Raw genomic sequence first — 72089 nt, 5'->3', positions numbered from 1 at the left:
TGGAACACGAACGTCCGTGGAGTTGCGGTTCCACCTGCTGCCCGTGCTTTTAAGTAAATGCCTGAAATGTTATTGCATATGCCTAGCGATTCAAGCGAACGTTGCTAAAGCTGGATTGTATTGTACTGTATTGTATAGTGTGCGCAAATGGGCCTGTGAAATTTTAAGCTACAGTTGTGGAATGTTTGTTGGGTTCTACGCAATTTAATATGGGCTACATGTGTGTTTCTACTCGTAATGTGCATTTTTCTATTAAATTAGTTTTGTATTTGAACATTTTTCGCCTGTCTAAATGTCTGGCTACTCATGCTACTTACTGTCATGTTTAAACTGCCATTTGAATCTATTTTTTTTCTATTGAGTGATTTCCGTATGTTACACGTGGGAAATATGAAGTAGTATTCATTATATTTAAACATGAAATGCAGCTGAAAGATGTAATTTTCTGCATGTCTAGTGGGATATTGTACTTATTTAAATGTCTACTGTTGGGTGTATAGCCTCATCTTACATGCTGTCTGTTCTACTTTTTTGTCTCTTTTTAAAGGTTTTTCACCTGGTGAAAAATGACTGTTCGTAACTGCTGAATGTGAAGTAACTGCATATGCCTGCCTCTGAATTCAAAGAAAATAAAAGAAACAAAAAGAGGAAACAAAGCACAGTTTATTTCTCAAGTCATTGAGTGGAATCCAGCATTCTTAATCTCCATAGATGTCCCTCCGTTTTTCAAGTTGAGGATTTTGCACAAAACACTAGGCACAACTTGACAATTGTATTAGTGGATGAAACAGTTATGTGAGGTGATTTGAAGTTGTAAGACCCATAGATAATGTCAACAACCCACAACATACTTTGCTGTGAGGATGGATGAAGTCATGTGCTGTGAATTACTGTGTTAACATCATTGTATCAAAGAGCAGATATATTTTGGGTGCACATAGGCTAAAAGTCTACCAAATTCCAAACAATGTATACACAGATTATTATTATTATTTTTATTTTAAATCAACAGCACAATGGGAGTTACAAGCCTTTTTGCTGAACACTCTATCAAGAAAAGATAACCTATACTGGTCTAAAAACATTCTGGCTGGATATAGGTCCTATTGGCCTGCAACAAAATGTATTTTACATTCTACATTCCCTGAGAGGTTTTTCCATTTAGGCTATCAACATAAACAGAGAGTGAAAGAGAAAGGAACCATCTGAGAGACACAGGCTAGAAGCTACATGGTGTATTTTTGAATTTGAGCTTGAACAGCTTGGCCTATATGTTAAAATGATTTTAAATGTAATGACTTACTCGTATTCTGAATTCAACCCATTTTAATTGTAATAATTAAACTGTATTTAAATATAGTACTCATATTTTGTATTTTAAATATATAATCTGTGTATTCCGTTATTCCCTAACACTGTATGTAAAGTGCAAACTGCTGTGTCACTGTGTTCATTCTGTGTTCATTCTGTTGTTGGAACATACAGTAGACTTCTTGTTTGCAAAGACAATGAGGGTTTTTTTTTTTTACTGCAGAGTGTGGTTGAATGTCTATTAGACAGAAATAACATAATTTACAATAAATGACAGAGGGTTAGAGGAATAATAAAAAATAATAATTTGCATATCACCAAAAATCATGCATGAGCTGAAGACATGGAATGGAAGAAATGGAAGATATTACGTTTATTTAATGTCTTAGCAACAGATGTCAGGAGTTAAGCCCACTGTGGGGATTGAAGGTCTCTGGAGTGGAGACTAGGAGTGGACCACTGAACTGGTAGTGGCCAAGGAGCTGGGCTAGCATGCAGTAGCCTGAAAAGTTGTGGGTCCCTTGTCTGAGCAAGGCACTTAACCCCTTTTTGCGAGCAGGTACAGGTTAACATAGGTTGCTGATTTAAATAATCAGTGAGCCAAGTCAAGTCTCATTGGGAGCATTGAGATTTTTCTCATGGTATTAAATTGGCTAATAGATCTTTCCCAGCTATATGGGCTGTGTTTCAGGAAAACTGATTGATACATTGTAGCACAATGATTTCTTGGGTTACAAAACTATTTACTTTGACATAGCAAAGGTCTTACTCGAAACTGCACTTTAGGTTGTAAACGAATATTTACACTCATTATCACCCAGTTTCCAAGAGTCAGCCATCTGTTATCATCCAGTTTCCCAGTCATCTATACGTTATGTATTATAATATATCCGTTTCACTTTTGCTTTAACAGACAATGACTTTGAACATAAAAGCTGATATCATGTAGACAGTGTAGGCGTAGTGTAGGCGTATCGTATCCCATTACAGATTACAGAATGCACGCATGTACAGTTATGTGTTATCATCCAGAGTTATCCAGTTATTAAATTATCTTTGCACTTTGCACATTGTTTAAATTAGGGCCATTTGAAGATCAGCACATTTTTCCTGAAAATCCATAAAAGCAAGCAAGTCAAAGCTACACAGGACAAAATAAAGGACCAACACAACTTACAAGTGCAGTTCACAAGACAATAAGAAAGAAAATGATCGGTAGAGCATACTAACATACTGCATGTGCGTATATACACCAGCTTCTGGACACCTGTCAAGTCAGCAGTCTTTCCTATGATTATGGTTGTGTTTACTTGATCGTCGGCTTCCCTTTCCCCACACTGGAAGAACTACACAGTGCCCTTTGTCTCAAAGAAGCCTAGAATTATAAAGGACAGCCACCATCCTGGTCACTCCCTGTTTGAACTGCTGCCTTCAGGCAGATGGTACAGGTCAATTAACGCAAGGACAAATAAACTAAAACACAGTTTTTATCCAACTGCAATAACCACAGTCAATGCTGCAAAAAAGTAGATGTACCGCATAGCGGTACAAAATATGACCGCCACTCAGTCCTGTACATCCATTCGTCGAACATAAATCACACTTGTCAATTTGTCTCCATCTCCTACTCTATCCCTCACTCAAACTTGCTTGTATGTGCATGGCTGTGTGTGTGTGTGCGCACGTGTGTGTACCTGTGAAATCTTAACCTCACATAGTCAGCATAGCCTATAATAAAAGAAAAACTCTGTAAGCTGTCAGAGTTAGATATCAAACATGATCCAAGAAAGAGTTTTTGAACATTTATATTAACTATGAGTAATGTCATATTATTAATGACAATGAATTGAATCCACATGACCTTATCCACTATGCACAACTTTTTCCACCTAGACTCAAGCATAGTACTTCAGAAACTCTCTTAAAGTGACAGCCACACCACCAATACAATGTAATGACATTAAAGAGAAGTGTAATAGTTTAGCTCACAGGTGGGATGTGATGTATGCCATTAAGCTTTAAGTTTCTAAATTGAAAATAAATCAATGCAAAGTTACTGTTTTAGCTACTAAGGCAGTTTACCCAGTACTGATTTTTGGTTTTGGTTCATGAGCTGTCAGTCGTAATCATCGAGATTAAAACAAAAAATGTCTTGAGATATCTCACTTTATATGTGATTAATCTAGAATATATAAAAATAACTTTCTGTAATTTTCCACAATATTCAAATTTTTTCAGATGCACCTGTATATCCAGAAAACGTGCGCTCACTTTCATTTTACATTAAAACGTGCGTGATTTCATTTTACTAGATTTTGCTCTTAATTTGGTAAAGTGTGCGCACATTTTACTGAATCGTTTACATGTTACTAAATAGTGTGCTCATTTTACTAAATTGTTCTCTCATTTTAATCTTTGTAAAATGTGTGCACAATTTAGTAAAATGAGCGCACAATTAACTAAACTGAGCACATCATAGTACACTCTTGCTATTTAAAACAAAAAAATCTTGCTATGACACCTCCCGGGCTTCATACTCTTGTCATAAACTTTCTCTTTTATACAGTAAGCCCCATAAAGGTTCATCCTGAAACTGAGATCAGACAGATACATGCTAAAGGCCAGAGAGAGAGATACTGAGCACTAACTTCACATTTCTGTCACAAAATGCCAAACCTCCCACAATAAAATCATGACATACTTATTATTTCTAGCCCCTGATTTGAACTAAAACGGCTTTTTAATCACTTTATACATTTCTCTCTCAAGCAGATACTGTGCATTCTGTGCAAACTTGTACATTCCTTTAGCATTTGTGCCACTTTGGTACCAAAACCTGAATGTTTTGCACAGGCAAGAAAGACCAGCCTGTGCACAAACCTGCTTTACAAGTTGTTTGTGCGATTTACTTTCTAAGATGAGGTAGTTGAAATGAGTGAGGAAGTTGGTGAAGGCTACAGTGTAATCTAGCTGGTCTTCCCTGCCTCTAGTGGTTCAACAGTGATTCATATGATTTAACAATTTACACCATGGTGTCTACTCTACACTATTTTGCCAATTATTTTCCCACATTGACACGTTTAAAAAAAATCTTTTAGATAATGAGTTCACTCAGCAATCACTGCTTGAGCGCTATAGATAAGCCACAGGTGCAATTGGTCTTTCCCAAGATCGGAAAGACTTTGAAATATTTTACTTTCAGTTTCTGCTATTGCAAGCAGTCACATTCATTTTCTGCCACCTAACAGATGACAGCTTCTTTTGCTGAAATCTAATTGGTTGTATGTGTAGCCTATATGTAACAGCTAACCACAAGCATTTAAGCCAGCACACTTGTAATTGTTGGACAGTTGGAGCGCAGGGTATCCAGCAGACAACATCACCAAGGAAGAAAGGTTGCAGCTGAGCTGATGAAGAAAACATCTGACGACCACAGTGCTTCTTGAAGGCCTATGTCCATCGTTTCTTTCAAGGTTAGTTTGTGATTTCCTACCATTGCATAGACAAGACCAAGTGAGTCTATTTATATAACACATTTCATACACAGAGGCAATTTAATGTGCTTTGCATAAATTAAAGCAAAAAGGTGATCATAAAAAAGCAAAGTAAAGAGAGTAACTTAAAAATGCAGAATGAAGACAGTGTTGAAGTATGCTATAGTCAGATACTTTTGAATCAAGATTGTTAGTGTTACTTTTTAATATGTATAGCTTTACAGAACTTCAGCATCCAGTCCAAACTAATTGAACAAGACATACAAGTTACATAAGTTTGTCCCATGTGCACAAAACAGGCCAATTAAAGGTGGGGTAAGAGACTCATTTAGTGGCGGTTCTGGACCAATTTTACTTCAGGACCAGTGTGGGGCCAATGTTTTGATCAGAGGGGCATGTTTAACCGAGGACAAAAAACGCAAAGACAATCTTTATGCGTTCAAAACTTTTAGTTCTGTTTCTTTGGAGCATAAAAAACTACGGACCATGAAAACAAACATTAATTCAATAATTGCAGCAACAATATTCCATGGTTGGAAAATATTCCATGGTTTTTATTATTTCAATCAACAAATAAATCAAGATTTAAAGCATGGTAGTGTTGAAGTACTCAAGACCGGTCTCAACACCATTTTTTGCTTACTCTATCTCGTCTCGGAATTGAGAGCAAAAATACTCTGTCTTGACTCGGTCTTGGGCCTACATTGGAAGTAGGCAGACTCGTAATTTTAGAGCGAGACCATGACCATTCTTTTTTTAATTGTGTACATTTCATGGTATATTCTAAAATATCCACCATTACAAATATTCTTATTTAAAAAAAATAAATAACTGGCGTTAAAATATAGGCTGTAAAAGACTGTAAATTTTACTGGTGTTAAAATCCCATGGTGCTATTCTGCACAGCACAAAAGTTTTGAAAGATACAATCTTTGTCCAAACCACAGTTTGCACAGCAGTTATTTAGGAGAGGGTTGAAGTAGCCGGACCTAAGGTTTTGCCTAATCCTCCTAGTCTTAAAGGTATACTATGCGGGTTTAGGTATTTTTGACGACTGTAGAGCACCCTCTAGTGTCGCGATTTTTTATACAAATTAATTGAGACATAGTAAGATTAATCTGACAATGTAAAGCACTATACAGATTGTACATTAAAAATTTTGTCATGTATAGATTCCCAAGAGTCCAAGCGTTCAAATGGTGTATAAGAGTCCAGGTTGTCAAATTAGGTGCATAATGGAATGAAAAACATGACTAAGAATACCCCATACTGTTGAGCAACTGAAATCCTATATCGGGGAGTAGGCCTAATGGGACAACATTTCATTCTTAGAACTCTAACAACTGGTCTCCTCAGTTCCTACAGTATACATTCACAGAATTGTGTTAAATGGAGGTGAAGCAGCACAGCGGTAAACATTCCCTGTCCCAACTTTTTTTGAAACATGTTGCTGGCATCAAATTCAAAATTAACATATATTTTCCATGAAATAGTCCAAATTTTTATTTTCAACATTTGATATGTTGTCTATGTCCTTTTAGCTGCTACATATGGGTTTACAATACTTGTATATTATCACATTCTGTTTTGATTTGCATTTTACACAATGTCCCAACTTTTTCTGATTTGCGGTTGTAGGTGCGTGTGTGTGTGTGTGTGCCTGTGTGTATGTGTGCGTGCGTGTGTGTGCCTGTGTGTGTGTGTGTGTTTATGTGTGTGTTTGTGTGTGTGTCTGTGCATGTGTGTGTGTGTGTGTGCATCAGTGGCGGCCGGTGGTTAAAAAAATAACGGAGGAAGAAATGTCCGCTTGATTGGTGTTAGTGGCAAATGTGGTGGCATATGTGAACAAGTATGTAGGCCACCTACCCAGACACATTTATAGCAGCAGAATGTACTATTTAGCATTTTAACTGGCAATGTTGTGCAATAAATGCTGTTCTGACATTCTTAGGGGGGGGGGGGGGGGGGTCTGACCCAAGGAGCTAGGCTAGCATGCAGTAGCCAGAAAAGTTGTGGGTTCAGTTCTTGGCTTCCACCATTGTGCATTTCCTCCAGGAACAATACACTTTGTAATATAATTTAAATATACAAGTCACTTTGGATAATAGTGCTAAATTAATAAATGTATATGTAAATAAATGTAAATTTAGATCTGGGAAGTCAGGGAAGATATGTAGGTCTAGTTATGAAACACTGTTTTCCTGATGTGCAAAATTATGAAAAGTCTGGAGGTTTTGCTCAATGTAATACATTTGCAAAAAAGTCTATAATACTAAAAATAGACACTTGTTATATAAAACCATGTAACTATTGACCATTAAAAATAGACCTTAAAAGTGGTTATTTGTAACATGCTAATGTTTTTAAAGCCAAATTGCTATTATTTAAAGACAGGTTGTAATAGCTAAGTGGGAATTTATACTCGAAAGGCAAATGTTATTGAAGACGTCATTAAAGGAATGCATTATGGTCTGAAACATTCATTAACAATGTAACCATCCAAAGATACAGTTAGAACGTGAAAACAAGAGCATATTAACAACAAGAACATCATTTAACAATTGTTTAGTTGAGGCATAACTTGGATGATTATAACAACGCATAACTATCCGAAAATGTTTTTATCACCAAATCCCTGAACTGTCCACGTTTGTGACAGACCTGTGCTAACGTTACCAGTTAGTCAGGAGTAGGCTATTTGTCATACTAGCCTATGTAGCATTCAGTAGCCTACTACACTAGCCTTACCATCCTTCATTTTTGGATCTGGTCTTCCTGCTTTGATCCTAACTTTTGCACTGTATTTGAATGTATAAAAGATGGACTTTGTCCTCTGATTCCATTGTACTGTTTATTTCAGGAGCAAAAAAACAAGCTTTCCGTTCAACACAAGACTCTTCGTTGTATGACTGCAGATTGCTTGCAGAGCAGCTAGCTGCTCATTAGTTCACCGTTGCCGCTAAAAACAGCACCCCCTATCGCAATTGAAAGTTACTGTACGGAGGAGCTACCTCCCTTGGCCATTGAAAACGACGTGATTCACGAGCCGCTGGGGTCCGAGGCGTTTATAATGGACTTCAATGAGGGGCTTGAGGAGGAAGCTCCTCCATACAGTAATTTTCAATTGCGATAGGGGGTGCTGTTGGCATTTTGACCTAGGGGAACGATTTTGTTCATTTAAAGTGTTCAAATAGTAATATATTAACAGTAATTTATCAGAATAGTAATTCACTTCATATATTTTTTATTTTTCTCTGAAATTTTAGGGAGGGTGTTCCTCCCTTTCCTCAATGAAGGAGCCTCCTCTGGTGTGCGTGTGTGTATGCGTGCATGGGTGTGTGTATTTGTGTGTGTGTGGGTTTGTGAGAGAGAGTGTGTGTGAGACAGTCCTGCCTTGTAGATCCTCTCCTCAACATCCTCTACCAGGCTCAACACCACCATCTACATGCCGAGAGGGGGAAAAGTCACTAAATGTACACATAAATTAATTTATTTTATACCCCCCCCCCCCCCATTTGTGGGGGGTTTCGGGGGGCCCAGCAGAACACAACTTTTCTGTAAAAGTCTAGTGGGGCTACATGCCCACCAAGTGTCATGTACCCCGTTGTTTCGGTGTCCTGGGTATAGTTGACCAGAAATTTAGGAAGTAGATGACGAGAAAAAAAAAAAAAAAAAAAAAAAACGTTGACAATCCCTATATAACCGCTACACTAGATACGCAAGCGGCGGCCATAATAAAGATAAAGTAAGTTCATCTTTGCCTCACAACAAACTGGCATGACCCCACTTAGACAGGTCATCTGCTGGAAACATTAGGCCTATTTTTTGGTCAAAGTTTTCTCCATGGATTCCTGGTCAGAACCCATATTGGAACAGATTAAGACTTGGGGCATGTTAAATTTTGTCCAAAAATATTCAGATACAGTACATTCTAAAGGTCAAACATCTGAAATAACACACATGTGATTAGGCCTATGTAGTAAAGAAAAAAAGTGTAAACAAGAATTTTAAAAATATTTAACCTCCTCAAAGCAGCCAACTTTTGCTCTGATGACAGCTTTTTACACCCTTGACAACCAGATGTGGGGGTCATTGTGTTCAGAATCAAATCACAATCCCAGAAATGTGTGTTTACATATGAAACAAAACACCACACTAAGCATCATAGACTATGATAATTTAATGACTTCAGAGCTAACCCAGAGCAACTAGAACATAATCCAAAGCAGTTAGGTGAAAACTCCCTCAGATATTATAATGCCCTTACGATTAATACATTTTACCCAAAATTAGTACTTTTTTATGTAAATCATTACATTTCTTTTTCTATTTTTTTTTCAGAAAAACACTTACACTTGAATTGTTTGGCTGCTGAAGAATTCAATAAAAATGGGGAACGCACCATCAGAAAGTAACATGGGTGCTAGTCTGAGATGCACTAAGTGTTATAATGTCCTGCCTCCATGCCGTAATTTCTCAGATTACTACCAAAATACTATTAGTGGCAAGAATGTATATGTTTTCAATGGAGGACAATATTTCCGACCAGTTGGCTACGATAATGCCTACATTTGTTCAAGTTGCTTTTATGCGCAAATCAACGCTGAAGAACAACAGAGAAGGGAGCAAGAAAGGCAGAGGGAGGAGCAGAGGAAACTTGCAGAGCAAAGGGCAAAAGAAGCAGAAGAGAAGAGGAGGCAAAACGAACTGAATCAGAGACTTGAAAAATCTCACCAGCAAGCTCAAGACCAACACAAGAAACAACTGAACAATATCATTTCAGAGGAACATGAGTCCAAGCGACAGGTTTTGATAAGCCATCTGGATGAGTTTGAGGCAAACTATGAATCAGACAGTGATACACTTCTAGAAACCCTCTCATCAAAATGCAGCATCTCTATTTCAAATCTTAGTCTCAATCAGCTTACTGCTGATCAGCTCGGGAGCATCCTCTCAGCCCTGGACAAACTCCTGTTTGATGAATGGATCAGTGCTCCTCCATCTCTGAGCACTCTGCAGCACACCCAAGTGTTCATCACAGAGATGTGTGCCCTATCTCTGGATACGTCCGATGGACTTTCCCTACAAAGCATCTCCAATCGTGTGCAGTCCGTGGTAGAGTCCATTAGTCAATCAGCATGCAATGTTTCTGAGAGTTTCCTGCTGACTCAAGCCCTGTACCTGAACCTGACACACTTCTTCACGTACCATGATAGCTCTGATAACGATGCCGTTCTCATAGCCGAACGATGGGCTGAGGATGACCTTTCCACGGAGGATCTTTTTCTTATAGAATTCCTTGGTACCCTCACATCGTCGCTACAAAATGTAGTTGAAAGAGAATCTGTGTTCATTTTAAAGATGGAGATCCAGTGCTTGAAGCTTTTGCTACACACACTCACACATCTAAATGACAAGGAAAGCCACTTGGAATCCACCAAAGGGCTCCTGAGGCTTGTGCAAGCAAACCAATGGACCCCAGCAGAGGCATTGACTCTGCTCCAAGCATTGTCAGAGCAATATGCAGAGGATGCTCCTATAACTGAAGTGCTTACATTGGCACATGTGTATGACATATCACCAGAGTGGACAAATGACTCGGGACACTCTCTTATCCAGGCTCTGGAATTTGCTGGGCCTGATAGGTTCCAACAGGATTTCCGAAAGGCTATCAGAAAGCAAAATGAGGGCAGTCTAGATTATATTCTGGCAGAATTGAAAACTTCCAACAATTTGGATGATTCTGTCATTGATATGATTAAAAACATTACCACCAGTGTCCTACTGTATGCAGAAAGTGCCCCAAAAGAAGAACCATTTATTAAAGATTCCTTTGAATGTGCAAACCTGAACACAGAAGACATCCAAAACTCTCTGTATCAGCTCTGCAAAGCCGTTTTTGACACAAAAGGCTGGTGGCCCATAGTACGGCAAATGGTGAGGTGGTGTGTGTTGGTGTTGCCTGAGACAAGCAGTGTGCAAAAACTGGTTAGCACTGAAGAGGACCCATGTGTCATAGCCATGTTTGCAGCCACACAAGTCCGCATGGGAAACAAACTGGACATTGTGTTAAACTCTGATTTTCACTCACACAAGGAGTGGTCTGACTTCTATAAGCACCTTGGAATTTCCATCAACATAAACACGAAGCAAATGAACACATCACAGAGGGATGTTTATGAATCAGACATTGTGTATGGTACCATGGATGACTTTGTCTCTGATTACTTTCAGTTTGGCTTAGAGGTGTTGGAGACAGGACAACCTCATCTTAGTCGTCAATTTCTCATTGGAGAAAGAAGTCTCGGTGCTTCCCATAATCTGGAACTTTCAAGGCTCAAGGAAAATTATGCCCTGTCATTTGGTGCAGAGATTCTGCAAAGTCTCATGGGCAATTTCCACATTGAGGATACAGAGCTGAGACACAGTTTTATTAAGGCTATGTTTCAGGTGCTCCACACTCACCTAAACAAAGACATAGACCGTGACAGTAAAATCATCTTAATTTCTCAAAAACTTACCAAAAAAGAATTGCCTACAAATGAGGTCTTCATTCTGAGTTTCCTTGAAAATCTCCTGGAAGTTACTGAAATGGAAACAGAGGACAGTTCATCTCCTGCAGCCAAATGGTGTTTGGATGCTTTATTTGCCTGTGCAAGCCAATTTCAAGCCTCCAAAACACAATTCAGAGAACTCCTCCAGATGGTTTCAAATTTTGTGGCACAAAGACGTTGGACAGCAGTAGAGGTCTTAAACCTCCTTGTTACATTAACTAACCACAGCCACGAAGAAGATTATATTTCCATCATAAGGATTTTACATTTGATGGAAATATATCAGGTGTCTTCTGACTGGACAGATGAAACAAAACAATCTCTCCTTCAGGTCTTAGATTCATCTGATAGTGAGAATCTAATTGAATATTTAGAGAACAGATTCAAAGATGAGAAGGAAAAAAACACTGAGACTCTGTTTGATGAACTAAGAAAGATGAAAAACATTGATGAACAAACGCTGGAGAACTCAAAGTGCATAGTAAATTATGTAGTAAACCTGATTGAATCTGGTGAAATTGAAAACCACAAAGATGTACAACAAGCTCGGAATCTGTGTTGTAGCACATACACAGGAGATCTTGGAGAGATCCTGGCAGTCTTATGTAATGCTGTACACCTGCACAAGTTTGAAGGAAAGTGCTGGCCCAGAGCCACCCAAATGATAAGCTGGAGCCTTTTGGCCTTGTCTGACACTGGCAAGCTTCTGGAGATGGGAACGGGAGAAGGGAAGTCTTGTGTCATAGCAATGTTTGCAGTACTGCGTGCACTTAGGGGCGAAAAAGTAGACGTAGTGTCCAGCTCTTCTGTGTTATGTGAAAGGGATGCAAAAGAATGGGCCGAGTTCTACTCTTACTTTAACATCACAGTTGACACAAATACAGATAAAACAACTGACGATGGAAGAAAAATATGCTACAAGAATGACGTGGTCTATGGAACAATTGAAGCCTTTGCTGCTGATCATCTTCGGCAGATATTTGAGATGAAGGATGTGAGGCCTGATCGTGGTTTTCAGTGCATCATAATCGATGAAGTGGACTCACTGCTGCTGGATCAGGGAGTGCAGCTGACCTACCTGTCCAGTCCCATGGTCTCCATGCAGCACCTGAACATTATTCTGGCAATGATCTGGGCCCAAGTCAGCCAGTATGGCTTCCTGTCGACAGGACAGAAGACATTTGTTCAAGGTCCACCTACCCCATTCTTCAAAGCCATATTTGACACAATTGACACAGAAGGAACTGAAATTGAAGACCCCATGGATATTTTAGTTATTGCTGAGGACTCAGATAATGTGCCAAAAGGATTTACACAGGATATCTGTGAAATTGAAAAAGATAAAGCAAACATGAAAGATCTACTTCTCGGGAAACTCAAAACTGTAAGTCAGAAAGCAGTTGTAGATTTTCTCAAGGCAATGGAGCAATATGTCCCTTGTGGTTTTACTGTTTATACTTTAGATGTCAATGGATTGCTCTGTCTTGAAAAGCCCAGCACTTACAACAATCAGGACATTCCAGAGCATACATTTCTTGTTTTGGAGGAAGGCTTGTGTTGTACTCTCTATGACTCTGAAGAAATTCTCATCAAGCCTATTGCAGAATTAGTCTCGGATAAAATTCAATACACCCCATGTGAAAATGCAAAAGAGAAAATCAGCATCCCAGGATTCCTGAGAAATCTGATTGAGAAGAAAGTGTCAGTGTGGGTTCAGAATGCCTTTCTGGCAATAAGACTGAGGCAAGAGTGTGAATATGTTGTTGAAAATGATAGTGTCTGTCCAGTGGATTTCAGATCCACTGGCATTGTAGAAGTGAATAAGAAATGGGGTGATGGTCTACAACAGTTTGTTGAGATGAAACATCAAATCAAATTGAGCACAATTTCAACAGTGACAAACTATGTTTCTAATGTTTCCTTCTTTGAAAAATACCATGCCAAAATATATGGAACAACAGGAACCCTTGGGAGTGAAACAGACATGCTGTTTTTGGAGGAGCTATATCCAAATCTCTCTGCCTGTAAAATACCATCTTTCAATAAGAAAAAGTTGTTTGAGGTGAACGGTATTCTGAAAACTTCAGATGAAGAGTGGAAGGCTGAAATAAAACATGTGGTTATGGCTCAAATTTCCGCAAATTCATACAGAGGGGGAAGAGCCGCCCTGGTGATCTGTGAAACTATCAATAAAGCCAAAGAAATCTACGAAGAGCTGAAAAGCATCATGTCATCAGACAAAATCATTCTCTACTGCCGCAGTGACAACGATAGTTTGAGCCAAATAGATACAGAATTGCTTCCTGGTCATGTCATTGTTGCCACAAACCTGGCTGGGCGTGGCACAGACATAAAAGTATCCAAACAGGTGAACAACAATGGAGGATTATTTGTGATTCTCTCCTTTCTCTCTGAGAACACAAGAGTGGAACTCCAGGCATTTGGCCGAACTGCACGCAAAGGGAAGCCTGGATCTGCTCAGGTAATCATGGCCACTGATCATCTGCAGGATTCATTCGGAACAGTGTCATCTCTGGAAGAGGCAAAGAAAATTAGGGATAAGCGTACAGTAGAAAAGATAAGTGACATGATGAACGATATCAGTGAGATGAAACTGCGGGAGGACCTGTTTTCAGAATACTGCAAAACCCTTGAAGGCATTTACCGAAAAAAAGATGGAGATGAAGAAAAAGCTTTTGTTGCCATCATGAATGAGTTCTGGGGAATATGGCTGCAAATTAAATCAGAAGAAATTGACCAGTTGAAAAGAGTTGAATTGCAAGATAGCTTGAAAGCTGATTTGTCTCTGGCAGAAAGTCAATGTCAAAGTCAGACATCACCATGCTCAAGCATTTATCACTACATCAAGTTTGGGAATATAGCTCTGGATGAACAAAAATGGGATGTCAGCACTAGATTATTTGAAAAGGCTATGAATCAAGATGCAAGTTGGGCAGCCATAGCTTTTTACAGCCATGCATACTGCACTATAGTGCAGAAGAAAGGAGATTACCTCACAAAGGCCAAAGAGGATCTACACAAAGCTCAGGAATATCTGAAGTACCTCAGTGAGGAATCCACAATTTGTCTGCAGTTTGTAAAAATGTCTTCTACTGATTCAGCCAACAGTAACCTAACCAGCCTTGAAAAACAGTTAAAAACAAAGTGCAACATGATCTGTTACTTTGATAAAAACATTAGTGAGGCTATCAAAAAGCTGGAGGAGATAAAAGAAAAAAAGAGAGACGCAAAAGCCTGTAATCAACCCGTAGTCTCTCTGGTGTTAAACACTGATGAAGATCTCGAAGAAGAGGCCTACAATATGTACAATCGAGGTCTGAAATATGTCTTTTCTGTGGAAGAGGAGCCTCGGTTCCCATGGAACGCTCTGTTAATGTTCTTTCTGGGAGTTGCGCAGATTGTGGCAGGGGCACTGCTCTCTATTTTTTCGTGTGGAACATTAGCTCTAATCGGCAAAGGGCTGATCAGTGAAGGAGCATCAGACTGCATGGAAAGTATCAAGTTAATGGTGACAGGAGAAGACTTCAGTTGGACATCATGGATTTTAGACAAAGCCATTTCTATTGGTGTATCTCTTATTAGCTTTGGAGTTGGAAAGCTAATTGCAAAGGGAATCAAAGCAACTGGAAAGCTGATTGAGGGAGTTGGCAGACAACTGAAGTCGATGCCCAAGTTTCTCTCCAGGCAGGCTAAAGATAGTCTTAGTGTTGTTGCAAGGACAAATATGAAGAATGTTCTGTCACAAACTGCAGAGAAAATTGTAAAAGAAATCAAATCTTATGGACATGGCGAGGCTGAAGAGGGAAAACTGACAGAAATACTAAACTGCATTGAAAATGACATGAAAAAAGGAATTGTTGGTGGTGTGAAAGCCAACATGGAAAAAGAGTCTTTGGCTGCATTAGTAGATTCCATTATACTCTCACACCTTCAGGATAAACAGCAATTTACTGATCTGCTGCAGGACAAGCCTAGAAAGGACAAACTTCTGGCCATCTTCAAAGACTTGGGCAGCACTGCCTTACATGCAGACCGTAGCTGGCAGAACAACCTTAACTCATCCATTTCCTCAGTGATCACCAGAATTCAATCAGAGAACAAAGACATTTTGACTGCCATCCAAGACATCCACATGGGGTCACTGACAGAAGAAGCCACCAGTACTGTACTCAGCCTCTCAGACAAGTTTTTCTCAAACTTTCATGACGACCTGAATACATTTAAAACAAAGAATTGTCTGCCAGAGAAAGTAAATCAAAATGAGCTGCCTGCTTCACAAACTGAGTTGATGAAAGACTTCAAGAGTGAATTAGCTGACACCATCAGTGGTTTGTTAGCCAATAATTTTAAAAATGTGTTTGAACAGAACTTCTCGACTCACACTGTTTCTCTTGCCCAAAACAAAATAAATGGCATTTTTAACGATTATGTGAGATCTGGCTTAAAGAGTGACAGGACAGAGGAAAACCTCAGAGCTGGACAAAACAACAGTTACATTAAAGATATGTCAGTAGACCCAAATTCACAATTTGTGAAAGAGCCAGGAAAACACTCTCAGTCACATGCTGAAAAGATCAGGGAATCCAAGACACCAGGAACCATTCTCGATATAAGAATCCTGTCAGAAACCCTTGGCTTTAAGGTTGTCATCCAAACAGAGGACCGCCATGGGAAACATGTCAAAATGCAGGAGCTGAACCCAGGAACTAAACCTGCCAGTGAAACTGTGACGCTGATCTACAGACCGAAGAGTGACCAATACCCAGATGGCCATTACGATGTGCTCATCAATAATCAGACAGTGAGTGTAAACAAAGACAAAAGCTGCCTGTTCTATGCTTTAGCAAAGGGCCTGAAACCAGAGGCCAGTGAAGGAGACATAGCCTCGGAAGCAGACCACCTGCGATCTGTGGAAGCCAACGTTCTCCTGAAACACCCAGGCCAATGGGAACCTTTCATCAAGCGCAAAGAGTGGACCGAAACTATCAGAGGAGGGGACTGGTACATGGCAGAGGGAGCAGCAAGAGAAAAAAAAATGAGAAGAAATAAAATTAGAGAAACTAAGAAGGTTCTTACGGAACACGTTGTGCAAGTGAAACCATACAAAGAGTTGCGAAAGGAAGCAAAGAACAAACCAGGGATTGGACAATTCATGAATGCAGACCACCAGCTGCCTGTAAGCAGTATTCATAAAGCATTGGATTTGAACCAGAACAGTAAATTAGCTAAAGCTATGTTTGGGACAAGCGCATCTCCACTGGATGGAAACCTTGTACAGAAAATATACAGTGATCATGGACCTGGACTTCCAACTCTGTATGTACCAAGTGAGTTTTGTCGACAGTACTCCAGTACAAAATCCAAAAAAATCAGGGAGTTATTGACAGAAGCCATAAACAGGGATGATATTGTCGCCACCTTCAAACTGACCATCCTTGGTGCAATGCCCAGGTTTATGCAGGACAACTCCAGGGGCTTCAACAATTTTCAGAATACAGAAATGAGTCGTACCAGACTGAAAGTTTTCCAGGACAGTTTTCCAGAACACTCTAAGGAATTAGTAAATGCATGGTTCAGAGTCCTGGAAGACAATTCTGATCTCATGAAGCCAGAGATTAAAGAAGAAATGATTACCTGGATTGACCAGAAAACATATGATGACCTAAATGATCCATACAGGAACAAAGTCATTAACACCCTTCAATAAAGGTAATACCATATCTATTTTTAATAAAATACAATAGGTTAAACTAAAGGAACACAGGTCAGAGCACTAGTGAGCAGAATGAGCACATTTGATTGATGGCGTATATTTCCTAATTTGTGTTTCATACACAGGACATTGATGATTCATGAGGAGCTGTTTGGTCAAGAGGAAGTATCATGCAGGAAGAGACTTGCAGATGAATGTGGAATATTTGAAACAAAAGCGACTAGAATTTAAATGCCTATAAATACAAGGTGTGTAAGGCAGAGTTTGGTCCAACCTCCATTTCAGTCCAAATAGTTTGTTCAAATCCAGTATAAAGAGAAATATCTGCTAATATTAATGCATGTTGTTTCATGTTTTGAAATAATGATCATAATGTTTCTGTTAGAATCTAGTTTTAAAATCGGAAACTAACCTGAATGATTAGTGCATTATTCTGCTGATTGCAATTTTAACACATTTATGTGTAATTCACTTTGAGAAGTTTTAAGTCCATGCCTTATTTAACAAAGGGACAATCCAATGACAGTTCTAGTGGCAAGGATGAGTGTTAACAGCTGTCTTTCACTTGAACGCAATTGCATGGAATATTTTTGGAAATTTACTTAAGATTTCTGTCAGAAAGGCTATTCATTATTGCAGCATGTGCATTTTTTATGTGGAATATTTGAAAGAAAAGCAACCCGAAATTTAAAATCCTATACTGCAACCTGTATTAACAAATGTGTTTGTTCAAATCCAGTGGAAAGAAATAACTGCTAACATTAATGCATGCTGTTTGGTGTTTTGAAATAATGATCTTAATGTTTCTGTTAGAATTTAATTTTACAATGCTTGTTGAATGTTTTTGAAAATGTACTTAGATTTGTTTCAGAAAGGCTATTAATTATTGTGACAGTGACAATCTATGTATTCTTCATTTGTCCTTAAATCGACCCCACTCACCATATTTCCATGTTTATGAACATATTAAAGAATGTGTCAGCATTTCACTGTGGTAATTGCTTATCTGTCAGGACAAGCTCTCTCAGCCAACTGTGCAACAGGAAAAAGAAAAAAACATAGAAGTGAGCTGGGATTTGATTATATGCAGACAATTAAATATGTAAACTGCAGTGTTGGGCAAGTTACTTCAAAAGCGTAATGCATTATTTATTACTTGTTACTGTCATCTCAAAGTAATTTGTTACATTACAATATTACTGTCTTTGAATTGTAAGGCATTACACTACCCTTACATTACTTTCACCAAAATAACAGGAAATATGGATTTGGTGTTCTCAATAGATCTTCATGTGTTCAATGCAGCTCATTACAGCAGGAGGTGATGTGGTATGGCATAATGACTGAGGCTTAAGGCTAACAAAAGAACAATAAAATGGTTGCAGTTATGGCTCATGGGACAATGTAGGTCCCAAACGCCAAAGGTCACTCACAACTTAATATAGTAAAATATAGCCATTGTGAAATTGTATGTTGACTTTAAATGGTTCTCATCATTGCTGGTTGCCTTTCCTTCCACTTACAGTGGTGTAGACTTAATTAATGCAAATAGTTTGAGAATAATGGCTACGATCTTTGTCTGTAAAAGCAACATTTTAGTTATTCTCACTGCTTGAAATGAGAAGTATAGCCTAACCATGTTAGATCTGTTGCATGAATGGCAGAGATAACTCAAATTCCCTTTCTACAGTCATCTAAACAAGGCAATTTTTTTTTTTTACTTCTTGGATAATCTTCTCTGGTGCCAATTGAGCATTTCTCAATTTTGGATTAAAAAGCAAAGTAACTTCAGTTACTGAGAATTGTACTGAGTAAAATACTACTGACATTGTATTGGTAATGCCTTACATTACTGTATTACAGCAAAAAGCAATGCATTACTGTAATTACATTACTTTGTTAATGCATTACTCCCAACACTGGTAAACTGGTTCCTGCTACGGAGCCCCTTAGGGGACATGAGCAAAAAAAAATCTGAAATGAAAGTTTCACGTGAGCACATGAAACTAAACTTTTTTTTTGTCATGTCCCCTTAGGGGCTCTGTATGTTTACACAGTTAACCTTGTTTCTTGAAGGAAACCTCTCCATTTTTTACCCTCAAATTATGCTTAGTAGGCTATATATGTTGTTCAGAGCTGCAGGCTGGATATCTTAATTGTCTATCTCCATAAAACCTTTTAAGTGAATTTATCTCTGTATCAGCACTGAGCATTTGAAGGCTGTTTTAACGACTGTTTTAACTTGAATGAAGTAAGAATGAGAACTGTTTAGAATCATCACAGTTAGGCCTCATTCAGACCGCATCCGTGGCAGCTGCGTGTCAGCTGCGTTACAGTACCTGTCCATTTTCATTTCGGCGCCCATGTGAACAGGTTAGAGCATGCACACTGCCTGCGTGACACGCATGTCTCAGGCGTGAAAACTGCCATTTTTAACACAATCTTGGCTCTGTACACAAGAAACAATCATAGTGGCTTGGTCCAAACCATAAACAATTTCAGCCAATCAACATGTTGCATCAGCAGCACAGAGAGAGGTGTCATGATCGGCTGTTCAACACCCTTTCACTGGAATCAAGGACTACTTTTAAGTGTTTAGTATCTGTCAGTGCTGACATACAGTATCAGTCCCTAGGAGCCCAGTTGTAGGTAATACGGTCTTCAAGCACTAAATATTGTATTTTGTATAAAATATTGTAATTACAAATTCTGAGTGCATGAATGCTCAAAATCGTAATCACACGTTGGAAACTGGTGGGAAAGATTTCTTGTATGATACCCGAGTTGCGGAGTTGTGGACTTTGTCGTGACTTAAATCAATTCTTGTTAATTTGGTGCCTACAAAAGTTTATTGTGAACTTAGCAAATATTAGTTTTGTCACTTGTCCAATTCCCATAAGCACCTAAAAACCATTCCTTTGATCAACCATTCATGTTATTATGAGCAGGATACTGTATGTATACGCAGATAATGGAAACAGCACTCGCGGTATTGTTTTAACATTCTGAGCAACACCTGTTATTTGGAACAGTTGTGTTGTTTTCTCATTTTACTTAAATGCCAACCTAACTGCACATCGAAGCTGGAAGAACAACGGGAAACTCTCAACTAGGAAACTCAGGCCTTCCGAGGAGGACATGAAGCAGCATAACATCAGTTACAACACTGGGCCCTGCTGATACAATGCTGAGTGCTTATAGTTTCAGGGCTGCTCATTTTGATTGGTGCAGTGCATGCTACCTTGATGACTGCTGATAATTCAATGTGCAATGCTTGTAGTTACAGTATAGCCCAGCAGATGTCACTGTTGAAGAAGCAAAGCAGCAGTCCCTAGTATCTTGATGGTAATATGATTCATACAAGTAAAAATGCTCATCTTATGATAGTTAAAGTAATGGTAGGAATACAAATTACTTGGGTGAAAGCAATGGTAGGAATACAAATTACTTGGGTGAAAAGCCATAAAGTAGTCCAATGTGTAAGGCAAAGCCAATGATACATTTAATGAATACCATTACAGATCAAAATTGTCAAATTCATAGTCCATTCAACTAACTACAATTCCAGTTTATTGCAAGGACTATAGGACTTGATTCTCTTCAGTTACACAGCATCCAAAATAAAGGGTAGTGCACAACAGAGTAAATATATACTTTTATATATATATATATATATAATATATACACATACACACTGACATACACACACTGACATACACACACGCATACAAACATCTTCACTTACAAAATTAACTGCAAGAGAGATTACTTCATTTGTCAGTCAAGGCATCCATTTTCTTTTTTTTTTTCATTTGAAGTATGCAACACCATGGTGAAAACATTTCATTTCCATAACAGCCAAACAGACTCCCTATCGCTCTGACTCACCTACAATCGAGAATATGTAACATGGTGGTACAGGAGAGAGAAGCGTGCAGTCTGCCTCTGCTCTCAGATGAACCAATCTCTTTGAGAGCAACAGATTATTTCTACAGGATATATGGAATACAGTGAGTGGGATCGACTTAAAATGAAGCAGAAGATATGAACGAAAACACTGTGTGTGACACCACTGCTCCGTGTGAAGGGCTGTTTGGTCAAACGAGACAAATGTGACTGAGGCTGAGGCAAGAGAGGCTCACAAGGCTGATGGAGATGGCCCTTGCTCACGCCAATTACCATCTCCATAGGAGTGATAACACTGGGCCCGTCCACTGTTTAAAACCACAAGCACCTGGGGGAACATAGTAATGCGCTTTGTGTTGTGACATCATGGTTTTTCTTCACACAGACTTACAATGTTACTCAAGAAATTTCCAGAATCACTCAAAGGCTTAAGCTAAAGATACATGTAATTGATAGAAGACTTGCTGAGAAAAACAAGTAAAAATAATACTGCATTTCAAAAGTTATTTTAGAAAAAAAAAAAAACTTTCACAATACATTGAATACTGGAACATGATTCTACACAAGTCCTCCTGAACAAACGATTTCCCATCTCCATCTTGGGTTTGTGCTTCATACTATGGCTAGTGGCAGTTGAATTCCATACCCGAAAAGTTCCTTTGATAACGATCACGGTCTCAGGTACTGCACTTTCTTTCTTTCCGGAGTTCTTTTTTGGCCATGCTATCCCCAGGCGCAGTGCTAGTCCACCAGATCTCTGTGAATGCATGCTGTAGCCTCTGCCAGGGGGAGATGGACAGCATGGGGGAGGGGGTGTGAAGAGGTGGTGGTGGGGGGGGGGGGGGGGGGGGGGAGGTTGTGAGATGGAGCCTGCTGGACATCAAAAACCTGCTTTGAGGCAGGGGTGCACATCATGGGTGAACTCTGGACCTCTAAAGGGGGGAGCACCTACAGGAATCATAAATATAAAAACACCAGCAGTGTCAATAGGTTTGTATCACCAGGTGTTACTACACAGCAGATTGATGGTACATTATTTGCAGCTATGGAGGGGTTTGTTTATAAGGAAGACTACAAAAGTTAATTTCATTAAATGTTGCAGTTGATAAGCAAGAGATGTACGTATGCTATAACACTGAAGCAATGTGCTGATACATACATGTATGCAATATCTATAAAAGGTACAGTTTCCTATCTGTACTTACAGTACTTGGGCTCAGTTGACCGGAGTTCAGGTGCTGGTCATGCAAAGGGATTTCCAAAGGGGTCTCTAAAGGCGTCTGGCCCTCCAGACTTGATGGCCGGTGCACTCTAACAATATCAGAGGGGGAAATGTTAGTCACTGGCAAATGGGGAACACAGTGAGCCATACCGTGGCATTCAACATCACTCTGTGTACTGTTAAATTTGTCGAGTCACACACAGTCTCCATTTATAGCTGCCTCCCTACCACGAGCTAGACCAATATCTAGATCGGCTAACCAAATCATACAAACGTCTTTGATTTTCCTCTTGTAATGTGGCAACACTGAACTACAATTAGACACAAACATGGAATATTCTGTGACCTTCTCAGGTTTCTGCATAAGCAAAGGAATGGCAAACAGAGAGCACACTGTTCTGTACTCACTGTTATGGGTGCAGAGGATCCGAAGAGACCAGCTCCAAAGGGATTGTCAAAAGGGGCCTGACCTATGGTCTGGGCTTTCATCGGTTCTGTCATAAGAAATATAAGAAACACATTGAATTAATCAAATGAAATTACTCTAATAGATTTGAAAGGGTTCTTGTGGAACATCCTGATAAGATCGTTGTGTTTGAATTGACCACACACTTGCACAGATGCATATTTACCATTTTACTGCATATTTAGCAATTTACAGTAAAGAAATGGCATTTTTCATCACAATAACCAAAATCCAGGAATATGTGCAACCTCATAACATGCACAGTGAACAATAACAAAATAATTTAAATCTTTAATTTATGAATGAATCCAATAGTTTACAAGACAGGTTAATGGCATCTTGTGTTAGTGTGGTGAGGGCTCCACACACTAACCCTTCTGCAAAAGAAGCACTGAACTTAAAAGTCCCCCCCTCACCCTTTCTAGCAGGAACGGCAGGAGGCTTGGCCATCTGGAAGTCCTTGAACATGTCCTTCACGGGCACGTCTCTGTTGACTTTGTCCCCGAGAGGGTCCAAATCCAGGAAGGCTTTGCTGTCCACCTTGGACGCTGCCCGCGGTGGTACCTCAGGGGGCGGGGGGCTGGAGGTGGGCGGCCCACTGCCCAGTCCCCCTAAGCCCGAGGAGGGCATGGGGAACACGGAGGACTGGAAGGGGTTCCCCACCGGGGCAGGCTGGGCCCAAGACCCATTGGAGACGGGGGCGCTGGGCTGGACCCAGGATGGAGGGCTGCTTGCAAGGGGGAAGGCCGAGCCGAAGGCTGCTGGAGCAGCCCCCCAGGCGGGTGCGGGGGCTGGGGCGGGGGGGAAGGCGGCAGGCTGGGTGAAGGGGCTGTTGGGGAGAAGCTGGGGCACAGTGGGGCCAGCAGGCGGGAAGATGGTGGACAGAGGTTGGCTCCAGGGAGCTGAGCTTGGAACCGGAGCTGGAGGAGGAGGACCGAGAGTCAACCCTCCTGTGAAGGAGAAAGAGAAAAAGAAATGCCCAAATCAAGTATCTTCATGTGATCAACCCATTGACTTTTCACTGGATTTAGTCAAGTGACAGCTATTGACAACTATTATTAGGTCTTAGGTGACTTATGACTATATGAGTATTGTTTTACAACTTCCACTATGACCGTTGTTCTATATCAATTAGACTGTGAGTCTGAAGGTGTCGGAGCCTCACCAAGAGCAGCCATAGTGTCCGAGGTGCTCACTGGACTCTTGCTGAAGAGGGTAGCAGGAATCACTTCTGGCTGAGGCGGAGATGGCACCTCTGTGTGACTGGGTGATGCAAATGGGTCTGTACCAGATTTTTCATTTGTAGGAGACTGCCCATCAAACAAAAACAGATATATGAGAATTCATGAATATATACATTATACACTGTATATGAAGATTAAAATATGAAAATAACTACTGGATTTGCCACAAATGCATGTTTTGTAAACATCAAAAATGTAATTAAGTGACATTATTAATATTTTCCTGATAGAGCGAGAGAGAGCTAGCGTAATGAAGAAGTCGAGCAGAGCCCCTGTCAAACCAAGCCTTACCTTTAGGAGATAAATCACTGAAGCAGTAAAGTGAGAGACAAAATGCATTAGCAAAGCATGACTGAGCACAGTGATTTCAGAAAGAAGAATGTTAGGGGACGCTGACCAAAGATGGAGGTCAAGCTCACATCAGCAGACTTCAATAATGCACTCATTTCATGCTAGACAGAGACAGACATACATTTTCGACAACATACTGAGAGGAGCTCATCTGAAACAACGTATAGAGTATTTGCATCTAGCTTAAACCGGACAGAGCCCCACAGTATGTCGTCCATTAAAACAGAAATAACAAACAGAGACTCAGATCCGCTCCCGCTCGCTCTCACCTTCACACTCCTCCTCCCCCGTCCACCCTTGGCATTCAACGGAGGAGGGCTGATGATGACCGAGTCCTTGGCTTGAGCGCTGTTGATGGTGACTGCGGCGCCGGGCTCAGCTTTGACCCCGTTCTGCACGGGCTGCCCCCGGTCGGCCGCCTCCACGAAAGGGTTCGGGACGGCCATGGCGTGGTGACCATTCTGCTCCGGCACGGGGATCGGGTGGCTCGCCACCTGGGTCCAGGCGCCAGCCTCAGTCCCTGCCCTGCTGTCCAGCGGCCACTGCCCGTTGCTCAGGGGGGTCTGGACGGCCGTGCGGTGGGAGATCTGGTCGAACTGCTGGGCCAGGTAGTCCGAGTCGCCGTTCTTGCCGCCGGTGCCATTGAAGAAGGTGGCCGAGGAGGGGCTCTCGTGGCTGGAGGGGCGCGGTGCTGCGGCGGAGGAGGAGGAGCACGACGACGAAGAGGAGGAGGAGGAGGAGGACAAGGAGACGGCGCGCTGGCCGTTCTGGGAGAAGGGGTCGTCGCTGAAGGGGTCCGGGCTGGGGGTGGGGAAGAAGCTGAGCTGCGAGGAGAAGGGGTTCTCAGGCGAGAGGCTGGGCGGGGGCCTGAGGACAGAGCAAGAGGAGGAGGCCGTGAAGGGGTTGCCCTTCACGCAGTTCTGGTTGCTGTCAATCTCAGTGGACAGATCCAACAGCAGGATGTCCTGCGGCTCCTGCATTGGGGAGAGAAAGGGGGGGGGGGGTGCAGGGACAGATGGGAGAGAGAGATAGAGAGAGATGGAGAGAAGGAAGGGAATGCAAGAAGAGGGAGCGCATGAAGAAAACAGAGGAAATGAAGGGGAGATATTAAAAGAAAAAAATGAGTTAAACGGTAAAAAGGAAAAGTGAGAGAGAGAGGACGAGGAAGCGAGAAAGGGAGAACAACAAAGAGAGGAAGGAAGGGAAAAGAGGATGGGGGGGAAGGTGACATTGAGGGAGGGAGAAAGAGAAATTAGTTGGATTCTCTCCCTCCTCATAGGCTTACAATAAGCTACCCACATGATGCACAGGAATGGCATGTCACATGCAATGATGTCGCAAAGCTCTGGTGGATATTATGTCTGAAGTCTGATACATGTAGTTTGCTGATGGGTGATGAGGTCCACAGCAGTCTAAATACAGGATGCAGTCATGACTGATTTGAACAGAGGATGTGCCCACAGTACACGCACTGATGGATGATTGCACTTGTTTGTCAGTTAGTTTACCTGGGCGTGATTGCTCAGTCATTGCCATTCAAAGCAGGGGAGAGGTAGAATAACAGGATTACAAAACCATTTCAACGCAACAAAATCAGACATCTCTTTGTCTACAAACACTGATGCACATTGTGGTTTTCATGAAGAACTTGGCGCACTGACTAGGATACTGTTCAGCACTTATCAATACAAATACAGACCACGACTACTTTATCCTTTTGAGATATTGAAAAATACAGTGTGGAGGCAAAACATTTGACTTGGTAATCCAAGGGTAAAGCAACAGGGTCTGTTCTGCCACATGTTTTCCATGTCAGTTAGTAGAAAACAGGATATTCTAAGACACAGTCCCTTTACAGTCCATGTTCTGCATCGGCCCTTATTAGACTACAGAGTAACAGCGGAGGGGAGGGGTTCTCTTATGTCCCCAGCAGCCTCCACTGAATGTTGCCTCATAGTTTGTTGGCGTCTGTCCAACTCTGTTACTCCCCTAGACCTCATTTCCTTGAGCCAGGCCCAGACTAGATGGCTTTGGCTCGGGCGCAGACACAACAGATGCACACATACACACACATAACACAGGCATGGGCTGCTTGCGTTAACAAGCGTCAAACCGTAACCCCCCGACCAGCCACAACTACAGCTAAATCTCTAGCTCCATCAGCGCCTTGTTAACTGCAGTGGGAGGTTTAGCTTGACCCTGGTTAGCGGAAGCATTATCACCCTGCCACACACACACACACACACACACACAGACACAGACACAGACACAGACACAGACACAGACACAGACACAGACACAGACACACACAGACACACACAGACACACACAGACACACACAGACACACACACACACACACACACACTTTATGCTAATCTGATTCAGATGAATGTGTGTTCTACAGCAAGCCTTAGCTCAGGTCACTGTGACAAATTACTACCTCTGTATAAGTGTCCTTAGCTGACCCATGATAACATACTTGGGTATGTGTGTGTGTGTGTGTGTGTGTGTGTGTGTGTGTGTGTGTGTCTGTGGGTGTGTCTTCAGACTGTGTACTCTTATACTTGACAACAGAACTCACTGAAGGGGAATGCAAATCTGGTGGGGTTGACATGTCTCCAAACAAGTCCAGTTGTTCCATGCCCTGAGAGAGAGAGAGAGAGAGAGAGAGAGAGAGAGAGAGAGAGAGAGAGAGAGAGAGAGAGAGAGAGAGAGAGAGAGAGAGAGAGAGAGAGAGAGAGAGAGAGAGAGAGAGAGAGAAAGAGAAAGAGAGAGAGATGAGATATGCCAGAGCTTTAACATCAAATAGTTTTACAAGCATTCCTAACCCCTATAGCTCTGCCAAAGATTAATTCTGTTATTATTGATGTGGAATGTAATGTTTTTCTCATGAGTTTTGTCATCACATATTCTGTTTTCTCTCAGTTTGCCATCTGAAAGGGAGAAAGCATGCAAAACAGAGAGAAAGAGAAAGAAAGAAAGAAAGAGACAGACAGACAGAGAGAAAGAAAGAAAGAAAGAAAGAAAGAAAGAAAGAAAGAAAGAAAGAGACACACAGAGAGGGAGAGAGAGAGCAAGAGAGTGTGTGTGTGTGAGAGAAAGTGTGTGTGTGTGTGTGTGTGTGTGTGTGTGTGTGTGTGTGTGTGAGAGAAAGTGTGTGTGTGTGTGTGTGTGTGTGAGTGAGAGAGTGTGAGAACCCTCTGTGCTGGTGTGTAGTGCAGCAGTAGGACCAAGTCGGCGGGGGGCTTGGCTGTAGCGTTGGAGTGGCGACATGGCTGGTGGCTGCAGACAGTATGCGACTCGTCTCGCCCACTTCCTGTCTGCTAACCTCATTACTCTGCCCCCAGGGTGGGGACGGGGGAAGTCGCTGACACAGCAGTGGCCAAAATCACTGTGGGTCACACAACCAACGCGACACCCAAATCCACACCAAGAAAACAGACCTCATACACACCAGTATCTATCTTGTCTATCTATCTACTGTATCTATCTAAGCATTAAACTGCAAATGTAAAACTCATTTTTCAAACACTAGAGGGCACTGTAGGGCACTAAACAGTGCTGAAGCTGAACTCAAAGGGGAACAACACAACTGAAATTGTGTTGTTGACGAGGGTATGTGTACACATGGTGAGAGTGTGACAGCATTACACAATATCTGCAGTGCCACCTGGCTTAAACGTACTGTTGCAAACCTCGAACCACTGATACAGTGAGAACTTTGGAGGCTTTAGGTTTTAAACATTCTGTCTGTCCATCTGAATTGTTTGGCATGACCTAACCTGTGACTTGGGCCAACAAAGACTGACCTCCCAGCTTGGAGTTGTTAAAGTGTACGGTTTCACAGTGCTGAATCTCAATGACCCTGACCTGTTTGGAGCTGACTGGACTGCTGACACACAGTTGTACGCAGGGTAGGGAGAGACGGTATGTTCATCACACATCAATGTTTCTATTTCTGATTGGTCAGAATCCCCCCTCTCCTCCACAGCTGTCCGTTCTATGTGCAGCATATAGCAATACATGTTCTGATTTTCTCCCTGCTGGTTCTCCCTCCATGTTCTCCCCACCCCAGTGAAATGAAACGAAGGCTGCTTTGTTGGTGATGTTGTTTCTGGTTGCTAAGGCTCTTTGGTTGGCCAAGCAGGTTGTTGTGCTTAACAGTTGTTGGTTACAGGCAGCCCGTGCTACACTGTGAAGGAGAACCTGGGCACAGCCTGTGGCGCACATTGAGGCGGTCTTGAGTCAACTGTGCATGGCTGTGGTAACCAACGTCATATTGCATAGTATTGAGTATTTCTTGGTTATTGATTGGCCACTGTGGAAAGTCTCCAGTCAAAATAGCACAAGGAACCTTTCCTGTGTGTAACTGAAATAATACATGAACAGTGAGACGCCTACCTTCAACTTGTCACCTTGGTTGCCATTAGTTGAGTCAGTGCCATTCTGAGAAAGCATACAAGGCAATATGTCAGATTAGTCAGCCACTTAATGCAATTTGTTTCCACTGAGAAATGATAATGTATTTATTTTTAACTGATTGTAATAACAGTGAAAATAATTCATACACACCTCCACTACCTTATTTGTTTCATCCTGTAAATAATAAAAAAATTTTTTTTATTAAAACAGATTTCATAATAAAAAATCTCAGGAGTGCGTCACATGGATCTTTGGAACGAATACACACTCCGGCTGGCTCTCTGTGTTTCATGAGAAGTGATGAGACTCTAGATCTTTACACTAAATTACAGTGTGTGTGTGTGTGTGTGTGTGTGTGTGTTTGGCATAATAGCACATAAACAGACACTGGAGCCTTGTGAAGGCGGCTCACCTTTGGTGACAGTGTTTATAAGATCTAATTGCAGTGCATTACAGGCCTGGCAGACAACCACCTCAGAGAGGCTGAGAGAGGGATGTCCCCGAGCAGGGGCCGCGGCCGAGCACGAGGGGGACGCTGCGCTCCAAACCATAATTAACTCAATCTGATGAGAGCTGCTGCTTCCAGCACATACCCATTAATCAGGTGTGCATGGGACAAATTCAGCCCAGACACACACACACACACCCACACAGGCAGACACTTTTCGCCCATCTCTCTCTCTCTCTCTCTCTCCGTCTCTCTCTCTGTCTGTCTCTCTCTCTGTCTGTGTCGGTCTCTCTCTCTCTGTCTCTCTCTGTCTCTCTCTCTCTACTGAAACAAAATGGTGATTGGGTGAACTTTCTTGACTTGTGACTAAAAGTACACAGTGTTCACACGTACATTCATTTGGAAATACACTCACAAACACTCCCCCCCCCCCCTCCACACACACACAGTTGTTAGCAGAAAGCCTCTCTCACTATGGATGTGGTTTCACCAAGATAATTCTCACCTTCTTTGAGCCTTCTGCTTCTTTTTTCTTCATGTTGAAGATTAACTGGAAAAGGTCCTTTAAGTCAATAACGAGAGGTTCCGCCTGGAGAGAGCACAGAAACCATCAGTGTGCTAAGGAGGAGTGGGATAAGATAGGGCATGGCAATTCAGTCAATAAGGGCAGAAAAATGGACAAAAAGGCAGAAGGGCAAATAAGCAAGATTTACAGTAGAGCAAGTAAAGTCTGTATGAAGCCTTATGAAATATGTGAAAATAAAACATTTTTACAGTTGTAGATCTTCCTTGGGTAGAAAATGACTGTGTAAAATGAGTGCGAGTTAAAGTGGTCTTAAAAAAAGAATCCCCCAGAGGCAAACCAACAGTATTCTGACCTGCTGAGCTGTTTTAAGGGCAAAGAACTGATGCTGGCCCTCGGCACCGCACACATATCCAAAGGCCCGGTTGTCCGTCACATCCCGCGCGATGAAGGAGATCTTATTGACCGCATGCTCCAACACAGCCGCCTGGGGAGAACACACGAACAAAGTCAACTTAATGTCATCGCTCCATTTAAAGACATCATTCTGACACAGACAGACAGACAGACAGACAGACACACACACACACACACACACACACACACACTTAAGGTGACAGAGGTGTGGACAAAGCGAGACGGAGAGCTTCTTTACCCCGGTCTTCTCGTCAGTGATGGTGATGCCCGCCAGGGAGATGTTGACCCACACCCGCTGCTTGTGTTTGCCCTGGGAGCGGGCCGCTGCTGCCTTACCCTGTCCACAGCGGGGCAGAGGACAAACACCAATCACTCTACGGTTCACACATAGCACACCATTCAAAGGGACTGGGGCCATGTTTATTTAATATGCGATTGTATGTGAAAGTGCTCTTTCCTCAAAGGATATGTAAATCAACTCCCTTAAAGACAAGGCCCTCACCTGGGATCATTATACACCATGTTAAAGTACTTTCAGTGTGTTGTGTTGTAAGTTGTTTGTGTCTATTAGTGATCAACAAAAACACATTGCATTTATATAGCACTTTAATATCTATCTACATACCCAAACGTTATACATTGAATGGGGGTGGGGGCCACCTCAACCACCACCACTGTGTAGCACCCTCTCTACTAACTTTAGTTCAAAAACCTTCATCATCACATGCAAAACATGAGCTGTCCTAGTCTGATCGTTATCTGGTAAACAAGTGATTGCCATGTTTGGAGGTACTAAGAGAAGGCCCCAGTGAGAGCTTTTGACCTACCTTTAGTTTCATCATGGAGTCCTGACTCATTTTGTCCCCTCTGGCTTCAGGTACATCGTCGACACCAATCAGCTTGGCCTTGTACCGCACCCCATCCCCTTTGAACCTGGCAAGCAAGTACTCATCCGTCTTCTCTGGACTGGCTACACCTGGAGAAACAGTCATTAAAGAGAAAGAGGGAGGGAACAAGAAAGAAAAGAGAGAAAGAGGGAGGAAAGGAGAGGAAGAGAGAGAGAGAAAGAGAGAGAATTGAATAACTCAAACACTTGGTTTCCTAGAAGAAAACTTGGCACTTAGAGGTCGTCAGCCCTCCTCTGATCAAACCACATTAAACATCCCCCCACACATAACACACAAGGCCTGGACAACTCTTTCCACATCCCAGCTACTTTCAATCTGGCCAAAAAATCTATGACTCATAAAGCAGTCAGCCCACTGAGCCGCTGCATGTTTTATGAATTCACCGAATCAAACACTGTCAGTTAAAAGTCCAACATGGATAACAGTCTGTCCATTACAGTGGATAAACAGGAAATGTGCAGCATATGACAGCTGAAATCCACTGGGGGAAACAGGAAAGCTGGACTTAAACGCATTCTTCGTTTTGACGCTCAACGCATTCTTTTTAGGGGCTTAGCTTCAGTCCAGACAGGCTCTCGGAGAGCGGTCCTGTGAGTTGGAGGGTTCAGAGATTCAGGGTGGCCATGAAGGTGTAAATTCCGAGGCTGACCATTAAACTTAAATGTTCCGCACCACAGCCTCTCCTTTTCGTTTCTATAGCAACAACCAAGATGAGTATTTGATGCTCTATTTTTTTTCTCTCGCTCTTTTTTCCAGAGAGGAGAAAATAACAACGGAGTCCAAAACAAAACCAGTCCATTAGCAACCCGGCTCTTACTGTTATTGTATTCAGGCACACACACAAATATGAATAGGAGTCCCTCTCTGAGGAGAGTGCTGTAAACGCAGCCAGGAGATGATGGACAAGAGTGGGCTTGAGTCTTAAAACAAAACAAAATAAGGTACTCTCGCCATAGAGCATGCAGGGCTGGCTTCGCCTCCTCAGTCTCCATGGGTTCACAGTACTGGCCTACCTCTGGGTATTAGCCCTCCTGCCCCCCCTCCCACACACATACTCCAAGCACATGGTGTTCGGTTCAGGGGGAAATTACCCAATGACTGAAAATGTCACCGAGTTACACCACCCGGTGTGTGTGTGTGTGTGTGTGTGTGTGTGTGTGTGTGTGTGTGTGTGTGTGTGTGTGTGGGGGGGGGTACTTAGTGATGCATGGTGCCACAAGAAAAAAAAAAGAACCAACTCCACCCCCATCCGAATCAACACTCATGAACATTAAGGCCCCATATTGAAGTAGGTGGGAGTCAGGCCATTGCCCTTCTTCAACACGTTTTTCCCTGCTTCCTCTTGCCAAACATAACCGTTTCTATGAATTCACAATCTCTTCCTCCATCACTCCCTCTCTACGTATACATTTTCACTCCCCTGTGTCTGTCTCTTTCTTATCTCTCCTTCTCCCCCTCCCTCGCTCCCCATCTCTCTCTCTCTCTCTCTCTCTCTCTCTCTCTCTCTCTCTCTCAGCACTCGGCTCCAGGAGGCTGGCAGCAGCCATGCTCAGCTGACCGTGTGGCAGGGCTCCCTGCTCGGACACGGGCCCTGTGATCCCCTGGGCCCAGGCTGGATAGAGGAGGAGGAGAGAATGTGTATAGGGCTGGTACTGAGAGGCTGGCAGAAGCCCAGGACTGCAGGCCTGCTCTGGCTGAGGGATGCCATTGACATTCCCGGCATGCACAAGTCCGAACAGGCTGGACCACACCACCCCACCCACTCACCCTCACTTACCCCACCCCCAACTCCCCTTTGAGCACCAGCAGACAATTGCAACCTCTCGGAGCCGCACACTTCAAAATACAGCCCCACTGCCTGGTTACCTCCCCAACACTACCCACAACAAACAAACAAACACACATACACACACTCACACACAACGGCCGAGGCACCAAAACAGCAACCGGCGTCTCACACCATTATGACTTGTGGGCATCCTTAGCGGAGACCAAATTAACTCACTCTGTTGGGAAGTGTTAATGTCTCCGGCCGCTGGAACAGAGGACAGTGTCTGCTTTGCGTTTTCTCGCCTGGAATGTGGGAGAGGCAGTGCGTCACTTCGGGCACCATTCTACCTCCTACAAAAACATATAACTTGTTTTGAGACTAATTGGACCATCAGAGGGCAATTTGTTGAGTGTGGACTATTAAAATAGAGTTGGCCTCTCCGGGAATGAGATCATAAACCAGTCAGTGCCAAGCGTTGCCTGCATGACCTCAGCCAGCATGTCCTTAACAGCTTGACCCTTGACCTCTCTGCTCCTTCAGGAGAGTCCTATTCTTGGGGCCGTCTCGGACATCCTGGGAAGCATATGATATGAGGTGTGTGTTGACACTGAACACCGACAGACACTTAAAAGAGCCAATCAGGTACAAATGAGCCCCCAGAGACACAAGTAAGAGAAACAAATTCTTATCCGCTGAGTAACCAGACGCCTTTCGAGATTAACTGTAGATTACGTCAAAGTGACAATAAAATATATTGACACAGTTTACAGTCACCGCATGAGATCCAAATGAGAGTTCTTTGTTCCCCCTCCTTTTCTTAAAGACTGAGTGGTTGCCTTGATGTGCCAGGGCGGTCCAGTGAGAATGCGCTGCCTCTGTTAGCGCTGCGCTGGCTACAAGACTAACCGCGTATTGTTGCAAAAGCCTTTTCACACGGGCTCCTTTCTCCACACTGTTGTGTGTTCTTGCGGTCGGCCAACCCCAGATGCACTCTGTCAGCAGAGGCGCAGTCGGGGTCGCATGGAGCGAGAGCGCGTGAGAGCCGGCACCTTTCGCTTTCCGTGCCAGCGAGGAGCGGGAATGATAAACAGAGTGTCTCGGGGCCCAGCTGAGAAGGCGGTGCAGAGACAGGGAAGCGGGCGTAATGGAACCGCGCTGGTACAGAGCGAGCCGCAGTAAGACAAACAATACCACTGTGCACTGGGCTCAGCTTAACATAATAAATCCAGAGAAGTATTGGGTCAAGGAGGCCCCCGGAATGCTGGATACAGCCCGTTTCCCCGCCTGTTCCAGAGGGGAGAGCGTGACCTACTTTCGGGCAGACGTCAAATGGCGTAGTACGACGTCAAAAAAAAAAAAATACTGAGAAACTCTGAGTCATCTCTATGACCCCCAACTCATACATCAAGACCCCCCCACCCCCCCCCAACCCCAACTGCTCAACTCATACACAAGCTCTGGCTCAGGACACGTCAGCCACTTACTGGAATAGTTCAATAGGACGTACAGGCCACAGATGTGTGTTGAAAAGAAAGAGAAAAACATTCCCCACTAGCCGCGATCATTTGAACATTCTCAACTGGCTTTGCTCAGTTTTGCTTCTCCAATGGTGCTTAATTTGAATTTTTTACGGGACTCTTCTGACTGCCTCAGAGGCAGTTATTCAGTTCTGACGAAAAAAAAAAAAAAAAGAATTCTTGACTCTTTCCCCAGGTAGACCCTCTGTAGTTTTAACAGCCAAACTGTGTTTTTTTCCTTTCTTCAAATGGCTCCCTGATTACAGCTTTCAGAATCCTGGTGTGCTCGAGACCGTTTTAATACTACAAAAAATATATTTTCTCAGCTGCTAAAATGGGACGGAAAACAGCAACATATGCACAAACATACACACACACTGTTCAAGATTACACATGCACACTTTCATATGCTCCCTCATAAGGGAGAATTTATGACATTTACTCACATTTGATATGTTCTGATGTAATGCCCAACCACCAAATTCCATTCATGTGAATAATATTTACACTGACTGCTAAGTGATCTTTTGAAACCAGGCAAGGGATGTTGCAAATCGATCTTATCAACAAACCAAATGGCTCACCCCAAACAAAGATGAGATTTTCTCTAACTCCCTCCCTCATTCAGGAAAAAAACTTTTGACAGTCAGTAAGAAAAAAAAAGTTCATTTCTATGCAGAGCACTGAAACAATGTGTTCTTTCATCTGAAGCACTGCAGTGTAAGGGGATGCATCTTGAGTGATATACAGCGGGAGGAAATCGGAATTTAATTCTCCAAAGCAGAAGCGTCTAATGCGGGTCCAGTGTGGCCTCTTTTTTTTGGCTGTGGCTTCCCGGCTCAGCTAGGGGACGTGGCCTCTAGGCCCCTCTCCCGAGGTGACCGGGGCGTGGAGGGGAACAGCCCTGCCCCGACACGTTTCACCTCCCCACTAATGACACGCTGACTCCACTCCACACTCACTCACAGCTATCCCCTGACAAGGACTCCACAAAAATACACAACGCACCTCCCCACACACAACAGCAGCCAACATAAGAACAAAAGCGTCATCCACCAGGAAGACTACCCATTAAAAAGACACAGATATGTATAACCACTGTCCCAGGCGCACACACACACACACACACACTCTCACAGATATATGCACTAGTGTGTGTAGTATTCCATGGGAATACACCAGGGGAACATTCAACCCATTATGTGTGTGTCAGATACATGAAGCGAAGGCCGGAGTGGACTGAGGTTTTGGTTCCAGCAGCAGAATGTAAAAGTGTGAGATGAGCCGGCACTGAGAACATGACGACGGGTCTGCTGGCTGTGATGGGAGAGAGAAGCCATGTTTAAAAATAAATGCGCTGAAATCCCCACTGCGCCGGAATAAGCGCGGCGGCGGCGTCACAGCCCACACGCTCCCTGATACCACTGCACAGAGTCTAGGGACAGCATCACACACACACACACACACACACACACACACACAGAGTATGTGCGAGAGATAACTCTCATGTGGGAGAGATAACACCCACATCCATTGGCCACAGGCCACATACACAATCATGTAACCAATCACAGTCACTTTCTGCCACAAACCGAACATTTGCACACTCTTACACAGTGCACACACCAATAGTCACACAAACACACAAACACACAGACACACACACACACCCTTCTTAACACACGTACCTTTCTTCTTCTCCTTCTTGGAGGGCGTCTTGATGGGTGGCTGCTGCTCCGTTGGGGACGGTGCACTGCTGCTCTCCACGTCAGCGGACATGACGACCAGGGGCCAGGACTTACGCCGCACCACCACGAAGAGGAGGACTGGGAGGGAGGAGGAGGAGGAGGAAGAGGAGGACCGGGGAAACTGATCACGGAAGGCCTTCCACAGCCACACTCAGCACTGACACATAGCCCAACGGCACCTGCAGGAGAGAAAGAGAGAGAGAGAGAGAGAGAGAGAAAGAGAGACCAAATTAGGAGGAAAGAGGTAGGAGGAGAGATAGAGATAAGAAAGTGTGGTGAGAGATAGAGAGATAGAGATAGATAGATAGATAGATACATAGATAGATAGAGAGAGATAGATAGAGAGATAGAGAGATATAGAGCAGGAATACAGAACAGAAAGTGTAGGTGTGAGTGGGCAGAAGAGAACAAATGCAAGAATGGAGGATGAGTGTGTGGTGAGAAGTGTTGAAGAGAAATGAAATGATGAGATGGGCAAGAGGAATGGGAGTGGAAGAGAAAAAAAAAATTGGTTAAAACTGGTTAAAATGTCAAGGCTCTTGGTGAGACAGAGGAGAATATCTTGTTGTTGACACTGGCATTATGATAAGACTTTAAAGCATTTCTACAACAAACCAAAATAAAATTACATATTACACTACTGGTTCAAAAAATACTGCAGAATATAAAAATCCTCCAACAGTTGAGTTCAGAACAGGAGCATAGGCGTATTACTCTTGTTCAACACGGCGGGTTTCTATGCTGGGCCTTCCATATTTCCAACCCACTGTATGTTACATCAGGACAGGGCAAATGACTCAACGGCGGTAACAGGAATCAAACGGGGCACTGCTAAAAACAGAAGCTGTATAAACATCCTGCCCTGGCTTCAAGTGAGCGGACAGCATTGTGAAGGTCTACACACACTCAACAACACATTTTCTACACACCCTCACGCCCAGTCACCTAACATTCCTAAATTAGAAGATCAGAGTTAGTCCAGTTTTCACTCTTCCTTCCCAGTGAAGGGCACATGTATGCTTATGTTCATTTATAGACCATTTCAACTGCATAAACAAACAGGTCCTTTCCTAAGGCATTTCTGGTGCAACAGAAAACAACATCGAACTAATGGTAACTTGGAGGAAAAACAAAAATTTTATATTTTATACGATATTTTGTAGTCCAATTCATTTTCATTTCAAAGTAGCCATGTTGGTTTTGAACGATTCAACCGGAAACCCTCCAAGAACAGATTGAAAGGGTCTATAAGCTGGCACATGGTGCATGTAGAGCAATGGGGCCTCTGCCATGAGCACAATACATCACAACCTCAAGGCCCCAATCTCCCAAACCAGCAACTCTCTTATCAGGACCTCTAAAGCTGGACGTCACTATTGGGCTTTAGTCCAGATGTGGGAACCAGACGTGTATTGCAACATTCATCAGGGAGACAATGTTGTGGGCAGGCTTTTTAAAAAGCACAGTACTTTGTTTACTGATGATTTAAGTGCAATCCAATGCTAACATTTAGACATGTTGTCCTCAGACACATGCTGTTGTCATAAATCGCTGACGTCATGTCTGTCCCTGTGACATCGCCACAGCCTGATCTGTCTGTCTGCCCCCCCTGCCCCTCCCCTTGTTTGTTTTCGATCTGGGGAAGAGAAGCAACTTGAATTGCGTCCCAAAGATAAATATTTGGGATGTTTGCCCTACAGCGCACAGGCAAAATATTTTCCTGAGAGCTAAAATATTTCAGCCTTGAACTACTCCCTCTTAGAGTTGGTCTTCATTAACACCACTTTTTTTCCTTGAGGTCAAAATAAACCGTAAATCAAAGCAAACTAGACCCTCCCACATGTATGGGAGACAATGTGTGTACTGGTATGTGTGTGTGTGTGTGTGTCTTGGGGGTGGGGGTATTTGCATGTGTTAAGAGGAATTGAAGAGGATTGCTAATTGAGGAAACAGCCAGATCTTTGCCCTTTAAATCCCCTTCTAAACCTGGACACACAAACACAAACACAAACACAAACACAAACACAAACACAAACACAAACACAAACACAAACACAAACACAAACACAAACACAAACACAAACACAAACACACACACACACACACACACACACACACACACACACACACACCGTGTTCCCAATCATATAAAAACTACAATAATAACAAACGACAACAAAAAACATGTGATACAAAAGTTAAATTACAGTAAAATGAAATAAAGTAAAAAAGTCTAGATATCAGTCAGAGCAAAGACTGTACAACAGCCATATTGTCTATCATACCCTTAATTTGGTCTAATTTTAATACCTCTTATAATTTAAGTTTCAAGGGATATCAATCTCTGTGTGTGTGTATTATTACATGATTTAATTCTGAAAAGAGAAGTAAGGTAAAAAAAGTAACATGCCTTAAACTTTGTTATAAAAAAAGGAGGCAGAGTCTTTGTCTGTCTCCTAAAGTTAACAATGATGAGGTCTAAAACCATCCCCAGTAATAAAGTGTAATAAAGCTGTGGTGAACTATGTCTAATGTTTTCAGTGTGAAAGGGGCTGCTCTCGAAAGCATGTGTGCTTAACCAGACATTTGTAATGAGTAACTGGCTCAATCTATGTCCGACTCAGAGTAAAAACCAAACAGGTATGGCTCTGAGTTCTAACAAAGTAAACCAGTTAAAAGTGTTGCTGCTACCAGTTGGTTACCTGACTTTAACACTTCCTCTCTCATCCCCCTCTAAATCAGCTTGCACTCCTGCCTGCACTCGCGACCCCAGGGCCACCCCGCGACCTTCACAGCACTCGAAGCGCACGTGTGCCTCTGCCCAGCCTGCTATTATTACAGGAGCCCTGTCCCCAACACCCCCCGCAACTGACCACCCCCAACCTCCCCAAGAATCACAACAGCTGCCCGTTCTCGTGGCAACAGCTGTGCGCCGCCGGTCAGCAAAGAGTTGAAAGCCAGGCCGCTGGGCCGCCCCCGCACATAAAATAAGCCCTCACGCGCGCCAACACCCCCCCCCCCCCCTTCAGAATCATGTGACCCTGCCCAAAAAAGATCACAAATTGCTATTTTTATAGCACACAAAATGACTGAGTGAGGAAAAGAAAAAGAATAGATAGGCAAGAGAGGGAGAGAGAGATGGAGGGAGAGAGAGATGGAGGGAGGCAGGAAGGGAGATGGGGGGGGGGGGGGTGAGAGGCAGGGGCGATGTGCAGAATATTTATGCTCAGGGTGAGTTATTCTTCTGCTGCTCCACATTCTGACTGGAAGTCCGGGGGGAAATCAATCTGTCTGACACAGCTGATCCACCAAAGCTGCCCTGGTGACAGAGGAGGTGGAGGAGGAGGAGGAGGAGAAGAGGAAACTGTGCTCCTTGCACATTCTGGTCAGACTGGCACGTCTATTTATTGTCCGAACTATGCCTTGGTGAGCAGTTGAGGAACTCTACCTTATTGCACCTGTGGGTTGGGTTCCTGCCAGGTCGAGAAATGCTCTAACAGATGACATTGTTCTTTCAGTAGGTCTTAGAAACTGTCAGTAGGAATAGCTCTATACATCTCTCTTCCATGGACACACTCTTTGGAACTGTGAAATGGTTTCTTACAAGAAAGACTTGAAGATTTGAGTAGATGTGAGAAACATTTGAGTATGTTTCTTTGTGTCAATGCCTTATATGCGTACAAATAATGTCTCTCCTAAATAATGTGTACATTACAGGTCATAAGTACATATTACCCTTGTGACCTTTTGATAAGGCATCACAAGGCTGCTCCCAGTCAAACCTCAACATGACGAAACCTCAGTCTGATAGGAAACAGGAAACAGTAGCTTCATAAACATCAACCTTGGACCCCGAGTATAAGGGCAGCAGGGGGGGGGGGGGGTCAGTGTGGTCACCGTAACCGCACATACCGGCCCTCACTTAGGTGTGTTTGTGAGCTTTCACAAAGGTAGGAGTAACAAGAAACTGACTTTAATTTTTTTTTTTTTTTTTTTTTAAGTCAAGAATGTCTGGAGCAAATCAGAGCAAATCAGAGCAAAACACATTCCAGGTAACCAAACCAGCATCGCACACCTCGTAAATCCATCATTGAGACATGACTGGTCCTAAGCAGAGGATAAATAGGCTAAGTCAGATTTAGCCCATGCCCGCTTCCGGTATCAGCAGACCCCCACCCGCTTCAACATTCCTGGAATATACAGGACGTGGCAAGAATGGACAAGAAGACAAATCTTGGACTTACAGTAAGCACAACCCTTCAATTCAGGGCTGGCTGCACAAATCAGCAGACTGAAATATAGCACATGCTGCTCCTGGGTCAGTCAGTAAGTCCTCCCATGGACGTTACAGGCTTGACTGCAGAAACACAAGCTGTAACTGTTGCAAATACTACTGGTGTCCCTACTGTATGTGAGGAAGAATGGCTCCCATCACAGAGATTCTGGACTGGAACGGAGCTTAGGGAACTGTCTGTAACTTTTTTGTTTGCAATGTTTTGTGCTTAAAGTCATAGGAAATATGACACTCTGGTTACAAAAAGGGACAGCAATGCGAGTAACTATAAGTGTGTCTGAACACTGAATGTCTTAAAATGGGTCTTTCCTGTTGGGCGGCCGGAAAGGTCGGAAATGTCAAGTTACCAACTGGCTATACAGATGCATGGATTGTGTAGAAGATGACAGGTTTATCACCTCTTCCTTACGATCTGTACATGAACAGAGTGGCCCCTGTAGCTTTAAGACTCACCAGGCACTTTCAGAGAACTTGTGAAAACCCAGCCAAAACTCAGTGTGCACACACACACACCAAAAAAATAAAACAACATAAATATTTGCACACCACCCCTGGCCTGACAGGACCTCTTGCACTCTCTCTCTCTGTCTCTCTCTCTCGGTCTCCTTCCCTCCCTTCCTCCATAACTTAGTACTAGAGTGCAATGTAAGCACAATTCCGGAGGAAGGGTCCCTGAGCGTATCTCCTCTCCGAGTGGCTCTGTTGGGGGAGAACAATGGGAGCGAAGAGGGTCTTTCCTGTGCCAAGTTTCTCCTGGCTCCGCTCGCTGTCCTCTAGCGCTGACCATGAGGATCGAGTAAATAACAACATCAAAGGCAAATGAACTCCCCTTGGTGGGAAACCTGGGGCCCCTGCTCACCAGTGAAGCACACCGAGAGAAACAAACAGACAGGCAGACAGACAGAGAGACAGACAGAAAAGAGAAGGAGAACTAGGGGGCAGGAAGAGTTTTTGTGTGTTTGAGAAGGGCTGAGAGATGGATGGAAAAGCAATAGAGAGCATTGTGTGTGTGTGTGTGTGTGTGTGTGTATAGTGTTGTCTGCCTGTTTGTCTGTAAGAGGGACAGAGATATTTGCAAGGATTTAGGTCCCAAATAAAGGATCAGGATCACTCACACAATCTCCTCCTATCTCCTTTGTGTGTGTGTGTGTGTGTGTGTACACACATGTGTGTAAGGTGGAGGAGAGGGCGGGGGGGTGCAGCCTTTTCTGCAGAGCCAAGTCGCTCGCCACAGCCAGGCCAGAGAAACGGATCGCACAGAGTCTGCCTGCCTGGAGATGAAGAGCCACGGTGTGACAGCCAGCTGACATGATAATGGACACTTCCTAATGCTTTAATCCAGGAGCACAGTGCTTGTCCGTTCATGCGAGAGTGAGAGGCCAGACGAGGTGCGGCAGCGGCGATGAAAGACAGATAGAGGCGTCACACCCTCGGCCCTTCTCCTCACACTTTTCCGTGGAGCTGTAAAGAAGCGCAGCGGCTAGCACCAAAGGCTAATCTCACCATCGCCGACAGATATACAAGGGCCAATCAGATTTAGAGACATGACTATATTCATGTGTAGGATTTGGAGGAATAGAAGCTGTGGGATACAGCAAAACTAATTGAGTTTTGGGTCACTATACATTAGCTATACATGATTACATTATGCCCTGTTTGCCCATGTTAACAAACAATTTCAAAAACACTTATAATACATTTTTTGTTTGTCTTGATGTAAGTAATCAACTCAGTAATTTTCATGGTGATATGTGAAGGTTAATTTTTTCCCCCTATTTGCGTGAGAAAAATACTGTATAGGCGCATGAATAGGGTATATTTAGGTCTTTTTCTAAACTTTCCCCTATTGGGATTCTTCGGGGCTTTTTTTCCCTTACTCAGGACATATTGAGGATACAAAATCAGTTAAGTTTGCTTGTGTTGAAATTTGTTCAACCCTTTCTCCTAAAATGACTGGACTAGAAGAGAAGCTGTGGGATATAGCAATTTCATTGAGGTCGTTTTTTTTTTTTTTTTTTTTTTTTTTTTTTTAACTACTGTAAATTAAATTGATCAAGAATGAATTTACAGCAGTACCACAGTAGGATTTGTGTTCATAACCACTTGGTGTTGACAAGATGAATATGCCTACCAAATGATATAGACAGTGCTCATTTAACTTCCTAAAGATAATAGTCCTTGGTACTGTGGTGTAAGAATCATAATCCAACAGTGGATTGCAATTATATGTTAGATCTTATATATATATATGAAGATATGAAAAGGACAAGATGCTTGTAATAAAAAATTCTGATTTCTGACAAAGCAGATTTCAACTTCTCAGTTTTGATCAAACCGCTTATAATTCTGCCAATTCTAGTGCCAAGCAATCCAATAATGACATTTTAATGACAAATTATAATTACAGCTATGCACAGGAAAGGAGTTAAATTCCTTATGCTATAGGTAGCAGATTTGCCACAGTAGCCAGTAATATGGCAGTAAGATAGTTTGTGCCAGGCGAAGAGGAAATATCCTGTTTCAGACAAAAACCATGTGCTTATTGCCTTGATTCAAGATATTTCATCTCCTTTTCGCAGAACAGGCCTTGGCTGTCATCCGTTTCTTTTTTTCCCTTTCGGGGGCAGGGTTGCCATGGCACCCAGGTGCCACAGAGAGACAGACAGGTGCTGAGAGCTGTGTGTGCTGTTCGCCCAAGCTTGGGCGAGCCACTGTCTCGCTTTACACAGCAAACACACAATCCATCATCTGAAGCCTCTCATCAAACAGCCACAGACAACTCTGTACACAGAGAGAGAGAGGGATGGAGAGAGAGAGAGAGAGAGGGGGGAGAGAGAGAGAGAGAGGGAGAGAGAGAGAGAGAGAGAGAGAGAGAGACGCAATCCACATCACAGAGTTGCCTATCTGGCAATAGACAAATGGCTTTATGCAAACACCCTGCAAATTGTCCAGGGAAGCACATGGTTATGATGGCGGAAATAAGGACGAGCCGGATCTCACGCTCTCCCATCTGAGTGTACCGCGTCACAACTAGCCTGGATGCCACAGCAACAAGGAAATCATAGCGGACAGGGGAAAAACACTTTTCCATACACAATGGTAAATTGATGTAATAAGGCTGAAATAATTAGCGGGTCGAAATTAGCTGCTAGGCCTGAATATTTACAAAGCTCAAAATGAAGGCACAAAGCAACTTGGAAGTCAGAAAAATCAGTGGAGCGTGTGTGTGTGTGTGAGCCTGATTTGAGACAGAGCAAAAAAAAACCCTCTTAAAGGAGAATTCTGGTGATTTTTCACATAGATCTCTGTTTCTTGAGGTCACCAAGTACTGTTAGATGAATAAAAATAAAAACAATCAGTTCTACCTAGCTCAAGTTGCTGCAGCCAACAGCCAGGCAGCTACAATGCTACACTCTGGGGGCATGTTCATATTTTTTTTAATCAGTGAGCCTTAAACACACATAGCGACCATCTACTTATACTTATTATACTTATACTTATATAATTATAATGCTTTGTTCTTCTACCCTATTACAGTTAACACCATCTAATTTGACAGGAAACTATCAGATGTTCAAGGTCTGAAGATAAATACAGGCAGTAAGACTTCCAATGATAGGTGGGGCAACACCACCATGTTACCCTCTATCTACCTCATCATGTGTGGTCTAAGAGGTGTTTCGGTCATAGTCTTACACAAGCCTCCACAGTAAAATGTCTGGTGTACAACTATTAACAAGCCTCTTACGTACTTCATTGGGTTTCTCAATGCAATGGCCTCCAGGTTCCTCGGGTAAGCCTGTAAAATCCTCTGAATGCTCCGGCATGCATGCGCTGGCCCAGGCCAGCATTAGCCTCCGCTTTACAACTTTCACCCCAACGAGAGCTGTCATGCCATCCACTGTTGGGAATTCATCGCAGGCCCCCCTACACAAATCCTCTGGCAGATTTACTGACTGGCCACTCCTCGTATATTAGGGTCAGACTCTTTCTTCGTTATCATGAGCAAAAAGATTTAGGAAGTCTGTGATCATGGAAGTCAGCCTAAAAGCATGAGGTGCAAAATATCTCCAGCTGCTTCCTGATGGTAGAAATATCTATCTATCTTTCTTTACAGGGGGGAGGAGAAGACTGCTTTGAAAGGGGTGGGGAGAGGGGGCTCAATAACATGGGCCAGTGACACACTCAACCCCAATGAGGGTGAAAGACTCCAGGAAGACTGCGAGGGTGGACGAAATTTACCACTTCCCGTCGACACACTAGCAGGGTAAGAGTGGGTTCAGCTGGCCAGATGTTTACTGTGCTCAGATCAGTTTTACCAGAGTCAGGTAACCACAGCAGGAGAACTTCAAACACAGGGGGAGGTTGCCGCATTCACAACATTCCATCCCCAACCAAATTAAGTGAGCCTGGACCTTTTAAAAGCCCATTCTTGCTTTTATTTTTCTTTCCTCTGTGGAGCGGCAGGGTCAGGGGGCAACGTCCTTTATGGCCCTGAAGTAGGGAAACAAATGGTCACACATCTGGCTTCAACCCATCCCACTCTCCACCCCACTCCCACTAAAAAAAAAAAAAAAAACTGATCCAGGCATGTATGTGGAGAAAGTGGGACACAAACATGCAGTTCAAAGGTCATTTACCTCAGCATGTGGTCCGTGCAGTCAGCTCCAGTCAGCAGTACTCACGAATGACTTCTAATGCTGACCTATATACAGCCCCCCCCCCCCAACACGCATACCCCATATACACAGAAAATACATCCCCTCGTACAGAAGAGGAACATCTGCAGAGGGGAACCCGTGCCACTGAGTCAGCGTAGTCTGGTCTTGGGGAGAAAAACGAGCTGCCTTTGTGGCCGTTATCAGCGGCTCGTCTGTCAGTGTCAGTGTCAGCCCCCCTGATCTTAATGAACATCTAAACACACACTGATGGATGGCTTCAGACAAGACGTGGCTTAAGCCAGGACCAGGCAGTGGAACACAGCGAAAGAATGAAAGGGAGAGGATGTGAGGGGCAGAGAGAGAGAGAGAGAGAGAGAGAGGGAGGGAGGGAGGGAGGAAGACAGAAACTGAGGGAGAAGATAGAGTAAGAGAGAGAGAGAGAGATAGAGAGAGAGAGGAAGACAGAGAAACTGAGGGAGAAGAGAGAGTGGAAGACAGAGAAACTGAGGGAGAAGAGAGAGTAAGAGAGAGAGAGTGGAGGAGCCCAACGAGAGGAGGGAAATAGGTTTGAGTGCCAACATCTGCTTCCAATAAAATTGCACACGTTGTACCCAGAGGGAGGAAAAAAGTGTCTTATACACACAGTCAGACTCGCCTCGAAACATTTCAAGATGAAAAATTCACTCTGAAACATCATAAAAAGGCAGTCGAGAGGGCGGAGCACCCATACTTTCTTTAGCTACAAGTATTAGGGTAGGAATGCGTCCACCTTGTCTGGAACAGGCGTGTATGTCTGGCAGGATTTGTGGGGCACATAAATGCCAGAGAGAGAGAGAGAGAGAGAGAGAGAGAGAGAAAGAGAGAGACACCCCCCCCCCCCCCCCCATTCCATCAGCCCTTGTAATGTTCAGCTTTATGACTGGGGAGCATCTGAGTGTCAACTAAGTTAGGAAGATGAAAGTGTCCCTCCGTCTTATCTGGTCCGTTCAGAGCGGAGGGGAAGACGCATAAGTTTGCAGTGGCATTTCCTCATTTAAAAATGCCAGGGAGGGAGGGGGGCACTGGAGAGGAGGAAAAAAGAGGGGGGAGGATGCAGTCAACTGTGTTGCCAGCAACTCACAAAGCTGAGGTTTTTCTCCCTTTCTTTCTTTCTATCTCAGTCTCACTCCCTCTTTTTTTGCCTTTCTTTTTTTCCCTTTCATTCCTTCTGACTTTCTCCCACGTACAGATGTACAAATGTAGACTCACGCACACAGGAGTCATTTGCTTTTCATTTTACAGACCAGGCAGCCATCACGGTCACCACGGTCTCCTGCGGTGCTCTGCATTCCCTCGAACTGAGCTCATACCTGCGGCACTTCTGGAGAAAGGGACCAGCGAAAGCACACATCCGCTTTAGACAGCCTCTGCCCAGCACCACCCTTCCCCTCCTCACCACCATCCACAAATGTCACCTATTGTGCTTGCAGAAAGATCCCCATTTAAGTCCCCTTGTCCAAAGTGCACATCAGACTACACTGGGGTGGGAAACTAAAAAAAAAAAAATCTAAAAGCACCTATCCACAGCATAACCAGGGCTTCTATAAAGATGGAAGTATTCCTCTTCAGTTACATCGCTTCACTTAACTTTTTTTGCCATCAAACATCTAAGGGTTTCTCCACTTCAAAATAGAAAGCCGGAGGGTTGGCAAAAGAGGTTCTTTGGTCTTCTTCAGAGAAAGACAGCCCTGTCTGGTTCTATGTGGTCTTTCAGTGTCAAATGGGAGAATATGTATGGAAAAGTGGTGGGCGTGAGTGCAGGTAGTTAAGTACAAAACATTCGTGAATGTAGGTCAAAGAGAGCCTTGACTTACAGTAGTCCTACAGAGGACTTCTAAGCCAAGTCGGTCAAGCAGTGGTCTCATTCTTAAAACATGTGAATGAATAATGTAGATGCTCAATATTGAAACATAATAACTGCACATTGCAAAATAATAGGCCTACCTGTACACCTCAGACAGTTTCTGACATAGACTTATCAAATCACTGAGGCAGAAGCATACAGAAGCAGTAGACTACAGTACACTGATTTTGGCAGAGGATCCGCTAACATCAATCATCTTTGCTAATTCTGTCTGCACAGACATTAACCAGCGCAGCACAGTCGGCGTCAGTATTTTCCCTGAGTCAAAAAGTGAAATCTCAGACGTCATGCTGTTAGAATGAAAGGACATGCCAAAATGCGCATCCGATGTGGTCACCTAGCTGAAGTTAGCATACTGAAAAACGACACGACACGACACATCAAACACAATAAATAGCACAACAGGTATGCTTCCTCACAAGGAACAGCTTCAGCAATGTGAGATAAATACCTAATGAACACAATACTGACGATACAAAAATAATCGTTCCGTTATCTTTGAAACCCACAGCTTGGCCATAACGCGTATCATTTGCAGTGTGGATGGAGAATTAATGAGCTTACAAGTGATAATGAAGGGTAGAGAGGACGTAAACGTAAAAACCTTTAATTGTAGGGTTCGTCGACTACATGAGACACTACATGGTGCGTTATGGTATATTGCGTTGAATTCGTTTTTCCCACACTGAAGGCTACACAGAATTAACCTACCTGAAAGATCGATTTACGAAAATATTTCAGATGTATCCCTGACACAGCAGGATATTAGTAAAAGAGAACAGATTGCGAACACTCACCGATATCAAGCTAGGCAGCTGAATGTAGACTTGGCATACTCCAAAATACTCTCTCCAGTCCAGCAGAGCGGCTGACAATTAGGGTAACCTACTGTCGACGCGTTTCCCTGTATTACGGATCAAGTCAAGAAACCGGCCTCAGATATGGTTCTAATAAGATGTTGGCGGCTAAGAACTGCCCAGGAATGCGCCGTGATGTTACTGCAGTCTAAATCTCGGTAACTCCCCCACAAACTGCTGTTATAGCTGAAAATTTAACCCCATGTGCACCAGACTGTAAAAGTCACTGGGAAACCTACTAGGTTGTGTGCTCACGACTCCACCATCAGTCGGAGAAGGAACATTCCATGACACAAAGGTTCTGCCTCGGACCAGGCTACAAACAGTTATAGACAGCGACAGACTAGACTTTTGATACGGTAAAGTTAAGTTGCCTTTACGAAAACATGACTAAACACATTAGTTGATAACAACCGAATATGGGAACAGAATCAGCCTTCATTTGTCAGAAGAAATACTGTTGGCTATGTCTTTGTACATTATTTCACTATCTGTATTGTTCTACCCATCTATTTAGGGTGCTCAAATAAGTGTTTACAACATGAATGTAAAATGATTTAAGTTATTATTGGACAAATTTCCTGTAGGTGGATCTGCGTGTCTGCTAAAAAGTCGTTTAGGATTGCAATGTTGCATAAATGGCTTGAATAAGTAGAACTGTGAATGCATTATTGCACAATTCGGTCAGTGTTTCTTTGTAGTTTGTTTGACTAGTTAGTAGGTTACATAGTCAAATTCCTGCAAGACACATACCACGTCCATTCACTGGAATGACTCATCAGCATTGACTTCAAGGCAGATGGAGGGGTGGAAAAACGCCTCCCGTGCGTTCCCGTGCCACACATTCCCGTTTTGCGCTCTATCTCTTTAAAAACAGCATGGAATACAGCTTTAGACACAGATGCTACCAATTACCGAGGACATTGCTGAACGACCCAGTCCCTTTGTTATAATTCCTGCATATGGTGGAGGAATGGGAAGACATGCTGAATACCACAAATGTAAGACTGTTAAACAAGTGTCTTGTTATTTGTGACTAGACAAGACATAGTTACCTGGGTCAGGACCTCTTATATGAAACAGCAGAGTTTGGCTGTTTCATATAAAAGAGGCCCTGACCCAGGTAACTATGTCTTGTCACATAAGGTCACTTTTTGCTCACACCCATAAACCGTCTCTTGCCATTTGCTACATCTTACACTGTGCATGTTATACAGCATTTAATAAAAACACCTGGAATTATTTGATCAAAAAAGTTTTTACAGAGGGTCATGCCTTAAAAGACAACCCAATGGATAGACATGGTTTGCTTTTTGTTGACAAGACTAAAGCATGCCCTATACCATTCTGAATAAACACCTATTTTTATGTCACTGTCCCCTCTTGTAGTTTGTATGTAGGTCAGGGACATCAGGTATGTACACATCCATATGTTTATTTATGTCTGGCAGTATTCTGAGAGCCTTGTACATATAGCACACCAGTTGCAATATGAAAGAGATTATGGAGCCTGGGATTTCTCCTCTCCATAATCATCATTTGTTATTTCAACACGCAGGATTCAGCCACTATAGCATATGTGTTCATGACTCATGTTAAGCAGCATGTGAATATGGGACTGGTTCTGAATCTCTCTCTCTCTTTTCTCTCTCTCTCTCTCCCTCTATAAATACCCAAGTATGTGTGATCGCAGGCTACAGATATGTACATGCATAGATTATTTAGAATATTATACTTTATGACTCCTCAGGAGCACTCACTTGACCCATATTCAGAGAGAGAGAGAGAGAGAGCAGGAAAGAGAATGAGAGAAACTTGGCAAATTTGTCAGTGACGACAAAAAAACAACAAAGTTCATTGGTATTTTTGCATACACTGCAAGGTGAAGAGGATACATGAGGTTGCTGAGTCTCCAGGGAGGTGGAACCATGATGGGGAAACAACCTCTTCCTTCCTCGCTCCTCGACCTGTGTCCCTGCTCTCTGCTGACGCTGCCAGCTGAAGAGGATGAGCTCCTCTCATGTGCAAATCACTGAGTCACCGCTGAAATATGTTTGCGTCTGCATGTGACCAGTCCATGGAACTTGAGTAACTCTGAAGATAAGGTTACTTTCCTGGATTTCAGATGATGCGTATGCCACATATGCCAGTGTAGGCTATACAACAAATACACACAAACACCCCCACACACTTACTGTATGCAAGAGACAGCATAGTCAGCCGAAGTACTTTATTTTACTGCTAAAGCAAGACATTTTTCTGAAACATCCTGATGTTTTTGACAACTATTTGTTGGTTAAATGATAGTACAAACCTTTTGTACAAGAGCAACATAGACAGAGAAAATAGAGAGAGAGAGAAAAGAAAGAGAGAGATAGAGTGGCACACAGAGATCCTAGATTTATGGAGTGTGTCGATTTATAAATTGAAACAAACTCATAAAGCATAAAAGCAGACACAGGGCCTGTTGTCACTCAAACGAGCCCGAAATCAGCTTAAAACCATGGCTAATCAGGTGCTCAAGATAACTGGTTCTTATCTAAACAACATGCAGTGTAAGTGTGGCACTTCCATTCATTCATCGCCCATTAGCTCATTAGGCAGGGGAGTCCCAACGGCAGATGTCTGTTTGGAAGGCCGCTTGCTGAGGATTGCAAAAGGTCGTCTGGATAAGAGGTGTTCCAGAGAGGAAGGTGGCTCAGCAGCAGTGGATTAATGCTCTGAAAGCTCAGGCCATCCTTATCACTGGCCCAGATGACATTGGCTCTGAGACTTGGAACTGAGTTCCTATTTGCTCTGAAGGGGTGAGAGAGAGAGAGAGAATGAGGGAGGTTAGGGAGAGAAAGACAAAGAGAGAGATAGACTTAGACACAGGGAAGATGGAGTGAGAGAGAAAGAGGAGAGAGGGAAGGAACATGTTATCTCTTTCCCAGCAGCTCAGTTTTTTTGGACAGGCATTCTCTCTCTCTTTCTCTTTCCCTCTCTCTATATCTCCCTCCCCAAAGAGTGGGATGGCTGGAGCCTGATGAGGAACTGCAAACAGCACAGCCTCCCCATCATCTACCAATGACTGCAGCCAAACACACAGTTTGACTCGCGATAAGCATGGTTGCCATGCTGATGGAGACATTACAAAAAAAAATGCTTTGCATAGTCTTGAGTCAATGGCATCTATCCCCATTATTGATCCTCCGTCTTAAAGGGGCTATGTGGAGTTTTTAGTTAAAAACATTCAAAAATGAGAAACAGCAAAAGAATGTTAAGAAATTACCACTATGATGTAATGTCATAAACACCTATGCTCTGTGTTGCCCAGATATTCACCAAACTGCTAGCTTCAGACCCTGTTCAAACCATACTGTGTTGTAATACCACCTTGTACCACAATGCAAGACACTACAAGTCAATGGTAGAACACTATTATGTACACAATGGTGCATTCAAGACGACTCAAATCTTACAGAAATGTATTTTATGTAAGTAAAGTTGCTATTTGAACCAGATGAGTGTGAAATACTTGTCTACTGTATGTCAGCAGGAAACACAAATAACATCAGAATTGTACATTCTTTACTCTTGTATTGTTACATCTGTTACATGCAGTGTACCACTCAGAAATCATAACAGGGCTGAAACCAAAAGGGCAGATATTTCAGTCATCTTAAGTGGTACAATCAAATATTTTTTTTAATTCTAAAACCACATATGGGGCTAGAAATAACTTCCCCCTCCCTGTATACAGGCCTACATTAACAAGAATAGTTCATAGACAGTTTACTAGGCCACCAGTTCCCCAATGAAGCAGTTTAAAGGCATTTGAATGTGAATCTTTTGACTGTGTAGATCATACCGGCAGCAACCATCATTTGGAACAGTAAACCCACTATTACTGTACATTCTAAGCAGCCCAACTGACAAGCTTAATTTCATAAGCATGTTGTCAAACAGCAAACTAAATGGTTCTATTAGGATTTTGGTCAAATGGAAATGTGACAGCTGATTTAGGATATGGTGCTACAGCCACTGCCTTTTTAAAAAGTTCTTAGCCAGGGACAGTGAGGAAATTAGGATGGAAAAAGATCCGGGGACGGGGGGGGTGGGGGGGGGGGTGGGTATAGTTTTTCAGAAATGGGGGACCTTTTTACCGAGCGCCTCATTCTCGGGGTTCTCTCAGGGCCTTCTTTCTTCTGCATCTTCACAAAGGTCGAAGGTCAGATGATGTCACCGCTTTTTATTTCTGTTGATCAGTCACAGAAGCCTCTTGTACAGGAAGGCCCCTGACATAAAGACCACATTCATAGTGAGACTTTTGCTGGTGCATTTATGCAGTGGGGTCAATTGTAGGCATCCACCATCACTGACACTGTAAGCTAACAAACACAGAAACCTCCTCTGTTTCTTTCATTATCATGATCAATTAATGGGAGATATCACAAAAGATCATCAAGACACTATGAGATTAGAGTGGATGGTGTTTTTGCTGCCTGTGTGTGTTTGGGTGAATGCCATTTTTAGACTACATGAGATTTGAGTTGGAATGTGACTTAGAGAAATTGTTTGGCTGGTGTTTATTTCTCTCATGTGATCATATATTGAGATCAGTAAATTCTAAATTTCATTTCAATTCCAAAAAAATCTGCTCAACTTCACAAATCAAATAGTGATTCAAATGTTCAGCAGCCCCTGACATTGAGCATAAAACATTCTGATGACAGGATTCCGGGAAGCAGCTGGGATTGATGGGAACTGTCTTTTTGTTTTTTCTTCTAAGGTTGAGTAACATTCCTCCGTCTCCACTCCTCCCAGCCCCCCACTCACAAACATGAGCAGGAAATGGGTAAGCGCTTCCTATGGCAAAGACAGACAAGTCTAATATTTAGCCTACTTCAGAATTCTACCTGCAAACAATTTGCTTTTATTCTTCAGAGGAAAGTCACAATGTAACTAGAGTTGCAGTTGCTGCAGCCTATGGCATCGTTAGAATATACTTCACTATACGATCAGTCAATCACAACAACAACAACAACAACAACAACAACAAATGTTTCACTTAAAAGCTTAAAAAAAAACGTGTGTCCTTGGAAAAAAAGGAGACAAAAAGCTTCAATTTTGTGTCCTTTGAAGGGGACATAGATACTGTAGAAGAAAGGCTTAATGGTCATTGCAATAACGATGGTCATTGCATTAATTGTAAGTTGCTTTTTTAATAAAAGCGTCAGCTCAATGAAAAAGTATATACCATAAGTATAAATATAATGGAGAAGTAAATGACGCTGTACTGACTGTTGGTCAGTAGCCAGTAGTTTCTCTTGAACTGGGGTGTTTCAAACGGAAGTGCACAAGTGCCACATCAGCTTTCTAAAAAAAATTAATTATGGGAAGACAGAGAGCATCTGTCTGAGTCAATGGGTGTGTTTCTGCATTGCTGTGTGTGTGTGTGTGTGTGTGTGTGTGTGTGTGTGTGTGTGTGTGTGTGTGTGTCTGCGTGCGTGTGTGTGTGTAGGTGTCTCTGTGTGTGTGTCTCTGTTTGTGTGTTTTAGAGAGTGAGACCTCATCTAGTTACACCTAGAATTTCGCTTGATATTCACTCTACTCTGGTGCAGACCAACTATCACCTTCCTTGCATCCCCATCCAATGTCCTCCGGTTACTGACGGAAGTCCAAGGTCATGACACACTGTGGTGTCGCAAACGTTAGCTCTCAGGAACAGGGGTGGCGTAACTCTGACACCTCAATTCTTTCACTTCCCCCCCAGAAAAATGTCTCACCTCATTTTCACTGTTGCAACACTCCTCCTTGTGCTCTTGAATACATACAGTTAAAAGATGTGTCGATGAAACTCACAACAGGTCATTCAACAACAGAGCCACAGACCCCTACCTGAACACACACACACACACACACACACACACAGAGAGAGAGAGACAGAGAGAGAGAGACATTCAGACAGAGTTTATCTTGTATGTGTCCATAATAGTCACATAATCACTGGTTTCACTTACACCCAGAGACCTCAGGACAAGACTGACAACCATTCCTTTTAGCTTTTACCATATTGAGAGAGTAAACTGTATCACATTACCAAACCATGAAAGCCCTCTCTCTTTTCAAGAGGCTAATAAACACACTTCCTATGGCAATAAATCTGTTTCTCTGTTTGGAGACTGGCTTGTTTGAAGCCCACCACATCGATGAATCAAAAATTCAATGGGAAACTGCAAAACTCAGCACTGTAGGTGTTGACTTCCAACCGTTTTCACACTGACGGATTATAGTAAAAGTGTTTGTTACATGTATTCTTCTGTATTTATTTCTCTACTGTTCTCGGTTAACCCTATAACTTGTTGCCCGACATTGCACATCCTCTACGTAGGAGGGCACTGCTCCCACACACTTTGGCTCATCATAAAATGCGTGACCTTTTGAAAATTTGAGACCCAGTAGAATTCTCAGAAACAGTCAGGCAATGAGTTACAGGCTTGAATTTAGTTTTTTTCTTTCAGCCGGTAACATACATCTCTGGAACTGGCCACATTTGGGCCCTCTTGGTCACTTGAAGTGGCCTTAAAACACAATTGAGGCCTGGAACCAGGAAGCTGTAACTCAAAGTAGATGACTATAGAGTAAAATAGGATTTTTTTCACAAATTTATTTCTGGTGGAATACCTATGTGTTTAGCTCAGTGTCATTTTTAGAAAACTTAGTCACAGTAGCAGTCTTTGATTCTATGACAGTCACTGCCATGCAATCTAGATACAAACAAGAAACTCCAGAGGGTTTATCTTTCCAAGACAGCAAGATTATGCTTCTACTCTAAGGGGTTCTTGTGTAGTAAGTTTTATTCTCAGCATGCATCAATAAGTCAATAAATCCTTTTGAATTTCCTATCAAAATGTTTTACAGTAAAATGGCATATCACTAAAACCGTCTACTCCTTGGTTACAAGAATATCCGGGTCTCATCTTCGTGGCTTGCTGTAGGCTTGAATTATTGTCAATCAAAGCTGGGGTGCCTTATTGACAGCTTGTTTGCCCAAATGCCTGAGAACCATTGCCAATTGGAGTATAAGCCATAAAATCGTAACTGTCCATGGTAGACTTAAAACCAGTTACGACATGACTAAGCAATTGTACATGCTCATATTGAGGCCAAAAGTTAAAGCTGCAAGATTTTTTTGATCATATTCACTGAAACCGACACTATGCTCCGACAGAACAACATAAATCAGCCGGTTTTAGAAAAAACCCCGCATTTCTACCTCCACCTAGAGCCTGTTATTTGTTTTGAAAAAATCCACAGCTCCCGGTTCTTCTGGTCCAATCAGAGCAGGGCTGTGTGAGATCTGACAGTCAATCACAGACTGGTGCAGCACTGACGAGCACACAAACACGATGAGAGGGTGCTTGGTGGTAGTGGGGGAGGGGCATGAGAGTTGTAAACATTCAAAATTTTGGCGATTGTTTTGACACTTTCACCAATCGGTTTGGTAGCCATTTTAATGTAACAGTCAAAAATGGCAACAGTAATAATTTCCACGATTGTTTTTTTAACAGATGTTTATCGCCTTTTGATCGTGCATGCGCACACACAGCAATTCCCACCCCCCACCCCAGACTGACTTTTCAACTCCAGCCACCAGTGACTTCAACCAACCGTCACTTTTCTGTCATGCATCTGACTGCAGTAGTTCCTTCACTCGGAATTTAAAATATGTACACAGTCTTGTATACCTTTGCCTTTTTTTTGTTTTTCTGTTTTTTTACACAAAATTATATGTGTTATAACTATGAGTCACGTCATAGCTGGTTAGCCTAAGGCATGGTCTAAAACAGGGGGTCAGGATTTGAAGGGTTAGCTTCAGCCACTTAGCATGGCATTTGGCCGCCGACATTTTTGAAAACATGGCGTTACATGGTTGCAACTTCCGGCACCAGTTTTTACATGCTGATTGGTAGATGACCGCTCATGCACAAGTTTAGTGTTGGGCACGAGCGTCCTCGCGCGTCCATGTTGGTTTGCATTTCTGGAAGACGACAAATAAAACAACTAACTACTTGGATTAAGCTACTGATACTTGACTTAATGCCTACATGGTTTAGGCTGTATTGCCGGACTTTGTGGTAAATAAAAGGAAAATGTTAATGTTGTCATATTAGGCTATTATTTGCCGTATATGCGGGGTGCCAATTACCTTAAAGTAACTGACTATGACCATACACTTTGGCAGATGCATAGCAATGACCAATATCCAATTATTAGCCTACTCATTGCGTTGTGTATGAAGACTATTTTAAAACACACAGGCTGTAGTTCTGTAGAATGCAACGTCTGGATCATGTAACCTATGTCTCCCCGAATGATTTAAAACGAAACAAATGTCAATGACTTATTTCGTTTGCTTTCTTTGCAACATTGACATGATTAGGCTATGTATTTGATTTTAATGTTCAGGCTGCCAATCGAGGCAAAAGCCAAATGTCCAACAACAGTTGCAGACTCTATGCCTGCTCGCACCACAATACCCGAGGGGCGCTTCTATCGGAAGTTTAACTTGCATTGGCTTCATTTCGTCTGCCTGCAAATGTAGCCTAGGCTTAAACAAGCTGCAAATTCACACTGGGTGCAGCAAAAATCCCAGCTATCCACACGTTTCCTACATACCATGTCTACTTAATTAATAGTCATTTTCGTTGGATAGCCTATTGCGTAATAGGCCTACAACCTGTCCAAATATAGTATTTAGGGATCATTATTTGTGAAGCCTAAAGTGACACAATATTGATTCGCATAGTTTATTATCACATATGAACATCACATTAAATAACCTAGGACTTCAGAGACAGGACAAACTTTACCACCATTCCCAAAATGTTATCCCAACCAATTAAATGAATTTGCGCTTATAACGAGGTGAAGCGTGTTCCCGAACAACTTCTTTTCCTCTGAGGGAATGTCCAATCTTCATCAACGACATACTGTTGTACCTTACGTTGTCTCCGTCTGTAACGTGGAATCTAATAGGCTAATTCTAGCTGGTGCCGGAAACGAACACCCATGAAACGCCATTTTCGTAAAGATGGCTGCGGTCAATTTCATGCTTTTTTGGCTGAAGTAGCTAGCCTAGCATGGGCCATTGAAATGAATGGGGGCGGGACTTAGTCACTCTCTCCAGTTATATATAATACCTCTATGGTCTAAAACTATACGAATTTTTTCCAGACGTCGATTGGGAAAATGAATGGGAAACGTACTTCCGGAAACTAAGCTCTTTTGGAGGAGGGGCTAGACTGTTGAGCTCTATAGGTCGCTCAGACACATGGGTTGGCTCTATCTAACCGGAACGTTAGAGTCTCGTGAACACGCCGGTGAGTGTCAATCTAATTTGTCTAGAGGGAAACGTCTTCCAGCACACGGGAATCACCGGAAAATAAGTTTGAAAATTGTTTGTTTCTAATTCTTCGCTTGTGTATGAGCTGGATTATACATCTACCAAATGTATTATGAATAAAACAACATGGATATTCTATTACTATGGGTTCTTACCGACATTTCAAGACCATCTATAATGAGGGATGGGGTTATTGCCATCCTTGTGTAACCCAGACTAAAATGTATAGGGGCATGGATTCACGAGAGGGTGAAGGGGGGCATTTTATAGCATAGTGATATTAATAAAATAGCCTGACGAGCCAGACCCACATTAAAATGTAGGGTCTGGGCACCCACTGTTGGCAGTGCTCAGTCCGAGGGGCGGGATAATCGGTTGTATTTCAAATTCCCTCTGCACGCAATAGGACAGCGCTACAGCTCATGAGTCCCATGCGTTTTCCCATCAGTGGAGCTAGTGTGTGTGTGTGTGTGTGTTTTTCATACAGCATGTGTGGGTGTAGGCATGCTCAGGTGTGACATCAGTGTGCTGGTCTGCCGTGGAAACGCCATCACAGAGGCTCCTCTGTCTGCGCCCTCAGCAGACTGCTGCTCCCTCAGAGCTGCTGAGCCGCTGAGTTTATGCCGCTTTGTTTATTTAACCCACAGACCCATCCAAGGACAAGGAGACTACAGAATAGCCATAGCTGCATTTGAATTCCTGTACTTACAGTGCTTATATAAGGTATAATGTACACATACTGACACACACACACCCACACACGCATGCACACACACACACACACACACATATATATACACAGTACAAATGTATACATTTGCTCTCACTTTAAATGATCACTTAAAAGCTGTTTATCCACCACTTTGTTGACAGAGCACACACTGCAGGCCAAACACTCAGGGGTCCTTTGTGAATAAGAAACAGTGGCATTCTGGGAAGAGTGACCACAGGAAGTGTGCTTATTCCAAGCAGGCACCTTGACTGCCGCCTCAGTGGTGGGCACAGCCTCACACGTGTGCAGCACAATGATGTCCTCTTGGACCAACAAAACAGTCACTTTTCCACTTCACTGTTTTCATTCATGGGTCCCAATCCCTCCAATGGTGTGTACACCAGGGAGAGAGGCCAGTGCCACACAAGCGTCCTGGGTGATGGGAAGACTTTCATTAGGCTGTACAAAGACCTCTCAGCCTGTCAACATCCGGAGTGGTAATGTGTGTGTGTGTGTGTGTGTGTGAAAGAGAGAGAGAGTTTGTGTGTGTGTGTGTGAGAGAGAGAGTTAGAAAAACAGAGTTTGTGTGTGTGTGTTAGGGTGAGCATGTGTGAGTATACTTTATATGCATATGCATAAGTGCTATCTCTCCCTCTCTCTCTCTCCCTCTCTCTCTCTGTGTGTGTGTTAACCCAAAACACTGCTGTGTCCCTCTCTCTCTCTCTCTCCCTCTCTCTCTCTCTCTCTCTCTCTCTCTGTGTGTGTTAACCCAAAACACTGCTGTGTCCCTCTCTCTCTCTCTCTCTCTCTCTCTCTCTCTCTCTGTGTGTGTGTGTTAACCCAAAACACTGCTGTGTCCCTCTCTCTCTCTCTCTCTCTCTGTGTGTGTGTTAACCCAAAACACTGCTGTGTCCCTCTCTCTCTCTCTCTCTCTCTCTCTCTCTCTGTGTGTGTGTGTTAACCCAAAGCACTGCCGTGTCCCTCTCTGTTTTTGCTGTCCCTTTTCTCTCCCTGCTGTCTTTTTTCACACTGGCCGGTGGCATATTAGGGTGTTAGGTAGGAGAGCCTGGCCCTTTGCCCAGGATATAACAGTGGTGGCCTTGTTGACTGCTAAATGAGGTGTGTAGCCGTGTTCAGTCCTTTTCCCCTTCAATCCTTCAAAACATCTCTGTGCTGCTGAGCTGAAAAAAAGAGTGCTCCAGCACTCCACATATGGAAGCTGTTACTGTGTTTCGTTAAAAAAAAACAGCTGAGGCCTAGGCAAAGCAATAATGGGGGTGAAGGCTGTTGCCCATGTACTGTTATGAAGAAGAGGTAAGGAATCCTGGAGAGGTAAGGAATCCACAGAACAATAGAGACTAGGCAGAAAAAGGAGAAAAAGAGTTGTGATGTACTGATAATAAGAGTGTGTACTTAGGTCGGCTTTAGATTGTGCTCTTAAAGAGGTGAAAGCACCTCCAACAGAGATACCCCCCCCCCCCCATACACACTCTCAAACAAACACACACACACGCAGACTCACACACAGAGTCATTCATGTTAAGACCACACATGAACCACGGAGTGCAAACACATTTATTTCCCCATTTGACAAGCTCATGAACGCACAACATCACTGCCACTGAAAAAAGGACATGTTACTTGTCATTTGTGTCAGCATAAAACTGCAGAACACCTCATCTTTCTCTGAGGTGTAAAAACTCACTCCCTTCCCATGAAAAAACTCCCTGCCTATACCATTCAAAAGCTGCCAGCATTGTTTTATCCAAGGGAGCCGGGGTGAAATTATACAATGCACTGACAAAAAGCTATTTCTGATTTGCCAAACACCAAATTATGGTAGCAGGAGAAGCTTTCAGGCAGGAAATGTTGTGAACTACCTGCTTATTTGGGAGTGCAAGAGGTACTTACAAAGGATTACAATCAAAGTCTATTGTGGTTGAAAATAATGGCATTGATTCGTTCATTTTTCTAGAGGGAATGCATCTCTTTTTGGATTATGGCTTTGAACCGATTCAGTCTAACTGATGCCAGGTAATGGCTGAAGCTGTTACTTTATGTATAGTGTGTTTAACATATTTTATCTTTTTGTATTTATTTAAAGGACAGGGTCATGCAAAAATATGTCAGAAGTGACAACCCAAGAGGAAAAAAAAAGTTTCATACAGTTATTGGGCAGACATTTTAATCTTATACAGTATAATGCTTTTATAAAGGTTGTAATTTGTCTTCAAGTTGTATTGATTGTTTTCGTGGACAAAGACTGATCGAGGCCACTGATGATTGTTTACTGGTGCTGGTTAAGTGGACTGTGTTTCTCTCTGCCGTCGAGAGACTCCTCTGGAACATTTGGTTTCATTCATGACTCTCTCTCTCACTCTCTCTCTCCAGTTCTCTCTCTCTCTCTTAGTGTTGGCATGAAAGCCTTGGACTGCCGAATGGAAGGAGGATTATTCCCCAGCTTGAATCGCAAGCACATGAGTCACTCTGACTTCAACCTTTAAACGTTCCCCACCATGCCCCACCAGATCGGCAGCACAGCAGTGAGTTTCCCTTTTCCCCATTACCAACATATAGTCATCACCATCCCACATTCCATTACGCCACCATCTGCCTTAAGAGCCGTCTGGATTTTACACGTAGGAATCCGGGCCCGTTTACAGACATGCATACAACTTTTGAGTCTTTGTCCCACCTGAACTGTGAACAGAGCAGAGAACTCAAAAAGAACCGTCTCTCAGTCACAGTCGATGAGAGAGCTGCCCAAAGGGTGTCCTTCCACAGGCTGTTTCTATTCGGTGAAAGGCAAGTGGCTTGCCAAAAAAAAAAAAAAAAACGATGACATCAGCACATACTGGAACCCCAGGAAACCTTCCCCTCATCTGATCTGCGTCTGGGTTACAGTTTAGCTCCAGCTCTTTGTCATCGGAGGGCATTGCGTACACTTCTGGCTTGGTAAGCACAGATTCACGCAAAGTGTTGTTTCATTATTTATTTATTTGCTTGCTGGTTTTGCAGGCGAGAAAAACAAAGTGAGAGTTATGTGAGAGTAAAATAAGACTTTTGGGAATGCTCAGATGTCCCTTCCCGTAGCGTAAAGCAAAACAAAAAACAAAATTCCAGTTGTCAGAGTCATTTTCTCCTTTTACTGAGCTGAATCACAAGCCATTGATACGTGTTATGTTTATATCCATGCTAATGTGTGTGGTCAGACTAAGTGTGTGTGTGTGTGTGTGTCTTTGAGTGTGGTGTGTTTGTGGGATGTATTTGCATGTGGGACAATGCCAATACCCTTTCAGCTTGTGACCAATAACCCATACAGCCAGAACAATCCATGGAACAATCCCTTGCCATGATTCGTCATACTTGGCCCATTCTGAAGCTTCTATAGCTCTGCTCTTTCCCCTGTGGGACGTGGCGTCACAGCAAAGCACAAGCAGAGCCCGAACAACGAAACTTTATCGAATAACAAAAAACATAACATCAGTGTCGCTCACAAAATGGCCTGCTCTGAACCGCCATCCAGAAACATGGGGGAGACGTGATGGCTCACAGATGCCTCATGCAGTCCGTGTCATTTCCTGAGGTGATCCACTCGTTCCACTCTGCGTGTGCATACATCTTGCACTATTTTCATATCACACAAGACATTTTCACTCTCACGCTTGCCACAGTTGTGTGACCATGCTTTCACACATGGGGTTGTGTGGTTCTTGCAAATACTTTTTAGTGAGGCACAATTAAACTGCCATGTACTTTACAGTATATAAAGGTTTTCAACATTGTCTACATCTAATGTAAAGCAAATTTTCTGAATTAAAGCATATTTTTAAATTTACAGTTTTTCTCCTACAGAACCCAGTATTTACTGTAGTACTGTATTCAGAAAGTACTTAGACCACTTAATGTTGTGCATTATGCATTGCATAATGTAAGGGATAATGTAAAGAACGCTGGTCATTATTGGGAAAATAAATCCCGACAGGGCGAACCGGACCCCGACGCGCCAGTGGAGGGGTCTTGCTTCGCATTGAAGGGACTTATTTTCCCAATAATGACCGGCGTTCTATACATGATCCAGATTATTATACGGCTACTTGCCAAAACGAAAAAAATAAACTCCACGATATGTCTCTTTACATTAATTTGTTACCGTTTCGTTGTGGCTTTTGCTGAGAAACAAATAGTTCGCAACACACGCTGAACTTGAATCAAACGTTCTTTAGAACACAGCTGATCAACCATCTGCCTTCACTTTTGAATGAAAATCCGTTGCCATTGACAGCGGTCATTATTCAGAGGTCCTTAGGCGAAAATAATTGAGTGACCCCGTCAGAGCCCTGACTTAAACCCAATTGAACATCTCTGGAGAGACCAGAAAATGGCTGTCCACAGACAGTCCAACCTATCAGAGCTTGGGGGGAAGTGCAGAGAAGAAAAAACAGGTGTACAATGCTTGTCATGTCCAGGTGTACAATGCTTGTCATGTCCAGGTGTGCAATGCTTGTCATGTCACTTCCAAGAACAGTCTAGGTTGTAAAAAAAGATGCTTCAACAAAGTACCATTTAAAGGGGTCGGAATATTTAGTGTGGAATTTCCCTTTTTACTTTTCAGTAAATTTTGTTTTCGAAAAAAAAATGTCATTATGTGATTATCTATTAAATGTAATTTAATGTTATGTATTTAAATGAATTTAAATGTTGTCAGAATTAGACTCTACATGACAAAATGTGAAAAAGCAAAGGTGTCTGAATGCTGCTATATTAAATTATGCCAAGTTCATAAACTAAAGGTCTTCACATTTGGTTTTTTTAATCTTTTCAGAAATGTTGCCAATTGTCTGCTAACCCTACATGTTAATTTATATGAGAGGCTTTATTCCTTTCAAACTCATGAAAGCCAGGCGCTGGACTTCTTGTGTTCTTTGGTCACATGAGTGCTTGGTCAGCAGGTCCCCCCTTTCCTGGGTTAGATGATTCCCAGAAAAGGAAGGACCCCCCCCCCCCCCATATTTCCCTCTCTACAACCACTGTCAGCACAACTACATTTATTCCTTTCATGTCGATTGAAAGTGGAAAATGAAATTGAAAGACCCAAAGTTAGGGAAGAGGAGCTGAAGACAACCAAAAGGACAGACAATGTTAAGTTGGAGCACAGATGGGAAGTGAGGAAATGAGGGAGAGAGGGATAGAATCAGACAGGAAACAGGAGAGGGGGATAGTGAATAGAAAGTGGAAAAGGGAGGAAAGGACAAGGAATAGAGGGGAATAAAAGAAAGGAAGAGTGTTGGTGTCCAGCTGCTGTTTCAGCATTTGTGGAGAGTGTGGGTGGTCCTCCTCATGCAGCCAGCTTTTGACTCAGACCCCCCCAATTGTGTTTTGCAGCATTTGGCCTTCTTGGACAAGTACAGACATGCCTGGACACAGAATATATCTGGTCATGTGACCCACTTGCACTTATACAGGTGGTCAAGTACAGAGGACAGAGGAACACATGACACTGTCATCAGATGTGTGCAGTATAATTATATGTATTTTAAATACGTATTTAATTACGTATTTAATTAAATTTTTATATTTAATATATTCATATTTTGTCATTTGTATTTTACAGGATTGGAACAAATCTAATGTAGTTTGTAACAAAATACTTTGAGGGATTGTATTTAGAGTATTTCAAATACTTAAATACTTAAGAAAAATCTGTTGTTTTTTCTCTTATAAGCCAACATTTCATCACTCAGTTACTAACCATTACAATAAGCTATGCTTATCATAGTCCGGGAGCCAAAGGCCAGAATCATGGTGAACCTGTTTTTTTTTTAGTAGCGATTTTGTCCATACAAATACTAATTTCGTTACCCTTTTGGAAGGACAACGTAAAATGTAAACCCATTTTTCCTTTTTCTTACAGTACTGCCACATTGTGACCAACATAAGTGTTAGATACAACTTTTCTCTTTTTCGATCCCCTCTGGACATGTCTGAAGTTGGAAAAAAATGAATAGGAAAGTCAACTGAGGGAGCCAAAATGGTCAACATGGGTTGTAACCCAATTTTTTTGCGCCGCCAATTTAATGTGGATCCCAGACATGGACCCCATATGATGACCTCTGACCCCATGACCTTGAGTACCTAATAGCTGATATTCAGTCTCACTACAAGACAGTATTAAAACCACTTAATGGATTTGACATGAGGATTTATGCCAGGGATAACATCCGCCGAGGTATGCCAAAATAATGGAGGAGACGGACGCAAAGACCTCCCCGATGCAGAAAGAGTTTTCTCCACCAAATTAATTAATTCTGTATATCGGGACACCTTGCAGGATGTTATTCTGTTTGCCAGTCCATGTTGCCAGTAATTTATGTAGGCAATAGGCATGCATTTATAGCACAAAAAGGGAAATGCAGTTCAGTTTAAAAAGAGGCCGACCTGTTAAATTTGTCGTTCTACATTCATTGGTTACGGAAATGATGGTGGGTAGTATTCTATGTCAGTGGTTCTCAACTGGTCTGGCTTTGGGACCCACAATTTCCCATGTTCATAAAGTCGCGGCCCATATATATATATATATATATTTTTTTTTAGCATTCAAGCCAATGGATATGGTGAGCTACATGGTAAGACAAGCGAAGTGCCTGTAGGCCTACTTGTTTTGAACATGCGGATGTTTGGCATTAGCCTACATTTGTGAAGTCTCCAACTCTTGATGTCACCTTTCAAAGTACTCGACAGGTATGACTTTGACAGGGGTGCCTTGTTTTCATGTGGCATTTTAGTTTGGATGATTTCATGCTCTCATGTGCCAGCCATACTGCTCACCACACAGTGGGGTTTCTGTCCTATTTTGTCCTCAGTTTAAGTGAATCCATATCCGAGGCTACTTCAAATATTCAGGGTAGCCGCCTACTTGCGTTTACCATTAAAATTATGTCTAACATGACCTGTCATATAAACATTGTCTATGTCCATGGCAATGACTGATATGTACGCTACGAATAAAGTTTATCAAAATAAAGGTCCAATATTAGATAAGGTAGCATTTTAAATTGCTGATTTTTAAATTTATTTTTACCCACAAATTCTGCGACCCACCCAGAATGGTTCCACGACCCACTTTTGGGTCCCGACCCCCCAGTTAGGAAACACTGTGCTATGTTACAGTTGAATCCACTGTTGCGAAGTTTGCTTCTTGTCAGTTCAATCATCGATATGGGATGCTGTTTACATTTTTTTTTACCAGATCTACTTCATAGGAGCCTCAATGTACAGAATTAATACTGTAGCCCTCTGCCAGCCAATCAGAAAATAGTATTTCTTGTCTCTTGGGGATACGTTTTCAATAATATGCCTTGTAGTTTCTTTTTAAAAAGTTGGTATACCATGATTATTGTGTGGATATTTTTGTATTTTCAAATTACTAATTACTTGTATTTTAATTAAATACATTTTTCACATCAGTATTTTGTATTTTATTTTGTTACATTTTATGAGCCAGTATTTGTAGTTTGTAACAAAATAGTTTTTGATGTATTTGTGCCCACATCTGACTGTCATGACACATGAACCCTAACCCTGACCCTAATCCTAACCTCTAACCCTAATCCTAACCCTAACCCTAACTCTAACCCTAAACCTAACCCAAACATTTCACCACGGTGTGCAGTACCAATGGCCCAGTGCACTCATGGCCAAAGGTCATTCACCTACACCTAACTTGTTATGACAAAACCCAAATGTCACTTAATAACAGAAGCGTTATGTCATAAACGTTTATGACTTGTTTATGACACGTTCATGACAGTGTCATGTCACTCATGTGGATATTGTCAAGTAAAGTGTAACCAATTGTTTTTGGTGGAATATTGGAAATTAGCATAACTGTTATCCTATAGTAACAGACATCCCTCAAACCTCTCTCAGCAGAGGCAGTAGCTTAACTGTCTACTACAAGCATTTCAATCTTCAACTCTGAGATCTGTGTTAGAAACCAGAGCCATGAAACCACTGCCACCTAGTGAAAGTTACTGGAACTTACAATTTTGGAATTGCTGAAATTTTGAAGATTCCGAATTCTGAGGGTTACTTTCCAAGAAAGATGCTTCAAGTGCTGTTTTGAAAGTATATATTTTTTAAGGCAAGAAAATGTCAAAATATCAGCATAATACAAAATATTACAGACAATTGTCTTTTAAAAGCAACATGAGAGTATGTTTGTGTGTGTGTGTGTGTGTGTGAGAGAGAGAGAGATAGTGAGATGCACAAAGTCATACAAAACAAAACAAAACAAAACAAATGCATGCTAAATAATGTATTTTCTCCAACTGCCTTTGGATATAAATGGCTAGTTCATCTCTTTGTAGATATTCGTCCTGTAAAACACAAAGTATTTCACTTGAAGGTTCCATAAAAGTCCAACTGGCTTTTAATCAATCAATTAGAAATCAACCTACCTCTGTTGTTTCCTGGGTGGTGGTAACACATTGCCATATGTGGGCTGCACCTCAGGTTCTTTTGTTTTGCCTTCAGTAATGATTTAATCATGCGTGTCATTAGTGACAAACATTTCTTGAATTTGTGTATACATTTGATATTGATTAAAGGGATACCAGGTAAGCCTGATGCTTTTTCTCTATGAAGCTCCCCTAGCGTATATACGAGTCGATACGTGTGCGAGCCCTCGCTCGGTCTAAAGCTCTTTTCCTTTTCTTTGCATCTTCCGTCAAGGGGTTTTCGCTGCTTATTCGCCGGCTCTGCCATTATACACACGTTTGCAACAATCGCTAGGGTTTCGTTAGCCTGCCTCTGTGCTGGGGATGCAGGATGTAAACTGATCCTCCTTCTCGCGATGTCTGAGACTTTGTGAGACTGAAGGTCGGCGGGTAGGATACACCGAACTTGCAAGTGGGATATTCTTCCTACAGACAGTAGGGGCGGGCGAGAGAGCCTTCATTCGCCCCGTAATGAGTCATTTAACCATATACCGACTTACGAAGATGATTAATTAACACGAAAACGTTGCCTGGTGTCCCTTTAATACATAATAGTAACTTAATGTATTAATCAAGTAATGCGTAATATCCTCAGGAACATTTAATAATACTGTACATGGTTTAAAACTCACCTCTAAGACGCCATATGGCAAATGTAGTGGCAGCAAGACAGACACCAAGAACGACACCACAAATGATCAGAATCAAGATCAACTTCCAATCATATTGGCTGTTTTTCATATTGTCACATGGCATATTGTTGTATAAGCTTGTAGGGACAATTGAGCGGCGTTGATTCCCTTTCTTAGTACTGATCTGACAGGTGTATGTGGCATTAAAGACCTGGGCTGGAACTGAAGATGAAGTTGCATAGCCACTCAATTGATCCACAACTGGAGCTGATGTTATGTTTGGCTCTACCCACATCACAGAAGGAGGTGGGATTCCAGTGACGGTGCACGTCACAAACTGTCTCCCATATTCGTCAATGCGAACAAAGATACTGTGAAGCTTTGGAGGCTCTGTTGGAATTAAGATTGATGCATATTTGAAACCTATTGAGGATTGTTTGAGGCAGGTCATTTTAAACAATATTTATTTTACAGACATGGCCTCTTGATTTGTTAAGGCACACATGAGTATTTTAGCAGGGGTTTTGTGATTTTCTATTACAGCCACAAGGAGTTTCTAAAACTCAACTTTTATTTCATTTTTTAATATCCACTTCCATTCACAAGGCATATATTTCATTATTTTATATTTCAGGTTATATAAAAATGCTTTTGTGTTATTTTGAATAAGTAAAGGCAAATCAAGGCAAATCAAATAAAACAACCCAACTGCAGTTCCACTGATATTACTGTTACATGATCAAATGTAATCATGATGTAAAATCCTGGAGGGACTGTATGCTGCAAAGGCTCTATGACTATTCCTTGCAATGGCTTATTTACTGACTTAGGGGCCTAATTTAAATGCTGAGCAAAGTGCAAAGTGCAACATCTAACTAAACTTAATAACTACGTAAAATCTGTTTAATACCATGAGAAAGATCGTAAGCACAAACATCGATGGGTCCGCTAAAAGCTGTCTCACACCACATGATGCTGTCATTGATGGATTATGAACCACTGGGCCCCTGGGCACAGACATTAAGGGGGTCCCCTGCCCGCCTCAGAAAGTTGGTAACATCAGCTAATCTAGGGGGTTCAGGGACACGGTCCCCTGGAAGACATTTTTGAAAAAATAACCCCTCAAGTGGATGACCCCTGCTGAGTTTTGTGGAAAGAAATGGACAGATTTAGACTTGCAGTTAGCCTTAGATTACATAACCATTAATAGTTTCAGGAAAAAAGAGGCAAACAAAGCATGATTATCACACATAGCGTGACCTGTATTATTTGACTGATGGGCCCCATTCAGATATCAGGGGTGAACAACATAAACCATGTCATACGATTGAGGGCCCCTTTTAAGACATATCACATAACATAACCAGAGTTATTTGATTGAGGGGCCCCATTCAGACATCATGGGTGGAGAACATAGTAGGCTTGCGAGTCTTGGGCTTCAGGGCCCCCAGTAGGCCCGTTTAGTAATCCATCGCTAGATGCTGTTATTTCATGTACGAGAATTTTACTCATAGACTGACCTTGCACTTTTCCCAGCAGTCATATTAGGGCCCTTCAAATCTGATCTTCAACTGATTCATTTTGTTACATTGTGAGCATATGGAATGAATTTAACTCTGTAGTCCACTTTGCATAATATACAGACAGTTTCTCATATGGATTTGAATTTAATCCTGATCAGTACTCTCAATGGAGATCTCCTTATTTAGTCCAGGACTAGTCTTAATCCATGCACAGCAAACCAGCCCCTTTATGTTTTAAAAGCACATACATTGCTTGAGGTAAACCATCATTTCACAGGGTTGTGATAGTAAATGTGGTCTGCTGTGTATGATGTTTCCTAATGTCCTACCAAGCCAGTCTCATTCTAAATAAAAGACATGGTACTCGTAGACCTATATTTGCTCTGAACATCAGATCCTGATTGGCGGGGGCAGAAATCTGAGAGAAAAAGACAGAAGGACAGAACTTGTGCTAAATCCCCCACGGTATCCACGGTCACAAGATGACAGATTCATATATAGCTTTCTAAGAGGGCCCATAACATAAGTTACAGTCAAGAGAAATAAGCATCACATCATACCCTGATTACAGGTTATGATATAGAAATCTTTCTTTCTTACCTGTGACTTTAAGATGTAGTCCCTCAGAAGTGTATTTGTCTGAGCCAGTCAACTCCACACGGCAAAAGTATGTAATTTCATCGCTCTTCCTAGCGTCCTTCATCAGGAGAGAGGCATTCTTATTCTCTAGATTTCCCACTAATGAAAACCGACCAGCTGAACTGGAACAGTTTGAATTCTTTAAACATTGAAAAATGATTGGCCCTTTGTATCGTTCCTCTGAACGCCAAATGACTGTTATGTCTCCATTGGGTGGTTTTCCCTTGTTAAATGTGCAATGGAGGAGGACATCTTCTCCCTGGTCAACTTCAGCAGATACATTTGTATAGACTAATAATACAGTGTCAGTGGCACTCACACCTAATACAGAAAGACAGAGCATGCTCAGTATTCAGGTTTTACATTTCAAAATGTACATCATAAAGAATAATTTATAAGAATAATGATTACCTCCGAGAGAGAATATGAAGAATAAAAGGGAACTGCACAACATCATCACAGACATCACAGAATGAACCTCACAACACTTTAACTTTCACACCTCACTCTGACACTTATCTTTGTCCATTAATTATTTCCTGCACAGACTGGTGCAAAAAGCTTTTCTGTATGTGCATTTCCTGCACATACAGTAGAGCTTGCTAATGCACATGCTTTACAAGCCTTTGCATCTACAATTGAATTGTCATACACTAATTTAGTAGCACAGCAGAGCATTTAATAACGCAAAGAAACATATTGCCTGGAACACTGAGAAATGTTTCGGTAACACTTTATTTGAAGGTATCTACATAGGAGTGACATGACACTGTTATGACACATGAACCTAAACCCCAACCCTAACCTTAACTTGACATGACAAAAAGTGTTATTTCATAAACGTTTATGACTTGTTTATAATGTTCATGACACGTTCATGACAGTGTCATGTCACTCTTATGTAGATACCTTCAAGTAAAGTGTAACCAATGTTTATTGCACTACAGAACTAATTAGTTTCATGTTTTGTGTGACAGTCTTTATCATAAGACAGACATTGCTCTCCAATGGATTTCACAATAGTGTAAAAACCCTTTAACTCTTATCTTGTCAACAAGAGAACCTTTGGCAGAGGGTTTGAAAAAATCAGACCCAGAGAAGCAACATAGTAGTAGTAGTAGTAGTAGTTGATTGTTTTCACTTCAGGGAGATGACAGTAAATGTTGGACAGCAGTTCTAGGTAGGGTGTGTCATTCACAGTTCAGCTCTTTCATAGAACACTTGTGGTAGGAGTGTGTGGTTATGGTATTTGATGTGTCACTCTCATTTAGAAAAATTAAATGGTTTCCATAGACTGTCAGGAATGGCCATGGTTATGCCTCGTCAAAGCACACTACACCCACAGCAAACTAAGTTGTAGGGTAGGCACTGCCGCACAGGCCTATAGGCATATGTGTAAGGATTTTATGACTTTACACAGTTTAACGTCATGTTAACAAGATTTGTGGACGTGTCAGGCCTCAAGATGATCTCACTCATGATGTTGTGCCAGTGTGTGTTTTGGCAAGCCTTCGGTATTCAGTAAAGTAGCCGATCTATGGCTCACATAGTTTCAGGGACTGATACATACAAATGCATCACATTAGACAAGGGCATCCAAGCTACTCACACGGTCAGCTAGCAATGCTTTTGTGGCGTTCAATCACATGAATCATCAGATTCTTCTGGGATGATTATTTGCTGTAGAACTGCTGCCTTGCAAAGCCGGCCTAAAAGGTCTAATGATAAACAAGACTGACCATTACCAACCAACATTTACAGTGTATCGTTGAATTCAAGTCATCTTTCTCTAGAAGTCTCCACTCCAAAGTTTAAGTGTTAATGTGCAGCAGAACATGTCCACCAATGTCTTGATTTGAGCAAATTATATACCAGCATGATGGGATTGGACCGCATGACGATGTGACGCAGTGCCGTCACTATGGTTGAGTATGCGCTCTGACTGCCATACCAATGAGCCTGGCTCTTTGCCGTTGCAGTCAAGCTGCAGGTTTGGTACCCCGGAGACCCATGTTCAAGGCCAGGTATGGTGGCTGCTCTCTCCTTTCGCTACATATTGTTAAGGCCCTGCTGGTCATTCCCAGTATTACACCTTTTCTAATGCCTGTTGGGGCTCTGCCCCTGTCGTCTGTGCTACCTTGTTACCAATCTGCAGATCATGGAGTGTGCCCATTGGTGCTGGGAGTAATGGGTGGGCCTATAAAGAAGACCTCATGGGTAACTGACTCGGCCTCAGCTCTGACCCTCTGACGCTCATTCCTGGTCACTCCGTGGCTGCTCCGCTGGGGAGAGCCTCAGCCAGTCGCTCCTCACACCGACGTCGCGTTTTACACTTTTGTTTGATCACCCCTAGACATACTTTGCACTGACCTTATCTTTTTAATGAAAAAATAAACGTATACATTATTGAACATATCGCTACAGTGTGGTCTCCCATTTAATGTCACAGCTACTTTGAGCCAGGTGGTTGTGACAATATGGTGTCAGAAGTGGGACCTCAGAGATGGGGTGAAGCACTTGTGTGTGTGGGGCACCCTGCAATGGGATAAGTATGGCTGGTGGATGTGTGAGCGAGAGTGATGCCAATGCGTGTGAAGTGCATGAGCATGTTTCCCGAAGGGGAGGTCAGTGTGACGCCACTATGGTTGAGTATGCGCTCTGACATTCCAACTAGCCTGTCTCTTTGGCGTTACGGTCAAGCTACAGGTTTGAAACTAGAGAGCACTGAATCTGACTGTGATGACTAAAGACAAAGACTTTGGTACCCCAGAGACCCCAGTTTGAGGCCGGGTGGGGTGACTGCTCTCTCCCTTCGCTACAGACATTGCCAGCTGAAACGGTGAGTGCTATTAAATTGTGGAACCGTTTTAAACTTGATGGAGTCTGCCTCGACCACTGACACAAGCAGGCAAGAGACTAAGCCTGAGTAAATCTCAGTGGAATCA

The 72089-nt window shown here is 42.5% G+C and overlaps 1 protein-coding gene across 1 annotated transcript; it reads right to left on the bottom strand.

Annotated features, from left to right (window-relative positions):
* Positions 1–21846: 21846 nt before the first annotated feature.
* On the bottom strand, positions 21847–47896 carry LOC143105813 (disabled homolog 2). The gene is made up of 15 exons (XM_076269922.1): positions 47693–47896; positions 35978–36216; positions 30921–31069; positions 30332–30430; positions 30032–30163; positions 29659–29742; positions 28856–28879; positions 28685–28729; positions 26865–26927; positions 24552–25256; positions 23853–23997; positions 23104–23637; positions 22630–22715; positions 22205–22310; positions 21847–21947 (listed from the first exon to the last, which is right to left on the bottom strand). The coding sequence occupies exons 2-14, from the start codon at positions 36066–36068 to the stop codon at positions 22242–22244; spliced, it is 2226 nt and encodes a 741-aa protein (XP_076126037.1). The 5' UTR covers positions 36069–36216; positions 47693–47896; the 3' UTR covers positions 21847–21947; positions 22205–22241.
* Between the last annotated feature and the right edge of the window lie 24193 nt (positions 47897–72089).

Source organism: Alosa pseudoharengus, unplaced genomic scaffold (genome assembly GCF_046254945.1).
Source record: "Alosa pseudoharengus isolate Yale_2024_CS ecotype anadromous, Long Island Sound unplaced genomic scaffold, YU_APseudo_1.1 YU_APseudo_1.1_scf_6, whole genome shotgun sequence".
Classification (NCBI taxonomy): Eukaryota; Metazoa; Chordata; class Actinopteri; order Clupeiformes; family Clupeidae; genus Alosa; species Alosa pseudoharengus.
This window is presented reverse-complemented; position numbering and strand designations above follow the sequence as displayed.

What these genes read in the sequence shown, in the direction of transcription:
- LOC143105813 (XM_076269922.1), bottom strand. Translation starts at nt 36,068, where the DNA reads ATGTCCGCTGACGTGGAGAGCAGCAGTGCACCGTCCCCAACGGAGCAG. An exon ending in AAGCAGAAGGCTCAAAGAAG is followed by an intron (nt 28,880 to 29,658) that starts GTGAGAATTATC and finishes TATTATTTACAG; the next exon opens with GATGAAACAAATAAGGTAGT. An exon ending in AAACAAATAAGGTAGTGGAG is followed by an intron (nt 28,730 to 28,855) that starts GTGTGTATGAAT and finishes ATGCTTTCTCAG; the next exon opens with AATGGCACTGACTCAACTAA.